This window comes from Camarhynchus parvulus, chromosome 1 (assembly GCF_901933205.1).
Source record: "Camarhynchus parvulus chromosome 1, STF_HiC, whole genome shotgun sequence".
Lineage (NCBI taxonomy): Eukaryota > Metazoa > Chordata > Aves > Passeriformes > Thraupidae > Camarhynchus > Camarhynchus parvulus.
In genome coordinates, this window is record NC_044571.1 from 73,833,986 (window position 1) to 73,894,933 (window position 60,948).

At 40.4% G+C, this 60,948-nt stretch overlaps 1 protein-coding gene across 1 annotated transcript; it reads left to right on the plus strand.

Annotated features, from left to right (window-relative positions):
• The first annotated feature begins 6,173 nt into the window (after positions 1–6,173).
• ALKBH8 (alkB homolog 8, tRNA methyltransferase) lies at positions 6,174–50,879 on the plus strand. Its single transcript, XM_030958030.1, has 13 exons — positions 6,174–6,260; positions 9,156–9,296; positions 10,146–10,286; positions 12,137–12,377; positions 13,410–13,541; positions 14,402–14,497; positions 15,830–15,934; positions 18,955–19,025; positions 36,059–36,165; positions 39,172–39,326; positions 40,123–40,388; positions 48,144–48,293; positions 50,168–50,879. Exons 3-13 carry the CDS (start codon positions 10,155–10,157, stop codon positions 50,735–50,737), a joined length of 2,025 nt encoding a protein of 674 aa, XP_030813890.1. The 5' UTR covers positions 6,174–6,260; positions 9,156–9,296; positions 10,146–10,154; the 3' UTR covers positions 50,738–50,879.
• The last annotated feature ends 10,069 nt before the right edge of the window (positions 50,880–60,948 follow it).

The following is a 60,948-nucleotide window of genomic DNA, read 5'->3' on the forward strand; positions in this document are numbered from 1 at the left end:
GAATACATTGCAATATTCTCTCCAGTCAGTGGGGGCACCAAGGATCTCACTTAGGACGGAAATGTAACATCTAATTGTCTTATGTAAACAGTACTGTATCTTTAAAAATTTACTTCAGAGATTGTGTCCAAACTGCAAGCACTGCATCCTTAAAAATGTATTGAGTGCTCAAGTAGACAGAATCAGAGCCTGTTATTCCATGATTGTCCTTATGATACATTTGTGCCCTGAAGTTATAACTGTGAGAAACTATGTTTTCCAAGGATATGCAGGAGAGCAGACTGCCTGCCTAGTGTAGATATCAGGGAGGATCCCTGGGCAAGGTCGCATTGCTTCCTGAATGCCTACCAAATCCTAATTGTTTGTGACAGACCTGAGTACTGTAAGATTTTGACTGTATAGCCAAAAGAGTATAATATAGTTCAAACAGCATTAAAAAAAAAATTCCTATTTGTTTAATGTAAAACAGGCATAAAGAACCAGAAGAGAACGTAAAGTACATGCAGACTTTGAAGGGATGACAATTTTCAGTATCCATGTCAGAGAAAACAAATATTTAGTGAGACTCTTTCTAACAACATTGTCTTCAAAGCTAAACTACACCATGTGTTGATGTGTTTAATGATTTAGAGAGAAATCAATATTTTGTATGGTTCTTTCTTTTTTATTTATTCTTTTATATTACTTTTCTGACACCCTAGAAAGTGTACTAGACTGGCAAATGATCTCACCTAAACTTTGCCTGAACTGCAGAGAAAGAGTCACAGCAGCAGTGAAAGCAACAATTCCTGTTCAGCAGAGAATGATCATCTTTTCTTTAAAGCTTGCATGGCATTGGAAAGATTTAAAGCCCTAAGTCACCAAGATTGTTTATGCCAAGAGGAAGCTAAAACTGAGGACAAAACAATTCCATGCAGTGTATGGTTTGCTTAGTATTGGTCCACGTGGGACTTTGAAGGCTGAGCACCATTCATTGAGGTTTTATTTGAGCAGGAAAATCTGGCAGGAGCTTCACTGGGAATTTGTGAATTAACTTAATGGATATTATGCTTTCCAGTAGTTATGTCTAGGGAATTTACATCTTTTGGGGTCTTCCTTAATGAAATCAAGAAATTATCTGTTTTTTTACCTCTGTGTCCACATGTTGCAGGGACCTCTCAAGAGCTGATTCTTTGCACTGGCAGTACGTATAATGAAATATCTTCAGACTTGTAGCAGGCACATCATAATTACAGTAACTTCTGTCTTATGCCTGAAAGTTCACAGGAATTTTCTGAAGACTCACCAGAAAAAGATCAAAGATTTTCTGTTTATTTGGGCTTACAGATTGTGCTCCCAGTTCAAGTGCAATATTAATGGTTAGCCAGCAGTGTAGGCATTCTTTTGCAGTGTCTGACAACAGAAGCTAAAACTGTTCCTCCCTGCCTCTAATAAACAGCCTTGAACTTCATTACTGCAATCCCATGGCATAGCAGAAGTGCTCAGTTTAGCTAATCCCTGTCCAATCCTAAACATTCACTGACCGGTTTGGTTCTGCAGATGGCAAGGTCTGTAGCTGTCCCAGTGGAGAACTGGAATCTCCTGGCTCAGAAAAAGCTGTGTCATCATGCTAAAGAAGCTTGCTCCACAAGACCTGGTAACAGTGGAAGTGAACCTGCCAATAATCAAGTATTTGTGCCAGAAATGCAGTGTTGCCAAATAATACAGTTTCACTGTGAGATTTATGCTATTTAGTGTATTTCTTGAAATTTCAGTACACTGAATCTTGAAATTCCAGAAAAAGTGCAGCTTTTTTATTAAAGGAAAGCGGAAGAAAAGTACTTTAAAATCTTACATTTGTGGGAAAAAGCTTGAAAAAGTTTGGAGATATTAACAGAATGTAGGCTAAAGCTTAGAAACCAGAAAGCATACTGATACTACTTGACATTTTAAGTCTCTTGAGAATACAAGCATTTTGATCACTAGCATTTGAAAAATCCCACTGATTTTAACAGGACCCAGACATGTCATGTCTCTTTCAGTCTTATGCATTTGCTAACAAACTTCTAAAAGCTGTTTTTTTCTGTTTTTTAGAAAGAAATAGAAAATCTAGCATTGAACAGCACAAACACAGAATAAAAATGACATGCAGCACAGAGCCAGCCTTGCCTTCGTCCTGAAAAATATAAGCCCTTGGCATTGCAGAGGTTTGTTATGGAGAGTTTTATTATCTCAAGCAGCAGCAGTTGCACATTTTGAATTTAGGTCAACACATATTTGTCCAAGTCCTGAATTATGACATGAATGCTATCCTAAAACAATTTATCTTGTGTTTCATCCTTTATTACAGTACTTCTCTACAGGAGTAGTCACGGGTGATTTTGAGCCGGATTTTGTGCTAAGAGGTTTCTTCTTATTTCTGTAACAAACTGCTATCCTGAAATATATCCTATTTGTCATGATTCTTAAAATGCAGTTTCTTATACCAAGAGATTTGATATAGCAAATCCTATCTTCTTGCAATTCCCTTTTAATTGGGTTTGAAATGAATGGAAATCCAGTGTGATCACATTAGGCTACAGCATGGTTTGGCTTGCTTTCCTATAAAAGGGAGTAAGATTATCTTTCCACCTACAGACCAGTAACCTCTTGTTTGTTGAAGGAAATAGAAGTGTTTACTTGTTATCCTATGAAGTTGATTGCCAGGGACTGACAAATGCCTTGATTCTCCCTGGGAATGTGGCCAAGATAAAATAGCTAACAGCACAGCAAATAGTGTAATTTCTTCCTGAGAAAAGTCAGTAGGATTTTATTTTTCACCTATGACTAAATGGGAGCATGATATTCTGCTTTAGAAAACATCTTTCATCATTATCAATTAAAAATAGAGCAGAGCCAAGATTTTATGATATAAACCTTCTTTTTTCTTAAGAAAACTATAAAGAATTAATATCAAACTAGAATATTTGCTGACATATAAACCAAAATATTAAAATTATAAAAAGGGAATTTTTTAAAAGAAGTAATGAGTTTTCTGCTAACACACTTTAAGTCAGAGATTATATTAACATCAAAGGTAAATGTATTTGAATCCCCACTTCTGTGAACTCTTTGGTGGGTTAGTCAGTAATAATGTTGTTAATGGAGATGTATTTTTCCTTGTCAATAATTGCTGTGGTATCTGTAGGAAGAGCCTGTATGCATCTTATCTAGCATGGGAGGAGAATGCACAGTGCTTCTGGGCTTAAATCATGAAGGGCATAACAGTTCTGGTTTGAAATATGCTTGTATTAAACCCCTAATCAGCCTTTAAGTGTTTTCCTTTTAAATGGTGGAAATTTCCTATGTGAATATGTTGTTTATAGAAGAAAAATCTTGATGCATTATCAGAGGAAATGTTATTGCTATATGCATGAAAAATTCTTGACCACTGCCAATCATACAGAGATACTTAATTAAAAAAAACAAACTCACAGTGAGTTTGTTGTCCCCCAGAGAACACACATAGACATTGCACATAGAATGGAGAGTGCACAGAATCTGGAATGTGGACACTTAAAAGAAACAACCTTCGGGCAGGTATTTTCCACTTGTCAGAACAAATTGGTAATGAATTACAAACTGGTATCATTAGCATCATCCTTTCAGCAGCTTTCAGGGTTGGGTGGTTTCCAGGGCTGAGAGCCTCGGAGAATATTTTAAGAGAGAGAGCAGCTGCTGATGCAGCTTGGTTGTTCTTTCTCCATTCATTCAGGCTCACAAGAAGAGCAGATGATGCTAAGGCTTAGTGTTCACAAAGGTTAACAAGCTCTATGCTGTACTCTTACTAGGTAGGTAGCAAATATTCATACTTTACATATAAGAAAACTTAGGCAGATCTGTGCTATCACAACAATTTGCTATCAGCTGCGTGGGGCAAGGACAGAGGGTGACTGTGGTGGAGGAAAGGAAGTGGAACCACCCTTCTGACCAAGTAATTCCTACCTCCCAAATATTACAGGCTGGCGGATATGCCCTGTCAGCCTCACATGCTTAGTGCCCTTGTACCTTCTGTACATGGAACAGCTGTGTCCTTGGCATTGGGCCTGGTATACATTCCAAGGGAAAGAGAAAGGATTTTTTTGTTGTTGCTGTTTCTTGGTTGGTTGGATTTTTTGCTGTTTACTTCTGGGTTAGCACAGCCATGGGTAGATTCCTCCAGAGTGTGCATCTGGGGAAAAACTTGAGGAGCTAGCTTCTGCAGGTTTCTACAGGCTCATCAGTCACACTTTACATACCACCTGCCTGGGAATCCCATACATCATTGATGCTGAGAAAGGTTACATACCCACAGGAGGCTGAGGGAGGAAAAATAAACACAGAGAGAGAGAGAGAAAAAGAGTTAGGCTTTAGGTAATAAGATGCAGTGAGAAGTAGAATATTTGTCAGGTAAACAAAAGGTAGGCAATCCCAAATTCCAGCATTTTGGATAAAGAAGGGAGAAAGGTTATGTCTAGGGGCATAGTATGCAGCTTGGTTAGCCTATGAAGAAGAAAAATGAAGCAAAGGCTTACACATTGTATCTCTGATTTAAGGGACCACTTTCTCCACAGGGAGTCGGTGAGGTGTGGAGATGCTTCCTTTCAGTGAGGCAGGCCTCTCACTAGTGTGGGCTCACTCCACAGCATTAGGGGGCTTGCTGGCCAGGTCAAGAGTGGTGCAGAGGAATATTTATGTACAGCCAGAGGCTCGTTCTTTCCATGGCCTTGTGTGGACTGGCATGGTTTTATCTTTCGCTGTCCCAAGTGCGGTGGCATGCCAAAGGTAATGTGATCAGTGCTGGCTGTGATGGTGGCTTGCCCAGGGGATGGTCTCTTCTGTGAGTACCTGATCCTGGGAGAAGCCAAGATGCTGTCTTTAATCCATCCTGGCCTGGTGGAAGCTGTCTTTAACTTGCAGTGTGGGTGTGGCTTCCCCCATCTGGTTTTGGATCCCCTGTGCTGGAGGAGGCTCCAAGGAGCCTCCTTGAAGGAATGGAGGCAGGTGTGGGGTTGAGGGGTGGTGTCTCACTGCATGTACGGTTAAATCATTGCACTTGTTCTATGAAGACTCAGAGGGAGACTCTGTGGATGGAGAGGAAGATGGCAAAGAGCTGGCTCTACTTGGAGAAAAGGTGGCAAGTGGAGCTGGGAAGCATGGAGTGAGCAGGAGGTGGCACAGTGACAGTAAATGTGTGTCCATGGAAGGCAGTTGTAGGGGGCCACTCATCCCCTTCCCCTTGCCACACCAACTGCCCTGGATCCACCCAGCATGGATGTCCTTCTCTCCATTACATGGCTGTGTGCCACAGGAGAGCCCTGGCCTGGTCATTGGGAAATCTTGGCACATAGAACTGACTGCTGTCAGAGAATCAGAGAGCCAGTAAGGTTGGAAAAGACCTTCGGAGATCATCAATCCAACCTTTGATCCAACACCACCATGTCAAACAGGCCATGGCATTGAAGCCATGACCAGTCTTTTCCTAAACACCTCCAGGGACAGTGACTTGACCACCCCCCTGGGCAGTCTGTTCCAAGGTCTAATCGCTCTTTCCATGAAGAAATGTCTCCTAATGCCCAACCTGAACCTCCTGCAGTTTAAGACTACGTCCTCTTGTCCTGTCACTTGTTTCCTGGTGGCTGACACCACCCAGCTGCACCCTCCTGTCAGGCAGCTGCAGAGAGTGATGAGGTCCCCCTGAGCCTCCTTTTCTCCAGGCTGAACACCCCCAGCTCCCTCAGCTGCTCCTCACAGCACTTGTGCTCCAGACCCTTCCCCAGCTCCGTTGCCTTCCCTGGACACGCTCCAGCCCCTCAATGTCTCTCTGCACTGAGGGGCCCAGAACTGAGCACAGGATTGGAGCTGTGGCCTCAGCAGTGCTGGGTACAGGGGGACGGTCACTGCCCTGCTCCTGCTGGCCACAGCCTGGCTGATCCAGGCCAGGATGCCATCGGCCTTCTGGGCCACCTGGGCACACTCTGGATCATGTTCAGCTGCTGTTGACCAGCACCCCCAGGTCCTGCCCAGTCACTCTTCCCCCAGCCTGTGGCGCTGCCTGTAACCCAAAGGCAGGACCCGGCACTTGGCCTTGCTGAACCTCAAAGCCTAGCTTCCCTGACCTGCAATAAAGCGACACACGCCCGCAGTCGCTTAATCCCCCCTCGCCGCACCGCTCCGCGGGCAGCGGGCCGGGCGGTGCCATGACGGCGCGGCGGGGGCGGTGCCGGGACCGGTGCCCGCCCCGACATGGCCGCTTCCTGCAGGTAACGCGCCCGCCGGGCCGGGGCTGCAGCTCCGGGCCTCGCTGGGCTTTGGCTGGGGACAGGGAGCCGCGGGGGCGGCGGGAGCGCAGGCGGCCTCTACCGCTGGTTCTCCTCCCCTCCCGTCCCCGCCGTGTTGCCCTGTGCGGGGAGCAGAGCCCGCGGCGGCCTGGCCGCGGCTCCGGCTCCATCTCTGTCCCTGTCAGGAAGAAGTGATGTAAGGGGGGGAAGGCCAAGTCAGTCCCTATGTCTGCCTCACAGCTTTTATAGCCTCCTCCGTGTGTACTCAGGGCAGAGAGGAAGGGACGCTGCTGTGAGGGTGTGAGGCCCTGGAACAAGTTTCCCAGGGAGGCTTTGGATGCCCCAATCCTGGCAGTGTTCAAAGCTTTGAGAAACCTGGTCTAGTAGGACGCGCCCCTGCCCATGGCACTGGGTTTGGGACTGGTTGATCTTTAATGTCTGTTCAAACCTTTAACATTCCTTGATTCTAAGACGCGTTCCTGAGGTTCCTGTTATCGTTGCTGTTTGCACCGAGTGCCCAGAGCCTGGGGCTTTGCGGGGTATCGGTGGGAGGTTTGGTGCCCGCTGTCCCTCGCAGAGGTGGGGTGGGACAGCCGCGGGGACATGCCGGTGCCTGGATATGCTGGTGCCTCAGGCATTTGGCCAATGCTGGAGCTCTTAAATCTCACCTTAGAGCCTCCTGAATGTATTTTTTCCTCCCCGTATGTTTATGGGAATACTGTGTCCTTATACTTTTGATGTGGCATGTCTGTGGCACAAAACCAAGTCAAAAATGAGTAACAGAGATCGCAGCTTATCCCTGATCGTGGCGCTCCCTCTGCCGACGGCCGCTGCTCTGCTCTGCCCGCCCGCCTGGTACTTCAGTTCTCACAAGCGGCTTCTACAGCAAACAAGCTTCGTGCATTGTATTAAAGCTTTACATTAACCTCTGGAGTAACTTCAGGCCAGTTTTGTAAAGTGTGTATAACCTTAGCTCGTATTGCAAGGGGAAACCGTTTTCAGTGTGTAATTTCAGGAGCTACTTTTTAAAAATACTTGTTGTAAAACTAGGTGGTAACAGTAATGAATTCAACAGTGGATTAATCCTTTTTCTTCTGTAGTCGAATTGGCCTTTCTAAAGGAGATGTGAGATCCTAGCAAATGAAGTTTCCTACTTCTGTACAGTTGAATGTGATTCCTTTATTCAGAAGTCAGGGCGGACTTGCCTGCCGAATTGAGCCAGTGGTAATGATGCAACAGACGAGAGTTTAGACCCAGCTCAGACACAGACCAAGGAAATATTCTGCTGTGTCAGCTATCCAGATATTACTGTTTAAGATGCCTTCAGAAGTTGGAGGCACCAGAGTGTCATGCTGGCAAGCACATGACACAGCACATCAAGGTCTTCAGCTTCTTGAGCAGCAGGTGGAAGGCTGAGTGTTGTGGGCTAGGTCATCTCTGCCAGTGTTGGGTGCTGTTTAGACAGCTGAGTCACACCTCAGCTGTCCATTGTTCAGGGTTTATGAAAGGATAAAAAGAAGTCTTTCAGCTTCCGTTTCTGTGCTAGTTGTGGCATGACTTCTTTGCTTTTGCATGGAGGATGTGGATGTTTGTAAGGGCCTGACTAAACTCAGAAATGCTTTCCCCAGAGATGAGATGAAGTCTTCCAGTATGTAGAGGTGCAGATGCTATGGGAGAGGCCTGACCCTTTCAGTTTGAAGTCCTCTGTTCTGCAGGCTGCATGACAATGGTCTGACTGGTCGGGGTGATGTGCATAGCCTCCACGCTTTTCCATCCACATCCAATTTGCTTGGTTCCAAGGTATTAGCCTGTCCTGTATTTTTGCTCTCTTTCTGTAAACTCACCAAGCCAAAGATGTATCACTTTCCTGTGGAGTAGTTTGGGAATGCCTGACACCCTCTGCATAGAAACCTGCTCATGTGTAGGCTGTAAAGTTGTGGGCCTTTGTTCACCTGTGTGTAGCAAGCAAGGCAGGACAGGACAAGCCTTTTGCACCCAATTGTGTAGATGGTGATGCTTAGGGACATAGGGTTTTGTGGTGATGTGGCAGTTCTGGATTAACAGTTGAACTCAACCTTACAGGTCTTTTGTAACCTAAATGATTTTGTGATTCTATGAAATCATATAATTGCACATGTTGGTCATAGTAGGCCTGCTGAAGGAGCCTGCAAGTCAGCTGAATCTTGGTAAGGGTGACCCATTAGATGCACTTAGGAGAATTTACTTAATAAAAACTTTTTGTGCCTCTTTTCATGAGGCTTTTATTTTTCCCTTCTCAGTTACCTTGGCTTCTAATTATCTTTTGCTTTTGGGTGGTGTTTTTTAGTAGTTTTTGGGGTGGTTTTTTTTGTGGTTTTGGGTTTTTTTTGTTAGTGGGGGTTTTTTGTGTGTGTGTCACTGTGCTTTCTTTTTTTGGTTTTAGCAAGTTTGAGATTTTTTTAATCATTATTTAACTAATGAAGGTTAAGAGGACCATTGCTCTTTGTGTATTTCACACTGTTGATTAAGTGAAGAATCTTACTTTGAACTGTTTGGAGCAATTGTCAATATTTTATAACAATTTTACTAGCATATCAGTGCTTGTTTAAAACAAAATTTTTGCTGAGTCATTCAACACAAAGTTGCAGCAAATACTAATATGAGGGGTTTTTTTACCTTTACCATTTTTTGTAGTACATTGTCATATTATCATGGTTGTGTCTGCAGTGTAGGTATTGGGAAGCAGCTCTGCAGTCATGCAAGCCAAAAGGCATGCAAGTGGATGAGTGACTGTTGGGGCAGTTGACAGAGTTAAATAATTACATATGGGGTGATTGACCTAGTTTTGTTTTGTTTTTTTCCCTTAAAAATAACTGAAACAAAACCATTTTTTGACAGGAAGAGAAGATGGAAGGATTGTTGTCAGGTTGGTGATGATAAAAGAATGGAATAGGACAGACAGCTGCAGTAGTATAGATTGTCCAGCTATACTATTAGGAGAATTTTTGGCAAAGAAGAGAGGATACCTCTAAAATACAGGTAAGGGGTTGTGTTATAGGGACAGATAAAGTCAAAGTCAAACTGCATCAATGTCTGGGAGCTTTGTCATAATCTTACATGAGATCCACACTCCTGCCATGGATTTGAAGGAAGTAGAAAAAAGAAAGCAAAAGAATGTAGGCTCAAGGAAATGTGGGAAGGTACTGTATGATCTCAATGTAGTGTTAGACCAAAAGTGGCAAAAGATGCAGCAAAACCTGAAGAGTGCCATTGACCTTTAAGTACTCACTGGTTGGTAAATTCTGTGTTGCCATGAAATTGAGTAGCTAATAAATATATATTTATATATATGTACACAGTTTTCTGTTCCTTCACACAACAGGAATGTGATTTTCATTAAGTTTGGGAGATGTGGTAAATGATGTGTGGAACATCCTAGTTGCTTGCTCTAGGACATGTAAGTCTACTCTCTTTTTTCTACTCTCGAGAAAGGCAAGTTTGGCCAAATGTCACACTTGGTTGCAATTAGGTAAAAGGAACCAAACATTTCATCTCCAACTGAAGCATTTGGTGAGGCATGAGAATAACTGAGAAGCTGAGACGATACAAATCTCATGGCAGTTCCACACGTTATTTTTTTCTCATGTTCTGCTCTGGAGAGACTGCAGAGAGAAGGAAATTAGCTGAAATTACTGTGTGAAAACAGGGGTAGACAGGTTAAAACCCACAAATGGATCTAGTGATACTGTGAATGTGAATAAAGGAGTGAAGAGGAAGAGAAAAATGGGAAAATGAAATCAAGCATCATAGCAATCTTTTAAAGCTTTATTTTTGGGAGGGATCCTTTTCAAGCAGGACACTTACTGTGTTGCTATTTCTGCTTTCCAGAACACCAGTATGGAAGCTAAAACCAGTGAAGATCATTTGAAAGTACAGAAAATGAAGAAGAAGGTATTGAGGAAGCAGGTCAGAGCTCAGCATACATTGATGAGACATGAGGGCATAAAGTGTGTCTCCCATGCGACACAGGTAGTTGTGATTTTGATGGTGGTGTTAAAATGCTGCTTATCTGTGTTCTCTTCTCACATGTGTCTTGTGTAAAATGCAGTTTTTAAAAACGGACTTCCTGAGATAGAGGGTTTTCTGTGCTTCTTTGATTTCAAAGCAGAACTGTACTTCAGCAGTTCAGGGGCTATGGAGAGACTTTGGCCTTTGGATAAGGCTTTTTTTAACCTGAAACAGTAGTTACTTGGGTTGAGGAGGAGAAGGAAGCATTGGAAATGCTATTGAAGTAGATAAACTTTTATTCTCTTTCTCTGTGTTTTCTTTTTTTTTCTTCAGGCTTTTAACTTTTGTACCTTTATATCTTCCATGGTTCTCTGTCAAGTGTAATTTGTCTCATCTAAGGTCCCATTAAAAACATGTCTATCTTGGAAATCTTTTCCGTCTTGTTTTTATTAAGGCTGTGGTTCTGTGGGAATTGAGCTGGTTGGCTCACTTGCAACTGTTTAAATGGGGACAGCTTTCTCTTTCCTTGCAGAAAAGAGACCTAGCAGAAAGCTACCTGGGTTTTTGATTTGTAGTGTTCTGCCACAGTAGAGTTACAGCAGATCGGAGAATGACCTCACAGATACTGATGTAGCAAAAAGTGACAGGAACTTGCAGACAGGGAAGTTAGAGTTTCTAATTTCGCTCTCATTTATGAGGAAATACAAATGGCTTGAAACACTGTAGAGCAGTATCATTTACCCTATGCTTGTTCATCCTCATCCTGAAAATTCTTCCCATTCAAATATGGAAACATCAGTTAGATCTTTATATATTTTTGTAATAAAATTTGGTTTAATTTTTGCTCAGATTTCAAACCACATGGTCAGACGTTAATGAATCAGCAATCTTGTTTATATTGTAAACTCTTTAGAACAAAGACTGTGTCTTTCTAGGGTTGCTTGGAAATGGGTCTGTAATTTGGACTTGTTCCCCTTGAAACTGTCCCAGGTACCAAATTATCCATCTAATCTATCCAAAGAGTAATTTTGGGTCCAGCAAGGTCCTTTTTGGTGACGGAACATTTGAATAAGTGATATGTGAAACAAAATCATAGTGCTAGTGGTAAACTTGTGTCAGGAATATGGAAAATACTTCCAGGCTTTGTGCAAGAGTCTGACTATCTCTGAATTAACATCATCAATTCCTACGTGTGCTGCAGCAGTTGTGTAGTGGGGTCTTTGCAGATAAAGTGAAAGGAGTGGTTTGAACCTCTGCATGTCCTTCACACACATGGGTCTCTCCATCAATAACAGTCCAGAAAATAGCAGTAATTAATAATGAGGTAAATCTTGAAAAATATGATCCTTGGCAGACAGCCTGATGCAGAGCTTAGAACAGATGTTAACAGAGCCTTCACAATAGGCATAATCACAGCAGTGCTCAGAGTGTAATTTTTTTTTAATGACCCTCCTCTTTGGTTCTAAACCTCATTTTCTGTTTTTTTAGAGAAGTGAAATGCTGTTGTTTGAATTAATTGAACACTTTTCCCAGCTGTTCCAGAAACCACCAAAATTATGTGTGCCAGTGCCAGTTTGCTTGCAGTACACTTGTCACACACATGCCACTTCAAAGTGTGCATTAACTGAGGAGGTGTTTCTGAGAGAGGTTGCAAGGCTTTCAGCCACAGTGTGTGCTGGTTAAGCAAAGGTTGCATTAGCCTTGTATAACAAGCTGATGGAAATTAAATATCTGGTGCAGAATGCATAAAAGAGTGCTCATGGGTTTAATTTTTTTTATAGTGTTGTTCTCTTGGTAAAATGTTAGTTTCAAATGAACTGACAATAGTCACTAATTCTTTTTGTTTTATTTTTTAATTCTTTTTCAATTAGAACCTGGTTATTGCCAATGCTGGTCTTGGTAATGGGATGAGTAGACAGCAATTGCTCAGAATACTAGAAGAATATGGAGCAATGGAAACACTCTTAATGCCACCAAATAAACCATACTCATTTGTGAAATACAGAACAACAGAAGAAGCCAAGAAAGCCTTTAATGCCCTTAATGGAAAGGAAGTAACATTGGAAGACTGTGACCAAAACATTGTTCTATATATTAATTTTGTGGAAAAAGGTACAGTTTTTCTGCTCTCCTATCTATCCAGCTTCCTGCATACTGCTTCCCTTTGCTTTTACTTCCTGGCTTGTAAATATAGGTAAAAGCACGCTAGTTTTCATAAGTAGACACAGAAAATGAAAGCTAGAATCAGAGATTCAGGACATAAAATAATCTTTGCTCCTTGTATTCCAGGTTAGGATACTCTAATTTCAACTGTATTACTTGGAAGCAAAAGGAGAAAAGATTTTAGTAATTTCCTGACCATTCAGTACTGTGCATGAAGGCTTTGTGATTAAGGAGCCTGGAGAATCTCTGGACAGTTCATTGGATTTCTTGTGTGACCCTAGTCTTGGAATCTCTATCTCAGCTCCAAGAAGAAAAATATGCACAATGAAATTTCTGTCTTTTTTTCCTCATTCCCCCTAATTTTTTTTGGCTGATTATAAAGAACTGTTGCTCTTTCTGTGAGCTTTCATAGTGTCTAGCGAAAAGGGTTCCTGGTGTTGGTCTGTACATTCTGCTAGCAAATAGCTTTTTTTGATCTCTTAGGAAAGCAAACTGAATGTCCCAACATCAGTGGTGTTTTACTTTCACCTAGGTATTGTTCTATACTCCATATTTGTACACATTTGATTACAGACTATTCTGTCTGTGGAAGCTGCTGATATGGTAAATCACTAAAATTCTACAAAATTAAAATGAAATTCAGGTAGAACCTGAAGTGATTGGGAAATTCTGTTTACCATTATTTTTACAGGAAAGCCACAAGGAGTTTTGTGTTTGAATGGTGTAGTCTTGTTCGTCTTATGCAGTAAAATTTTTAGAAAGTGCTGGAATGATGCAGAACTCAGGCCTTACCCTGTTTTGTCATGACAAAAAGGGATCATTCTTTCTCCAAATAAGACCACAATGAGAGCTCCATTGTATCACTAAACATTTCTACAGCTGTGCTATAGTATCATAAAAATAATTATATCTCCATAGGGAACAAAGGTTTTTATTTTCTCCAAAGAGTGACAAAATTCTCTTTTTTTTCATATACCTCAGTTTCCTTGCAAAATGCTGTTCCTACAAGCTTGCCTCCAGGCTTAATGGTAATTGAAAAGATTATTTCTCCAGAGGAAGAAAGGAGGATGTTGGAAAGTATTGACTGGAAAGCAAATGAAGATACTCAGAATGGTGGGTACAACTATAGGAATCCAGACATTCTATACTTTTATGCTGGTTTTTTCCTGTAGTTTCAGGTTACAGGAAGTCTAGATCTTGGGAAATGTATTGTCAGAAATGATTCTGTGGTTGCTTTTAGCATTTTAGAAATTAGGTCTTATACTGCAAGTGATCAGTTCCTTGGGACAAGAGATATGAATTGATATGTTAGAATGGATTTACTTGAATAACAAACCTTCATCCGAAAAAAAATCTTTTCTATGTGTCTTGTGCCAAGCACAAGACTGTTTGTAATTTGATGTCCAACTGAAAAGCTGTGTCTTCTTTTATGAAAAAAAGAACCTTAGTGAGGCATACATTCTGGATGGTTTCACTTGAGCTTTTGGAGTTGAATCTTTCAATAAATGAATTCTTGGAAATCACTTCAGAGTTCCTGTGTAAATTTGTTCCGTGGAGCAATGCAAAAGGTTATTCTGACCTTGGCTAATATGTAACTTGGTGATTAATGAGAATGATGGATGTTGATGTATCTGTAGGGTATTCATCAGGTGTAAATTCAGAGATCAGGGCAAGAAAAAGATGCATTAAGGCATGGCTGAAAAAAATTGGTATTCCCTGTTTCTTGCATATACAAAACCACCATCCCTTTGACTCAAAACAGCAGTGAATGTGATGCTTGATGAATTACAAAAGATAATAAGCAGAAGTGTGTGCATGAAGAATGAGGGTCACATACACTATTTTAACTGCAAATTAAAGAATGTTTAGGCTTAACAGGTATGATGGAATAGGGAAACATGGTAAATTACCTGCAATATTTCATATAGTCTTTATGTAGTCTAATCTTACTTTAAAGTTATGTGTTTTTACAGCCCAGAAGACTTTAAAGCATAGAAGAGTAAAGCATTTTGGATACGAGTTTCGCTATGATAACAATAATGTTGATAAAGACAAACCATTACCTGGAGGTGAGAACTTCCCTATTAAACTGTGCTTATTTTGCACTGATGTTTGAACCATTATATAAAGCCTTTAAGCCTTGCTGAGTTATGGCTGTGAGAGTCTGGTTAAAGGAGAGCCTTTGCTGTATCTTAAGCACCCACACAAAAGTGCTTTTTAATTTTGACATTCATTCCAAATTATTGTTAGTGCTTTAAGCTTGTTGTCCAGTCACTTGGAGCCAGAGGTTGCTGCCCTTTTTTGAGCTCTGGTCAAATAAGGCTTTTGGGATTTTAATTGTCATTCCTTTTTGGCTTTTTGTTCCATAAAACAATTATGTGTTACAAATTGCATATTAATTTATTTGGGGGATGTTGCTGTATGTATTTATCTCAACCAGCTTGAAGCTTGCTGGATGCATGCACACTGAAATACAATTTCCTTTGCTCTGAAAGCAATTTTGTAAGGGTTTCAATAACTCATATTGGGAGTTGAAAGCTGTGAGTCAGAGCAAAGCAAGTGAGTCATCTTATAGACTTAGATTTAAAAATAGCTAAATAGGAGAGTTAAATTCCTGTAAAACTTGAAGGTATTTAAGGTGGTGCATGTGTACTGGGGTGGATGTAGCATGCAGCAGAAGAATTCTTGTTATCTTAAGATTTTGACTGTGAAGCTATATCATTGTAAGAGGATTGATATGTGAATTGTTTTCTAGTCTCACAGACTATCTTGTGTGTCAGAAAAGCATAAATACTTCTTGGGAGAAAACAAGAATAAAAATCAGTAGATTCATGGAAGGGATAGTAGTAACATGTTTGTTGGTGTTACCTTCAGCAGAATTTTTCAATCAAGTCTTCAGGTAAAATAGCAAACCAAAGGTTCAGTGGAGGACTGTGCCTTCCATTCCTGTTTCAAAACCAGCTTAACTTCAGCAGATATTTTGGTTATATTTAATCTAACAGATTTCCAGGGAATAAATTTTATAGAGAACTCTCTGCACAACTGACTCTCTGCATAATAATTTTGTTTCTTGACTTGCAACTTTTTTACTGTAATTGGTAAAAACCTTTCCTCTGATTTGATGTGGTTTTATTTATGTGTAGAGATACTACAGTTTGCATTTGTAAGGAGCAATCTGTTTCTGAATGCAGAGGCTTGGAAGAGTGGCCTTTGTAATTTTCGAGAATATTGGACTTGAAGATTAGGCCCCCAGTTTTGATGTGTATGTTAGCAGCAGATGCAGAGTAATCATCATTAAAGATGGACTTGCATGTATATGAAGCTACTTCTATGTATTTTCCTAGTTATATTTATTGTAAAAAGCTGTCCTGTCTTGTTTACAGTTGTCTTTCTATAACTAGGTCTTCCGGAAATTTGCAACCCATTCTTGGAGAAGTGCTTAAAGCAGGGATATATCAAATATAAACCTGATCAACTGACTGTAAATCAGTATGAACCTGGACAAGGTAAGTTCATTTGTCCCTCAAAAATTTGGAGCTCTTTATTTTATATAGTGATTTAACCCTGGTAGGTAACTAGGCACCATGCAGCTGCTTGCTCACTCCCCTCACTGATGTAGAGGAGAGAATTGGAAGATAAAAGTGAGGAATACTCATGGCTTGAGATCAGGACAGTTTAGTAAGTTAAAAAGGCAAACAAAACAAAGGAAGACAAATGATGCAAAAAAAATCCTCAGCTACTGGCCAATCAGTGCTCAGTCCCTGAGTAATGACATCCCTGGTAAACTTCACCAGGGATGAAGTAACTTTAGTGTTACTGATCACAATGTTGTATGATCATGTGATATATTCTCTTGGTCACATGGGGTCAGTTGTCCCAGCTGTGTTCTCTCCCAGCTGTGTGCTCTGCCAGCTCTTTGTGCACCCCCAGCTGACTTGCTGGTGGGGAAACATGAGAACCATAAAAGACCTTGATGCTGTGTAAGCACTGCTTAGAAAGAGGTAACACATCCATTTATTACTTACACTGTTTTCATCACACACCCAAAGCACCATACAGGCATCTGTGGAGCAAATGAATACAGCCAAGCCAGCACAGCTTCACTAAAAAGCAGGGGAGTGTAGCATCTAACTGTGGAATGGTGTAGGAACAGGATTTAAGCACCTGCTTAGTGTATTTCCTGTGACCAGAGATGGTTTTAGTCAAAACTGGAGTCTTAATACTGGTTTCTGCACATGGGAACTTAGGTTTAGAAGTGCAGTTTTTGATACCACTATTACAGAAAATGATGGTGTTTGAGTTCAAGGCCATCATTTGAAGACTAACTGTAAAAAGATACAGGAATAAATAGTCATATTTTGTCTTCTAGTTAAGTGGATTTTTTAACTCCAAACTTGTATTGCTTCCTGTAATGTGCATACAGTCTCCAAGAAATGGAGACTCTCCTGCTGTTAGTACATATGATATAATGTTAGTGCATGTAATATATGGAGTCTTAAGTATGATGCATGCAGTGTTCCCTTATCCTAGAAATAAGGAATTACTGTATTTCTGTATTTTTTTCCAAACTGGAGGCTTCTAAAGAAAAACAAGCTTCTAATCACACTTCTAGGGAACAAATCATGTGCTGTACTTTTTGCTAAGCTTAGTCATCAAGGTTAAGCATCTGGCTTGCTTTCCAGGGTGAGTATCTCATTTGTCCTTAGGAAGAAAGAACAATGGCTTTCCTCTCAGAATTAATGTCTGGGAGCTATTACAGTGTCTGCTGAACAAGGGTGTGAAAAGCTGATCCTATTTGTTTGTGTATCTGACAGTCTGTTAAATTGATAGAGTTTTGTACTTCTGACTGGGACATCTGAGGAAATTAGTTAGAGCTGTGGATTTCTATCAAGAATGGAAGCAGGTTTTTTTAAAAATCAAACAAAAACCCAATCCCAAGGCAAAATACCCTTTCTTAAGATTAAGTGTGAATCATTAGGATATGAATGAACACAGAGTACAGTCAGATGAATACTGCCTGCATCTTGGTTTTGAGCCGTTTTTTCCACTGGAAATTATACTTGAAATTTTGGAAAGTGTGTTATGGCTATGAGTATCTAAGCTGGAGGGGCCACACATAAGATACATTAAATGAGGTATGTGAGTCAGTGTGGTCTTGGTTGAATTACCAATGACAGTGTGGAGAGCTGTCAGTGTTCTCCTGCTGCACAGTAAATGGCACAGACTTCAGTGTGCAATTCTGAGCCTCTTGAGGCAGAGCCTCAGTGCTTTGTACCGAGGCAAAGTTGGGAGCTGTAACAAACAGGTATCTATCTGCCCTTGGTTTTCAAGTCTCACTGATTTTCTGTCAGATTAAATGTTGGTGTCATAAAACACTTGTATTGTTTTTGCTGAAACTAATGGAATTCAGAATATTTACATCTGGATGTAAAATCTGTTGTATAATAAGGGTGCTTTATAGAGCTGACTAACACTTCAGAAAAAATTGTCTTCAACTCAGGAGTTCTCTACAGAGCCCAAAATGAACTTGGGTAGAATTTTTAATAAACAAATAAAACTGTTTCAGTTTGGTTGGTATAGGAATGGCTCTGTCTGCCTTGGCCTGCAGTGGATCAGAGGAAGGTGCAGTTGCAGTTCTCCCAAGCTGTCTGCTGTTCTCCCTTGCTCACTGCTGACTGCTGTTCCCCACCATGTGGTGAGATCTTGCTGTGGCATGCACACTGCTGTTCTAGCATTTGGCATTAAAATGTGTGACACAAGCTGCAGGGATTGGCAGTTTCTTTCCAATTAGCAGATATGAAAGAAAAATCTAAACAAACCCGTAAAAATGACTGTCCTTTTGGCAATTCTCAGTTATGTGTGCGTGTTCATACCCACACTAACAGATGTATTACCCAGGGGTTAGCCTAGCAGGGATGTTGCTTTGCCTAGGAAGTGCAAAGCAGAAGCAGACTTGATCCTAACAGTGCCTGCCTCTGAGGTAGCAGGTCCTAGTGCTGAAGCTGAAATTCTTAATGCAGTCATTTGCTTAGGAAATAGAGGGATTTGAAGTTACTCCTCCGTGAAGGGAGCGAGGAAGAAATATCTTACCATGGATGAACTAAAGCCCAAAATCACCATAATTGGTACCATAATTGTTGCTGCTGAGGGCTAAACTGCCTGCAAGGAGAGCCAAGTGCTTGAGTTTCTCTCTGCAGCAGGGAGTCATCCAGGAATGAGCAAGGACTTGGAGTAACCTGAACCATCTTCTAGGTATTTCTATTGATTATACAAGACACTTAGGTTAATTGTGTCCATCTAATCTGGGCGTGTAAATAAGACAAATGCCTTCAATTCATATGGAAGGCAATTCCTTTGTTTTTGGTAAGTTTTGTTTGTTCAACCATACATCCCAGTTTTCTATATGGACATCCATAGAGATAGATCTTGCCAATGGAGATAGCACTCTATTACTGTTGTTGTTATTATTATCATTATTGTATTCACTTTTTTGTTGTTTGTTTTTGTTTTGTTTTTTTTTAAACAGGAATTCCTCCTCATACTGATACACATTCTGCTTTTGAAGATGAAATCATCTCTCTCAGTTTGGGAGCTGAGGTAAACTTAATGTTTTCATGTGGTCTGATGCTTTACTGAGAAGTTCCATTTTTATATTGTTAATTTGATTTTTCATGGTGTCTGTCCACATTAATCTGAACTTGATATTAAGTATGAAAGGTGGTGTGATATGCTAATTAAATAAGTAACTGCAATATGATGTTGTCACTGGAAGATTTGCCAGTGATATAAATGATTTTTAAATCTTGATATCCAGGTCTCCATTGACCTTCCTTCATCTTTATTTCATGCTTTAATTTCACATATTCTGCCTCAGTACTGCAGCCCTGGGCCTTCTTATCCTTTCCATTGCAATGAAAAGGCTGTCTCTGGCACAGATGCTCTCTTACTTCACTGATGTAACACCATAAGCAGTGCATTTCTAGGTTATTGTATTGCAGCATACCTCAGCACACCTGAGACCTTGATGGTGTCAGAGATGGCCAAAAGCACAGTGATTTTAATCACGTGAAAAATACAAATCTTTATGGGAAGTGATCTGCATGGAGCATTTTGAAGCTGTAAAGGGTTGGAATGTGTACATTTCAACCAGGGACACAGCCAGACTTGGACTGTTTCTGGATATTTCAGGCATAGGCATTGGATTACAGCCTGTTAGGTTTCTCACAAATTTCAGTGCCTTTTCCTAATGGGCCATAAATACACTTTTCAGGTGCAGGCAGTCAAAACACAGATGTAGTTAAACAAGCCAGTGGCCCATGAAATGCTCTGTTGTTTATGGTTTTTCTTTCTAGTACTTCTACAATTTTTTATGATTTCTTTGTGGTTTTGTGCATTTAGCTCTTCATCTGATATTAAAATGAAAATACCAGTTGCAGTAATATGTGATTTACCTATTTTAGGAGTGAAGCCCCCTTCTCTATTCCCATTAAATCTTACCACAGGCAAAATTTACACACTCTATTAATAAATAATTGGACTTACACATACAGCATCAACATTTGGTGTCTTTCTCTTCTCTTTATTTTTTCTCTCTGTAGGGTGTTTTTTCCTACCTGAATACATCAGGCTGCCGTGTGGTGGAAAACATGCACAAAGCCATATGTCTTGTCCTTTCTTTGTTCTCCTCAACAGTAAATGCACACATTTAAATAAAAAGTGCCATAAAGAAATAACCTTGCAACCCAGCTGGTTTCTGTATTCTATTTTGGAAATTGGCAGACACTTCAGAGGAAAAAAAGGAAGCAGAATGCCTCATTATACTGAGTAATGGAACGAGCATTTTTTCAATTGCTTATGTGCTTATCCCTCCAGGATCTGAGTTAGGCAGATTGTGATAATTAATAACTATAATAAATGCTTTGGCTTATGAAAAAGAAGTCTGGCAGAACAGAGGACTAAACACAAAGACCCTCCTAGCCTGGTGACTTAGTTATCACCACAGATAACTTTTTGTGTCATCTTCACAGGCCCACAGAACTGGCTAGGCTGGATGGAATCTCTTAAGGTCGTGTAGCCCAAGCTCTTGCTTAAGTAGGGTCCGTTTGTCCAAGACTGTGTCTGGTTGTGTTTTGAATGTTTATGCAGATGGAGACTCCAGCAACTCTGTAGGCAATATTTTGTAGTATTTGACCTCTGTCACAGTAGAAATCCAAACTGTTTCTTTGTTCTGATGGAATGGCATGGGATTTAAATTGTGCCCATTGTTTCTTGTCCTGGTAATTTACATTGTTAGGAAGAATCTGCATCCTTCTTCTTCATTCCTTCCCGTCAGTTATTTACACACATGAATAAGGGCCATCTTCCCTGACCCTGAGCCATCCTTTGTCCAGGCTGGTCAGTCTCAACTCTCTCAGCATCCCCTTATGTAAAGATATTCCTTAATAATCCTTATGGCCCTGTCCTGGACTTGCTCCAATAAGTCCATGGTGTTCTTGTAGTGGGAAGCCCAGTCCAGTTCCAGTACTGGACAGAGGACAAGAGATACCCCCTCACCAGGGCTGGTAAGTGAGAAGGATCACCTCCCTTTACCAGCTGAGTGCTTTTCCCAATGTAACCCAGGATGCTGTTGGCCTTTTTTTCTCCAAGAGTACATTTGTGGCTCATGTTCAACTTCTTGTCACCAGGACCTCAAAGTCATTTTTGGCAAAGCTGCTTTCTAGCTCATCAGCTGCCAGTGTGTAAAGATACATGGAATAATTCCTGACCAGGTGCAGGACTTGGCACTTCTGTCTGTAGAACTTCATGAGGTTCCTGTTGGCAGCAGTTGTTCAGCCTGTGCAGATCCTTCTGAATGGTGGCACAACCATCTGATATCAGCCACTTCTAGTTTTATTTTATCTGTAAATGTGCTGAATGTGTGCTCTGCCCCATCATCCAGGTCACTAGCCCTGGTATCAATCCCAAGGGCAGCCCACTAGTGATGTTTGTTTCTGCAAACCTGCTTTATGTTGAAAAGGGAATAGTTCTTGGCATGTATGTTCATTTTAAATGTAAATAATCTTGCGAAATAAAGGCATGATTCTTCACAACACTGCATTTGTCTTTCATCAGATAATCTACAGCAATTGTGATGTGTGATTCTGTGATCCAGGTTCTTACACCTGCACGAAATGAAGTGAAAATGTAGGTGTGAGATCCTCTTTCCTATCGCAGTCTCATGAAACAGATTTTTCAGGAGGCACAGAGGGGCAAGTGGTGGTCCTGGTTGGTGCAATCCATCGTGGTTTGAGGAGTTTACAAGATGGATTAAACTTGTTTTGAAGGAGGAAAATCTCATTATTGCTTGGCACTTCTGCCTAGCTTATAAAAACTACTCAACAGTTAGAGGGCAGAGCAGTGCAAGGTGATTTGTCTTGTCCTATAATACTTCAGGAAAAGTGCGGGTCTCAGGCTAATCTTTCCTGTTTGTGACCCATTTCTTTACCATCTCCTGGGAAACTGCAGAATAAAATGAGACTTTTAGAATGTCCTGTGGACTTGTAATTGCATTTTATAAATCACCACATTCACCCTGTCTTGATAGGAGTTGATACACTGAAATTATTAATGAATATCCGTTTCAATGCTCTATTATTGAATGCAACTTTCTTTTATTCAGAAATTATCATACTAAGAAAGACAAGGCAATGTGGTAAATTTAGATGAACAGTCTTTTATTAAACTTAATGGCAAATCATATTCTGTATCCATAAATTTTAACAAAGTACTGCAAAACAGGGACCAGTCCTTTCTGTTGAGAATTTTGGTTTTATTTCAGTTAGGTGTTATTTTCAGTGCCTCCATTTGGTGTCTCTAAAGATATGCAGTTTTACAGTATTTCATCAGAAGCCTGGCCAGGTTTGCAGCTGTCTCTAAAGAATCCTCATTTTAACCTGTGTTGAATTTTTCTTCGCAGGTTTGCTGCAGGAGCTTGATCAATATTGAGATTCCTGTTTTTCCAGTTTTCCTAATTTGCCGTCTTATATGCTGCTGTGTAAGGCTTTGATTCATTAAAACTTTAGAAATACAGAGGTAGCATTTGTATTATGAGCTAAGTAGTGCTATGAACATATCCAACCCATGGAAGAATTTTCCCTTCCTGGCTGCAGATCTAAAGTTACCAACACTCTGTAGTCCCTCCTCATCAGCTCTGCCCTTCTGTGTCTGAGACTGCTATGGGATACCCACTGTGCCCTGCCAGACAGCAAAGCACAGTCATAGTTTGCTCCAAAGGGATGTTGGTTTGGCACAATATCCTGATTTATGTTGCTGTGTCCGATTTTCCTAAGATGCAGCCCCAGGCTTGTCTCTCCTTAGCTCTGCTTTTCCTTGCCTTACTCTGCTTCCTGTGTCTTGGGCTGGCAAAAGGCTGGTGCAAACACTGAGAAGTGCTGTGATGCTCTAGGCCCTGGCCTAATGTCTGAGGAAGGAAAGCTTTAGGGATATCAGCCAGATTTGTGGCTCGGGGTTAAAGAGGGAGCGCTGTGTATGGAGCATCCTTGACCTACTTGACCTCTGCCTAGCTTCTGTTCATCTGAACACATTCATCATCTCTTAGCCTGTGGATTTTAAGTACTTTGATCTATAAAGAAAACCTGTGAGTCTCTTAAGCCGTGAAAGCAGAGCAATGTTTCAAAGAAAAGCTTCGCCAGACCTTTTGAACAACCTTTGAGTATGGTCATACTAGAACTGATAGAATGAGGTATGCTGCTTCTACTCATCTTTCAGTCTAATAATTGACCCTTTTTCTGGCACTTCTGCTTCTTACCTGTTGATCTATTTCCAATCTGTCTTGGCTAACAAACAGAAACCTGTGGCTGGTATAGCAGCAGCTGTTTCTGTAATAGCTGAATGATTTTATGAGAAGCCTTTAGGAAGTCTAGACTGTACCCAGCCTTTGACAGTTAGCAGCTGTTTTGTGTCTTGCATGAGCTTTAATAAGATAGACAGGCACCAGGTACTGCTGTGTGGTCCAGCTCTTGCTCTGCTTATCTTGGTTAATTGCTAATTCAGTTTAATTTGCTGTTTACATATATATTGCTTTATTTTTCTTGTGAGGGAAGGCAGAAAGCATCTCACCTATTTAAAGAATTACTATGGTAGTGGCTATACCAAAGTTTTTTTCTCTGTGTTGGCAGGATGATGGTAGTGGGTGAAATAGTAGTGACAGTCATCAGTATTTCAAAAGAGATTGTATTGGCAGAATCAAATTGTCTCTGAACCCAAATGGAAGATACTAATTTTAATCACTACAACCTAATGCTGAGTTTAGAAGTTTGTTCAGATGAGGTAGGATTCCTGAAGCTCATTAATGTGCTTTTCCAGTCTGTAAGACAGGTGCAACTCAAGAAACATGTCTTACAGTCATGGATTTTATTGGTTCTTGAAGAATAGCAACTTGCAGTAGTTTTAGCTGGAAATCGAAATGGACATAATTTATAATTTATGCCAAATTTAGTTGGTTTGTCCCATTTAAAGTGGTATTTCATTTTTGAAAACTAATGAGGAGCTGCTCCAAGTGAAAGGTGTGCTGAGCACTGCAAATTAAATGCATCAAGCTTCATAAATCTGTCTCTTTTTGCATTTGCTCTTTATAGATATGTCCTGTATGTTTATTTCTGTCCATGCATGTCATACCATGGTTGACTGTCACTGAGCTTGGATGAGATACAAGAAGTACCAAAATCAAGGGAAAATTTCCTTTTGATGTAATTGAACATTGAAATATGCCCTCTGAGATAAGTAACGAAGCCTGCAGCCCCTTCATGGAAATACTTACAACACTCTAACTGCCTCTTTTGGGAAAGGTGAAACATTCTGTTCTGACTTTTTATTTCTGTGCTGGATGTGTCTTCCCCATTTACATACAGGATTCTGTTCACAGATACCAACATGTACTGCTGATGTTTCCACCTGATGGGTTATTTTAACTCTTGAAAGGATCCTGAAAGCCCAGCTTTCATGTAAACTGTTCAGGGGGAACCTGTCCTGCAGGTTTTTTTACTCCTTGGTTGTTGATAGGCTAACTCCTGTTTTAGCCAAGGGTAACAAGAGCGAGGCAACCACTGTGTGCAATTAATGTAGACAAGCATTTGTTTCCCAAGTGCTGTAGGAATCTGCAAACCAATTTCAATTTGCATGGAGATGGTACAAGAAGAGCATTCTGGTTTGGTCAGAATTGCCCCCAGAACAATGATTTGGTAGCATTATTTCCCCAGAAGCTGTATGGCAGTAATTTGTGAAGAAACAGGACAGCAATGTGGAGATGTTGCTTACTCTGATATCTCCTCAGCTACTTGGGAAGAACCAAATCAAAGCTAAGCTATGACAGAGCCATATTTCAAGGTTTTGTATGTAAAAATATTCTTTTTTGCTCCCCTTTCATATTGGTGAGACATTACAGTTTCCAGCTGCCTCTTTGTCTGAGGCTGGGTATTTGCTATGAGTGGGCCAATACCAGGTAGATAACTCTGAAAAGGTTGGTCTCCTGTCTCCCTTCTGTTGGATTTGTACCAGCCTGCCTTCCTCTCCACAGAAGGAGGAAACTTATCATACTCCATACCTTTCCATAAAGCTGTTCCCCACTATGCAAAGCCCAGTAGCTCCTACTTCAGTGCTGAAGAAGGAAGGAACCCTGTGGTTTGATGGCTGAATGTGCAGAATGTGCTGTGACTTGCTGAGCTATTTCTCCTGGGTCTGCTAGAGTGGGAAGTTGCTTTACTCCATTCTCTGTAGTGGTTTTGTTTCCTGTTCATGATCCATTATTTTGGCTACTCAGGGGGAAGGCAGAGCTGTGGCTTCTGCTGGTTCTTACCAGTGTGCTTTCTTCATAGTCAGTTGGTTGTTCTTTTTAGCATCCTGTGTTTTGTTTGAGCTGTTTTAGCATTGAAAAAGGGTTGTGGGAAGAATATTCTCTTTGTCTGCTGAACTCCTCTGGGCAGTGTATCCAAAGTGAATGTGAAAGAGAGATATAAGAAACTGCAATTAGGAAGAATTTGAAAATTAAATCCACTCAATATCAAATAGAAAAATATATTGAGATGCTGTAAGAAATATCATATGGTTCCAGTTATTTTTGTGTGATTGTGAGAGAATGCCTACTGTGACTGAAATACTTTTAAAAATGTTTGCAGTCTGCAGTAGAGCTTAAGATTTTCTAATTGGGGTCATAACTGCTAAATAATGAAGGAAAGCTTCTGCTTAATTCCTTTACCAACTTGATTCTGTTTTAACAGAACCTGTTGTCTCCAGGCTATTTGCTGTTTCTGTAGTGTGCTTGTTTTGTATGCTGAGGCAGCACCATTTCATTTTCAATTCTCAGACGTCTGGCTGTTAAGGCGCTACTGTGACACAAATACAGATACTGAATTTTTCAGTGGAAGCCAATGTACTCTAAAAAGTATCTTGCTATTCCATAGCTATTGCTACATATTTCTAATTGGTTTTTATGTGGTAGGAAAAATGTAGATAGGTAACAGTCTTGGAAAAACATTATATTATGGTATACAGTACCACTCATTTTAAATGAAAACCCTCTTTTTTCCCCCTCTTTTTCACTTCATGCCTCCCGTGTATCCTTCACTATGATACATGAACCATTCTTCTGTGGTAGTGAGATTAATTAACTGGTTAAATATGAAGTTTCTATTTACTCCAGTGGGGGAAAAAAAAGTTATCGTAATAAAAGAAAAGAAGCATCAGATAGGAGACCATTAGAAGCAGTGTGGTTAACAGGTTGAGGGAGGGATTTTCCCCTTCTACTGTGCTCTCATGAGACCCCTCTTGGAGTTCTGCGTCCAGCTCTGGGGTTGCCAACCTAAGCAGGACAAGGACCTTTTGGAGACAGTCTAGAGGGGGATTATGAAATTGATAAGAGAGTTGGAGCTTCTGCTGTGAAACAGGGTGAGAAAGTTGGGATTGTTCAACCTAAAGAGGAGAGGATTGGGAAGTTTTCCAGTACTTAAAAGGGGCCTACAGAAAAGTTGGACAGGGATTCCTTATCAGGGAGTGTAGTGACAAAACGTAGAGTAATGGTTTGAAGTGGTTTGAATGGTTTGAAGTGGAGTAATGGATACTGAAAGAGGGAAGATTCAGATTAGATATTAGGGAGAAATTCTTTACCATGAGGCTGGTGAGACATTGGAGGTTGTGAATGTCCCATTGGAAAGGTGGAACCCATGGAAGGGTTCAAGGCCATGCTGGATGGTGCTTTGAGTTGGTGTAGTGGAATGTGTCCCTGCCCCTGGCAGGGGATTTAGAGCTAGATGCTCTTGAAGGTCAGTTCCAAACCAAGCTATTCTATGATTCTGTGAAAACTAACAGAGCATTTGAATTTACAATTCAACTGCTATTTTTACAGCTGAAGTTGTTTTTGAGTCAGGTTTTGAGTTGTCATTCTTGAAATAGAGTTATTTTTTTTAATAGAAACCTCTGTGTTGCTTTTTAGTATTTACTAATTTCTTCATTTTGTTAAAGGATTTTTTGTTTTGTCAAGAGGTTCATCAGTGAAAGTTACTTCAATTTCCCATGTTATTTTTAGCAGGTCAGTTGCTAAGTGAATTGGAATCTTGGTATCCCTCAGGTACTTGCTGAGTGAATTGGAATCCTGGTGTCTGCTACCAGTTAACAGCAAAAAGGCTGAACTGGTGTATTACAAAGATGTTATCTTTAGCTGTTGTATTTCAACTGTACTTCAGTTTTGGAATTCAATAAGGAAACCTAATTTCATTAGCTGTTGATGTCATCTCTATTGTCATAGGAGCCTGTTTTAAGACTGTGGCAAATTTCATGTAGAAATGCCTAGTCAATCAATAATAATCATCACAAGTAGCCTATAAGCAAAGAAACAAGCTTAACTTGTTGAGCTCCTGCTGTGGTATATTGTCTCTCTTGGCTTTGGACAGGAATTTGTAATAGCAGTAAATCGTAGCACATGAGGTTTGAAGTCTGTCTGCATTTATACTATCTTACAAATCTGAGTATTTTGCATGCTCTGATGTTCTGGTTCTGTTTTTCTACCAGCTATGTTTTGAGAGGGGTTTCTCCACAGAGCTCTTGTTGCAGTAGAGTTAAACTTTTGCTGAGGAGCTGGCAATGTTGAGCAGTTAAAGCGTGCTGGAGCTGTCAGACCTGCGATGCTGGTACACTTGGCAGAACAGTTCTGTCAGCGGGAGAGTTGCACCCTTAGCAGAGAAGCAAGCAGGTAGGCAGCCTGTCTGTGCTGCCCAGGGGCAGTGCAGGGAAAACCCTGGTCTGTTTGCTGGGGGAGCAGAGGAATGGTTGGAGGAAACCAAGGCTGATGGTGTAGCAGAAAGCAGAAAAGTGGACCCTTCACAGTTCCTTGGGAGGTGTTCTTGTTACTCCTGCCCTTCCTGATACTGCCTGCATCTCTGCCATGTGCGTTCATGCAGTCGGTTGTAAATTCAGATGTTGAGGCCCTGGTTAGAGCCCTTTTGAGTAACTCTGGCTGCATTATGAGAAGACAGTCATTGTGCTAATGAAGCAGATGGAGGGAATGACAGAAGAGATGACATCCTTTATGATGAAAATCAGCAGTGTTGGAATACTTCCTATCCAAATTTCAGAATGTGTTTTTCCTTTATGGTTGTTTTCCCTGTTCTAAAATAACATGTATGTGTCAGATATGTGGGAACTCTGTGGGGTGAAATGTAGCAATTGAGTAATTGATAAAACAATTTTCTTCAAATGATTTTAAACAAGTATCTTTGTGTCAAGCAGTATTTTGAATTATACTTTATGGCCACAGGAGACATTGTTAACTAAGAAGATGGTTTTCATTGGCTTTCATTAGTTCTTTGGGTTTTGTTTGGGTTTTTTGGCTTAGGTTTTTTTTTTTTTGACATGGGGGAGGTGGTTGAGTGTTATATGCTTTTGATTGCTGAGGAACGAGGTTTCTTAATGTATTTAAGCAATTTCTTTAAATTCATGCCCAGATCTTTGTTCCTCAGTAGATTTCCCTTTTACAGTGAAGATGTAGAGGATTAAGAAACAGGCCATATGGTAGTTTCTATAGCAATAGATGAAAAACCATGTCTTGTCAGCCCTTATGAGGTATGATGCAAGAATTAGTTTGGGAAGGCACAGTTTGCATGTCTTGTGTCCTGGCAGTTTTCTTTTATTGTAATGATCTCTGGGACAGCTGTTAGATGCAGGTGTGAGAAGGACTAGCTGACCTTTGTTTCAAATTATGAGGGCATAAATTCATCATTTCATCCCTTTGAATTACAGGCATTCAGCACCACGCTGTTTCCACACTACTTTCTCAGAATGTAGGGGCCAAGATTTTAGTGATTATAATAGTGCAGGAAGAGGTTTTAATTAAAGCAGAACTCTTTTAAGCAGAGTTGAAGCATCTGTTGAATCCATACGTGGATACCTTATGAAATAACTTGTTGTCAATGGTATTTAGTCCAGGATTAAGACTGAAATTTTAGTATTTACAAGTAGGTGTACCTGTGCGCTGCATGCCTGAGCTTCTCTGTAATCAGTGGGGATTGACTCAGCCCAGCCTATGGGGTAATCCAGCTCATGCTGGGTTAGAGATCTCATTTCATTTCGTAGGTTTCAGTTCCCCAATGAGTTGTTCTAAAATCTAAGGCCAAATGTTTTTAAAATCTAAGGCCAAATGTAGATCTTAATTTTGAACTGATTTGCCTGTTTCCACCCTAGTCTTAAAGTTAGCCTGAATTCCTTTACTGCAGCACTGCAAGCAGAAAGCTGAGACCTGCAGAGGAGAGTAAGGTTTGATGAACAATCCCAGTGTTTGTAGAGAGTGAGAGAAGATGGTTTTCCACAATGTGGGATAATGAATATGCAGCATGTTTTACCCATGCCTTGAAATACACTAAACCTGCAAGGACTTGGGCTATTTTACAAGAGCTGGTGGGTCTGTGCCACACAAGTACTTGGTATGAGGCTGCACTTTGAATGTAAATATTTCAGGTCCTCTTTCCTGCAAATTACACTTATCTGTTTTATTCCATGTTTGGCAATATTACTCAGGCAAAGCCTGGTTTTTGCTGTATCAATTATTGTTTATATAGCATGGAGGCTTTATTCCCTGTTCCTCTCACTACTTCTGCTGTAGAAAACTTGCAATTTAAGCCTGCAATGGTTGATGACAGGATGATAAATGTACAGGTAGTGTGGAATGGATGTAAAATTACAGTTGATGGGAGTCCTGCTTACATGTATTTGCAACCTCAGTAACATGAGAATTGTGTGTATTTCCACAGGTATTGGTAAACAATCAATGGTTTAGAAAGGTGAGATGTGCTTTTTGAATGCTGAAGTGTTTCCCTTTCTACTTAGATATTGAAAATCTCTTGAGAACTTTTCTAAATGGGTGGAAGAATTACAGATATGCCACAGCATCACATAGACCATGTGCTACCATACACATCCATTTAGGATCCTATAAATATCATAAATATTAGGATCGTCTAAATATCACACTTGCATATAAATTTGTGCTTATTACAGAACAGCTGTGTCTGTGTTGTAAGGACTTGTTTAGTGGTTTCTTGGTGGGCATTTGGTACAGTGTTAGATATGTAAATAAGGATTATTTGTTTTCAGAGCATAGAGTAACACATGAAGTGCAAGTCTGAGGAGATGTAATTGAGGACACAAAATTGCTTTCTTATGATATCTGGGCTTTACATCTTAACAGACTGAGCCATTTGTAGGTCATCAGGGTCAGGATGTGTAGGAGTCCTCTTGTGCTCTTCCATTGAACTGTACTCCATTAGAAAGCAAGAGATGCAAAACCTTAGAAATTTCCTTTCCTTTGGAAAGGAAGATGAATTATTTGGTGCATTTCAGGCACGTTCTGCGCTGGTATAGTTGGATGCAATTCCCTGTATGTCAGTGTAGTAGCACCCATGGATGTCAGGGAAGATACATGACTGAAAAAATGGGAAAATACTGCAGAGGAGGCTAAGTCAGTAAAAGAAATTATATGAAGACTAACAGCATTAGCCTCTTGCTTTCTGTGTACCCAAAGAGTTTAGGCTAAGAGCTAGGGAGGCAATTTATTAAAGGATGAAGATGAAATGTTTGTGAGAATGACTAAATTGGTTCTTGTTGGGAACTTGACTGACTCTTTGACTCTGGATTCACAAAAGGACATCAAGGTTTTTTGCTTGGGTTAGATAGCACTTCCCAGAAAGGAGACATCTGTACCGGTTGGGGAGAGAGAGAGGGGAGCAGTAGTAATGCAACTCTTGCCTTTTACTGTAGGCATTGAAAGCCTTTTATATATGAGTCTAGTATACAACATTGAGTTTTAACACAGGTAATGATCTGGGAAGGTGCAAAGACCACAGGTAATGTCTTGACATACAAAATAAACTTTATACTTTTAGAGCAAGTAGGAACTGACATATTTAAAGGCTGTTGAAACAAGGAGTCAGCTTGAGCAGAAGTTGGTGGGATGGTGCCATAAGTACCACCAGCATCCCAACCTCTGCCAGGGTTGGGCAGAGATGCCACCTTGCTGGACATCACAAGGAGCTGGCATCCAGCTTAGTGAGGTGACTGATGATTTCTAATGACTTGGTGTTGGTGAACCTCCAGAGATGGATCCCTGGGTACAAAAGGACAGTGCCATATATTCCTACTAGCTGTGACAGTGCCTGCAGAGGATTGGAAGCTCCTCCGTCCAACTATGGTTAGCTTGAAAATTACAATATTTTTTCTCTTCTTGTGCACTGCATGAATCTTTTAGAGAGAGGCCAGAAAATAAAGGAATTTTTACCATGGAGTCAGTGGCATACAGAATAACTGGCAGAGATACTGGAGTGCTGTTCAGTGCATGCACTCAACTCCATGGGCATACCAAGAAAATCATAACAAGGTGAGACCTCAGGTATAAAAGAATGAAGGTGCTGTCCATATATTGAAATATTTTAAACACTTATATTCTAGAGTTTGATTAAGAGAAAGAAACGCATAGACACTTAAAATGACAGAGAATTCAGGAAGATAGTAACATGTTGCATGGATGGCAAATTGAATACAACTTTTGAAGAAAGAAAGGCTAGTAAGTATATTAAGCATCTGAGTAACATCACCATAGTACCTAAGTGGATAAACAGGCTTAGCAAGAGATGGTATGCTTTGCTATAGATCTGATATGGGGGAGGCCTGCACGTGTTGTGAGATTTTTGAGAAAGGCAGTACTGAAACAGTTCATCGTCACGATTGTCAGTGCTGCATTTGTTTTCTGAAGTATGACCAGAGTATGTACATGATACATGATGTAAATATCTACATATATTACATAAGGTAAATTTCCTATGATGTGGATTATTCAGGAAAGATAATCCTAATTGCTTTCCTTTGAAAATTCAGCATTTTCTGAATTCCGAATTTTGGAATTTAGCATGGTTTTTGCAGTGAAAGGTGCTGTATGTTACCAATTAATTGCCTTGGTCCTGTGTGAGCCAGCAGGCTCTTGTCTCTGCATAGAGCCCCACTGTGTTGTTCAAGCTCTGTGTGTGGGCTCTAAACCTCTCAGCTGTCTTTGAAGTAGACATTCTTTTTCATCTGTTTTACATGTGAGAAACTGTTATGTAGGCTGATAATCTGTCTTTGCTCTCTGAAAATTCAGTAAATAATGTCAGAGACTTGAGAAGCATTCCACATTGTACTTTTTTTAGCTTTAGAGTATGTTTCGTCTAAGGTAGTCTATTATCATCAAATACAAATTGCATCAGAGACAAAGCTTAGAAAAATAATTGCCAGTCCCCACTGTAGCTGTGAATTTCTTATTGACATTGTCTTTATAGCTCTGGTGCATTATTTCTGTTTTCCCTTTGAATCTTAACTTGTTTGATAGGCTAGTCATTCACCTTCATCCTCCTACTCTTTCATGAAGTACAGTACCACTGCACTGAAAGGTGGTGCAGACTTCTGCACCCTGAGGTGTTAAGAAAAAGATACTTTATTCCCTTCTTATGTTGGATTATTTTCTGATTTTTGTATTTTGCCATATTTTATGCTACAAGGAACAATGTTCACAATGTGGGTGTCTATTTGCTTTGAGGTTTAGCCATCCTTGAAAGCTATTTACTGGTTCATGTGCTCCCTTGTCATGAACATTTTCTCTTAAATAACTTGGCATCATGACAAATTATTTAAAACCACAAGTAGGTATTAGCTGTTTCTTTTTAAGTTTTGGGTTTTTTGCTATATTCAGAGACTCACATTTTTCCATAGTAGAAGGAAAAAGGTAAAACTTATATAACACCCACTGTTTTTATGTTTTTATTGTAATCCTTGGATGATACACCATGAGCTAGCTAGAAATTTGATCTTTATTGACTCTGCCATCTAAGAGAAAAAAGAAGATAGGTAGAAACAAAAATAGTAATTGGAAATAGCTCCTGTGGAGCAAAGCTGTCATGAAGCAGATTGATTCAGCAGTGGCAAAGTTGCTTTATTGATTGTAAGTCCTTAGTAAATTAAAAAGAGGAGCAAATGTGTTAATCTTCTGTGTGCGTGTGTGTTTGACAGTGACAATTGAGAATGCTCTGCCAGGATAAAGACACATAGAGGAGTGTGGGAATGTTATCTACTTCAGTCAGTAGCAGGCTTGCCAGAGATAAGAATAGGGTTTTTCAGAAATCCTTCTGGGTTGAATGTTCTTTACTGTGCTGTAAACAAAGGACAGAGGAAGTACTCCTGCTTGGTTTTTTAAGCATTCAGATGCAATTAGTCTAGGTAAAGGAATGAAGCATAGGAATTATAATAATTTTCTTCAGGTGCTTCTTAAATTTTATTCTCCGTCTCAGCTGCAATGTAAAATTTGTTGTTAATAGATCAGTGCAAAACCTTAATATATTCTAGCTTAGGACCTCAATCTGCTTCATAAGCAAAAGTCAATTTTGGATTTGGATTTTTTTTACTCTTTAATTACTGCTGATTACTTTATGTCATTGCCCATTTGCAAGTAAATTAATAGTTTATTTATATTTTCCAACCCAAATCATCACAACTTCTTATAAGGATGAAATTCAGTTAGATGGGGGAGCAGCTACACAAAGTGACATTATAGTACAGAAGCTTTCCCTTCCCAGAAAAGCAGGAACAGAGCTGGGATTCTGTTCTGGTGAGGACTAGATGTCACCAAGAGAAATTCTTGCTTTTCAGCCTCAAATTCTGCACCATCAGAAATTTTGTTTCATTTATTTGTTGTTGGGTTAATGTAGTTGAAATTTAGCCAGGAGAACATGCTCTTCTTTATTTTCTGGCCATTGCTGCCTGAAAATCCAGCTGCCAGGGATAGTTTTGTGGCTCTTATTCCCAAGGTGTCACCTGCCTATAGAGCACTCTGAACATCTGTTGTTTTGGATGCACAGTTGTTTACAGGACTGGGTTTGAGGAACATCTCCTGTGAAGAGGCTCTGGGGCCACACAGATGGTAGGGGAAAAGGAATTGGAGATGAATGAGGTAAAACAGCAGAGAAGGCATGGAGCTGGAGATGCTGTTGTTTCCCACTACTTTGTATGGAGTCACCAGCCTGGCATGTTGAAGTGAAAGGGAACAGGGTCCACTTGCGCCCTGGAGGGAGATGGGAACTGGAAATGCAGTGGACCCATTAAAGGTCTCCTCATTGATTCATGGATAAAGTACAGTTTTTTAATATCATCTTCAAGAATAGAGCTTTGTAGTTACTACTGACTCAGAAGGAGGACCAGTGGGGTAACAGGATTCCTTCCAGGAAAGAATCTAGACATTCTTGTGCTCAGCTTGGACTCTGTCTTGTCCCCTCTACTCATGTCCCCAGCAGCAGTGAGCCAGAGAGGCATAAGACAGACTGAGGCATCATCTCACCCATTTCATCTGACCACTTCACCCCTCTTTTTCTTTCTTTACTTGCTGGTCCTGTTTAGTTATCTTCTGATTTATTGCCTGGCCATATAGCTGCATCTTTTTGCAGAGACTTGCTGATACTGTTCTTTACAGGACAGCATCCCCATCAGATTTGTAAAGTCCACTGTACTTTCTCCTTTCTCACCCCATGCTTCTTTGAGGTTTCTTAGAAGAAATTGCAAAGTCCAAAGTACCGTAGCAAGTGGCTGCCATTCATCTATTTGTGCAGCAATTGAAGCATTTCATGATCATTAATCAGAACTTACAGTTATGCTTTATTACTCTTCCCTGATATCTCTCTACCCCTTTCAACCCCACTTTTTGTCACCCTTATCACTTTTTGCCTTAGATAGCCCAACAGGAGAAGCTGTGTCACTCTGAGTGGTAGTACAGCATAAATAATTCTTTTCCTAAAAATGTAAATGCCACTGTGCTTTGCTTCAGTGTGCACAACATTAAATAGTAATTGTTGTTAGTGGCAATTTGTAGTGTTTAAGAGTCTTGCTTATTCAGACTCTGTCATGCTGGGTTTTTATGCTGAATGACTGATTGTTGCACCACTGTTTTTCTTTGTGAAACGCATCTGTACGCAGAAGGAGAACTGCCTAATTTGTTTCAATCTGGCATACTGGAGTAAGTCTGCTTTTAAATTGCATACTTAGTAGGTTACAAATCAGATGGCAGCATTTTCATGGTGCTAATTCTCCAGCGTACCAGGAACTGCTGACTTGAATAGGTTTTGACCACTTTTCAGTAAGTCTTCTGTAACTCATTTGGCTTGCTTAAATGACCTGCTCCTTATTTTCCACAGCAAGTGTTTCTCTCATTTGGGAAATGTAAAAGGATAACATTCCTAGCCCAAGCAGAATCAAAATGTACCACTGCCATCTGGGCTGTGAAATTGGAATAAAGCTGAAAGCGTTACCTCAGTATATTGCCATGGCTGGAAGCCAGATGACAGATAATAAAAGGATGGTCTGTTAGTTGGCACATTAGTCAGGATCTTGGGATGTGCTTGTTGTGCTTCAAATCCCCAAGAATGTGGGCTGGTTGGAAATTATTTGTCTCACCTAATACTGCTTATCTGCATGTTATGTATCTACTGAGCTAATTGTCTCATCTCATCCACTATGAGCGGATAGGCAATTCCAGAGGGCATGGGGTCGTTCCACATCACTTAGCTCTACATTTACACTAGGATGAATAACCCTGTGGAGAAACTTGTCTCTCTGTGTAGACATCACAAAAAGACAGTAGCTGATGGCCTTAGTCCAGGTACATAACTTTCAGATACTTGAGATGCAGCAAATGAGCCCTCTCTTCCTCTCATGCAGCTGCCTTTAGTTGTGGGGTAGCAGTCCTTTCCTGCCTCACAGGTACACAGAGATTAAACAGTGCTACTGTTCTTACAAAGTGTTTACAATGAAAAGAAATTAATATGTAATTATAGTTATCTCTATATACATATATTTGTGACTGCCTGAGATTTGAACATCATGCTGAAAGGGAGGGAGTTTTAGGACAGGGGACCTGGAGGCTTTTGCATCCCTAGGAAATATGTAGCTGTTTCATAGCAATATTCAGTTGAACGCATTAGAGAAACAAACAAAGCTACGACTTGAGAATACCTGGCTTATATATGAAGCTCTGTAAGTCGTGCTCCTTCATGGTGACTGGTTTTGTTTCTTTTTAGATTGTGATGGATTTCAAACATCCTGATGGCCATACAGTGGCAATTATGTTGCCCCGATGCAGTTTACTGGTGATGACTGGAGAATCCAGATACCTGTGGACACATGGGTATGTGTAAGAGTTCCTGCATTGCTGATAACAGAGGAACAATAAATGTCGTTTGTTTGCTTTTTTTAAAAGACATTCTGTGTTTAAAATTGCCTGAAGAAATCAAGTCAAGTTTTATAATTAATATCCAAATTCACTCCTCTGCTCAGATGCTGCTTAGGTTAAATTGAAAAACTTGGGGATTTAGGGCGCTAATTGCCAGTCCCTGAGGTGTAGTTTCCTGGTGCTGTCGTAAGTGAAGTTTCAGTCGGAAATCGCTCTCACATGTGCAGTGTGAAAGTTCTCAATGACTCTGAGCTGGCAAAGAATTGATTGTAGTGCAATTAGTGTCACCATTCCCTTTCTCTCTTTTCAGCCCACAACTTTTCCCATTGGATTACATATGCCAAAGGCTTGAGAGTTTAAAAGATTGACTTCCCCTGCACTGAGAGCTTGAGGGTGGCAGAGGGGAGTCTTCCTGAGCTGTTCCCAGCTGCTTTAGGGACACTTTAGCTACTGGTAAGACTGCATTGAGCAGTTTTGGGATGCTGCTAAGAGTATTTCTTGAAATACATCTTGAGGCTGTGCTTATTGTAGAATTTAAATACATGTTTTTTAAATCATGCACCACTGGGAGATACTTAAAATTGGAGTGCTGAAATTGGCAAAAAGGCTAAAATCTTGCTGAGCTCTGAGTGTGACAGTAATGCATTTCAGGAGCGTATGGCAGCCCTGTATTGGACAGAAATGCCCATAGTAAGCATTTCTTCCTTTGTTTGACCCAAGCCATCACTGATTCAGCAGTCAATTGGAGACACTAATTACATTCTGTGTCAATTAAACACCAAATCCTTTTATTAGCAGAAAATTTTCTGCCTTTTAATTTTGCTGGTTAATATGTATTATGAAAACAGGTGAATATGAAATTCCTGATACATTACATTGTTAATTTTAGAGAGCTCTTATACCACCTGTATATTTCCTCGTTAAATTAAATAAAGTTGTAAAAAGCACTTGCTACTTCTGATGTGCCTCAGTATAGAAGCCTCGGGCAGTGAACTCTCTTGCTGTTTGATATACAGGACTGAATACAGATACTGGCATTGTAATCTTCTTATGCTGTCCTGTCTAATACCATCAGCTGCATTTTGGAAAGGTCATGTACAGCTCTGAGAACACAGTGCAGTTTCCCTGTCAGTGACGTTGCTGGCCAGGGAAGCTGGTGGGCAGTCCCCAACCCCAGGCATCCGGCAGCTCCATGGACCGTGCTGAGGCCAGTTTGGAACACCAGCCCCGGGTCAGGGTAGTGGCTGTGCACAGACAGAGCTGGGCGTGCATCTGAGGCTGTAACTGGAACAAGGGTCAGGAGGACAGCCTCCATTTAAACACAGCTTCCAGGGGAAGGAGGGCTTGCCCTTTCTGAGGCCTCAGCTTTCTCCAGGGCTACCAGCTCTGCTCCTTCCAAGCCAGCCCTGGGCAGCCACACTCCCAGGAGGCAGAACGATACATGCTGGGCACTTACAGTACTGGTCAGCAGTCAGTGAAGTTGGAATAGTATATCTGTCTGTTAAGATGTGTAATGGGATTATTACTTAACTCCCTTGTACCTTCAAGTGATGGTTGTCTTTTGAGAACCAATTAATAAACTGTATTGAAAATTAAGATCCCAGACCTTTCTACTCATGTACAAATGGTTCCTGTGCTGGTTCTTGTCCATCTTTCCTAAATATATTTCTTCTGTATGTTTTTAAAAGCAGTAGTGGGTGAAGATACTCAACTGGAGTAAGCTTTGCATGATGCCGCTGGAACATCGTATTGAAATCAAAATTAAAATCATCCAGCAAGAAGTTATAACTAATTCACTTGCATACATAATGTCAAAACATATTTAATAACATTTGTGAGGCCTTTTATCTACACCTCAGGAGTCAAATTGTAAGAGCACAAGAGTCAGTTTTGCAATTAATCTGGACATGTTTTTAGTGTGTATGCTTGGATGCCAAGGAATTTGAGACTTTCTTTTGACCCCATTAACAAAGTACACAGGAAAAGCATTTTTGTTCAGTTCTCTGTAAAAGGGAAACACATTGTTTAGAAATAAGCTTATGCAGTGTCATCAAGGGGGACAAAAGATGTATTCTGTTTTTGACTCATAGGTGAAAGTAGAATTCTGACTTTTCTGATAAAGTTCATTAGTCATGTTTTTCATATTTGGTTGGATAACTTGGCAAAACTATATTCTTGGCACTGCAATAGTAAAACCACTCTGTGCCAAGCAAGAGGGGGTGCAGCATTTTATTTTTGACATTGGGAAGTCCTCATAATAGTAATGAAAGGAAGTGAGAGAGAGGAACAAAACCGAGGAGAGACAAGAGATGTACAATGCAGTTGTTCGCTACCCAGTGACTGATGCCCAGCCCGTCCCCCAGTTCATACACTGAGCAGGATGCTCTCTTTTATGAAATATCCCTCTGGCCAGTTTGGGTCAGCTGGCCTGGCCGTGCTCTCTCCCAGCTTCTTGTGCCCTCCTCACTGGCAGAGCATGGGAAACTGAAAAGTCCTTACTTAGACTAAGCATTACTGAGAAACAACTGCAACATTAATGTGTCACCAACACTATCCTCGTCCTAAATCCAAAACACAGCACTGCTGCTGTTAGCACAGATGCTTAGAAGAAAATTAACTCTATCCAGCCAAAACCAGGACAAAAATAAATGTATTTAAAAAATATTTATAAAAAAGTATGAGACAAATAAACAATCAAACTTCATGGAAGAAAATGGAGGGAGGGAAGGGAAATGTAATTACATGCAATTAAACAGCACTTCAATTCATGTCATTAGTTTATGTGTCATCTCTTGTCTCTAGGAAATTGAATAAGTTGAAAACTGAGAGGCAGAAATATGTTAAATAGGATGTTGTAATTGTATTTCTCAGTGTAGGGATGGCCTTCTTAGAAAGATGGATTGTGGGTTTTTTTCTGATGCAAATTGAATTATTCCTTTATTTTGTATTGCTTTATTTTAGGATCACACCCAGAAAATATGATGTTGTTCAAGCATCAGAACTTGGGCAAAAAGTTAGAACAATCACTGCTGATGTTGGGGATTTAACATTAAATCGAAGGGAAACAAGGACATCATTTACATTCAGGAAAGTGAGGAGAAGCCCTTGCAATTGCAGTAAGTGTCTAGAGGCAATCAAGTCAAAATTTATCACCAATAGGTAGCTTTTTTTACTTTGAGAAAATAATTTGATTCCTTTGGGTAGTTTTGGCAGTCGTCATAGCTATTCCTGGATCGTTCATAGTATACTATATAGCTTGAATTGCTTGCATTCATGTGGTTGCTGGAGTTTCTCTATACAGGAAGGCATTTGGCTTGCTCCAGAGCCAGGAAAGTAATCTGGAGTCTTGTGTTTCATTGGTATTTCAAGTGTTTAATAATGTAACAAAACAGAAATAATTACTATTCTTCAAGTTTTTTCCTCAATTTTTTTTTTTTTTGGAGGGGGCCTCTAATTTTGGGAAAATAGGTACATAGAGAAGAAGAAGTAGTCATATCTGCTGTGACAGAGCCACATAAAGTGCCTTAGGGCAGTAGAAATAATAATAGACAGGTGGCTCAGTAATTACATGGCACTGAAGTCCATTTATGTCCTTAAAACAGAATTTCAGAGGCTGAATTGTAATGATGTCATGGTCTTTGGCATTGGGGGCAGTTTTGAGAACATAAACATCATTAACACAGCAGATTAATGATCACTGCAAACAGCCTCTGGTACATGTGGGCTGGTTACTTATTTTCAGGTCATCAAACACTTCCGTATTTGACCTGTGTTTCAGTTTTTAAAAGATACAGGAGGATTGAAGCATTTTTTGCATTTTAATATTTCACTTTTAATTTAATTTTACTAAATATGCTTAATCAATGAGGAATTGCTTAAAAATGAATATTTTGTATCTGTTGCCGTATCTAGTTTACCCATCTGTCTGTGACAGCCAGAAAGGACAGCAGAGACTGGTGCAGCCTTCATTTCCCCAGAATGAGATGGAGGCCTCAAAGCTGGAGCAAGAATATGTACACAAGGTGTATGAAGAGATTGCCACACACTTCAGCAGTACCAGGCACAGCCCATGGCCCCGAATTGTAGAGTTTCTCAGGTCCCTGCCAACAGGGTCAATAGTGGCTGATATTGGTTGTGGCAATGGGAAGTACCTTGGCATGAATGAGGATTTGTACATGGTAAGTAGTAGCTCCTGTCATTTGTTTTCGCTGGTTCTGGTGTTTATTCTGTCATGCACTTGCTGAGGTTCAGGTTGGCATTGGAAGAATGCCAAGAACAGAAAGCTATTTCCTGATCCAAGATAAAGTACCAATTATCTTAACTTTCCACCTGTATTCATTATGTCCTTTACTTTTTTCCTTTTTTTCAAAGCCACTTCTACTTTGTAATTCAAAATACATCATGAAAAATAGTAATGGATGCAGTGGATTGAAAAACTGTAATGGATGGTTTAGGCTTTCTTGTCATTGGTGTTGAATAAATTTATTAAAGGGTTGGGCAATTTGAATGCTTCCAATGAAATTTTCATTTGTTTGGTGAGTGGGTGAAATCTCCATGGGCAATGCTATTTTTCATAACCTCTTCAGTTCACAGTGGCCTGGTGATACGTCTCATTTGTGAATGATGTCATGTTTGGCTGTTCTACCTCTGGCTCTATGCACAGGCCCAGTAAATATGCCAACATAAAATTCACAGGGAGATCTCAACTTTGGTACAGATTTCTGGCCTTTCACTCCCTTTTCTTCACTTTCAGACAGTTCTGACATAATTCTTGCTCATTTTCTTTCTTTCACTGCCTCACAGTCTGTACTTAGTCCAGTTTTATGTCTCTCCCTTCCTATCAGGGAGAGATGAAGTATGTACAAATATGAACCAAAAGATAGCTTTCATTGCAGATATTTAAAAGACCTTTTCGGGGGAAATAAAAAAAAGTCAAACTTGCTATTGTTTTAACCCAAGAGAAATCTCAGAGAAGTGTATGTTATGGTATCTGCTCTCTCCTGTTCCAGGATTGTCTGATTCTTTCACATGTTTGTGCTGTGTAACACTCTGAAGTCCATCACACTTGAAAACTTCTATGTAGGGCAAGGCATTCATTATTGATAATAAAACTTGGAGTTGTTTGTCTTTTTCAGGAGCCTGTCCTGTTATTTGTATTCAGCTAAAAAAGATAAGTTGTTATTTACAATGCTGTTTGTGTTAGTAAATTACCTCCCTTACTGTTCTTATGGGCTAGAACAACATCAACCAATTAATAAGTAGGCATCTTCATGCCTGATTGGTGTAGCCCAGTTATTAATTTCAGTATATTTCAGTCTTTTTGTCTTTCAGTCTTGACTGCTATAAGAAAAATCAGCAAGCCTAACTATAGAGGAGAAACATTTATCAGAGTATCATGAGGGTAGACTGGTCCTAGAATGGATCTGGTAAATTGCAGTTGTGGAGGTTTGTGGTAGACTTGTAAAGTGAAATTAATGCAAGATGCTGTATTCAGAAATTGCCAGCATCAGTCTGTTTTCTAGACACAATTAACCAGCTAAGGAAAGGAAAGATCACACATACTGGCTGGCAGTAAAAGGAAAGCCAGCTCCTCTCTGTTACTTTAGGAGTTGCCTAATTTCATATGTGTCTGCAGGAGAAATAAAAAACATGAAAAATAACAGTTAAAGGGAGGAAACTATTAAAGAAGCCATTGAAGCAGTTGAAAAATAGAATCTGGGAATTGCTTCATTCAGTTGGCCTCCCTTGACATTTTATTTTCCAGTGGTGACAACTAGTGGTTCTTAGATGGAGATAGACTCTAGACTTTGTATTTGGTTGTTTTCATCTACAAGTCAGCACAGAGCCTCAGGAGGATGGACTTGACTCCTTCTTTCTACCAGATTTTTTTTTCTGTAGCAGCCAAAATGTGGTTAAAGAAAACCCTGTGTATATTGTGTTTGCAGGTGTTTTTAAACTTTTGACAAAGTATCTCAAGTGCTGTTCCACCTACCATGGTTTAATCATGGAGCTGAGGGTGAGGGATTACACAATGTTTTATGTATCAGGTGCATTGTTGGGATAAAAGGAATGGTCTCTAGATGCAGGGCATCAGTTTTATTCCTTATTTACTCATATTTAGTTGGAAGCATAAAATCCAGGCATAACTTAGTAAATTCTACGTCTCTTTTTTATGCAAAGTGTAATGGAACTCTTAGCCCAGGTTCTGTTGGGAAAGAAGCAATAAAGCAGTGCTGTGAAATTAGGAGTTGTGTAGGGATTGGGTAAGGCACTGTTGGCACAGCTCTGTAGCTTGGGGTGTTTTGACTCAGAAATACTGAAAACCTGAGGCAAGCATTCCCCGAAGGCAAGCAATATGCTTTTATGCTTTAAGTAGCAGTGCTAATGGTAGATCACAGCTAAGGTAGCTCTCTTGATGTTTTACTCTTCAGGTACTGTCTGAAAACATCTCCACTGTGGCCTGTGCTGTTGTAGTTGCTTCAGTTTCCCTGGATTATTAAATGTGGCCTCATCTACTTGAGTATCCCGTGTGACAGTGACATGCACGAGTGCATCTGTGCTCAGCAAAAGTGAAACTGCTGTAATGGCTGCATTATTCTGACACAGTGAGAGAGCAGCAATTCCATGACAAACAAATTCAGATTAAGGATGTATCAGCTAGAGATGGAATCCATGTCTGATGGAGCTAGCACAAAGGCTGGAGAAATGTTGAATTTAACAGTTTCAGATTACTTTTTCTGTCTCACCCACCTTGTTATTGTTTAAATGACAGCAAAAAAGAGGCATGGTTTTAGTGTTGTTTTTTGACAGTTCTCTCCTCACCCAATCTCACTTGGGGAATTATTTTAACAGATTTTATTTAAGGTGCTTTCAAACTTAATAGTCATCTCTGTAAGCAGAGCTTTTCTTTTTATGGAACAGTGTGTTCCAGCCTTAGCCATTCCCCTGATTACCACGAGGGTTTCATTGATGTTATTGCAGTGATCTCATTAATTTCTATGCACTTCAGCTTTGTCTCCTTATTTCCAATGTTCAGGTAGGTGTGGCAATGTATAAGTCTCTGCAGGAACATTCAAAATCCTCACAGGGCTACAGTGTGAATGAAAAGCCATTGAAGTCTTTCAAATTTGTGGTTTACATTTTTAATTGAACTGATAAATTGGTGGGAAATTCAGTGGCAAATAACTGAAAATGCCATAGGGTAGATATGTTTTGGTTTTGTATAAAGAAATTACTCTGATTGACAGAGTAATGATGATAGGAAAAAAAATATGCCAATAGAGGAGCCAGAATGATTTGCTTTAATCCAGACATTCCTGTTTCTGGTGTGGGTGTGTGGGTGTGTGTGTGTCTGTGTCATTCAGAGGTAATTGGTAACACGGTTTATATTTCACTTTTGCTCTGAGACTTTTGCTCTGGACTTTTGCTCTGAGATGTGCACCTCTCTATTCTGCATTACTGTCCCAAATTACAATCTACTAGAATTATATAAAAATTTGATTTTTTCAGGGTATGAGGAGGAGAGAGGGTGAATATTTTCTGTGGTATAGTTGCATAAAGTTGGGTGGCTTTTAGTTCACTGGGTTTGTACAGATTGGGAATAGATTCCTCTCCCAATGACTTTTTAGTAGTGGGTAAAAGCAGGAGGAACAAAACCAATTAGTAAATGTATACCTGGAGTAAGTTCACCATTTCTTAGTAATTGAAGGGTGACGCAGATGAACCTTTCCTGCTCTTTTCTCTCAGTGAATAAGAGTCATTAGATGGGTGAGAGATCTGGGAAGAGAGCTCAAGAAACTGGGCAAGAGCAGCACAAAACTAGAATGAAAGCTGAATTGCTCAACTTGGTTCTGTTGCTCTGTCACTGAGAAAGGAACTCCAGGTCTTAGGCACAGCACTTTGCTTTCAGAGATACCCTGACTACATGCAATGGAAAAGCAAAACACTACATGAAAGGAATGCTGAAAGCCTGACTCGGATGAATTGTTTGCTGGAATATAATTTGGTTTCTTGAGCTTTTCATGCTGTTAGTTATAGCTGAGGCTTGTCTCTGGAGAGCGACATAATTCCATTCAGTGGCTGGATTTCAGAATTAGATGTCGTTTTGTTCATTGCTCTGTAATGTGCTGAATAAATCAGGTTCCCAGATACTTACATGAACTAAATCTACCAGGCTGAATTAGTTATAATGAGATAATGTAGAAAGAAAACACGTAGTGGTGGGTAACCTCAACCTGTCTTTACTTATCTTTTTTTCAGCATGCAAGAGGGTTTATCTTTTGCAGATTTGCAGCATAACTACAAAGCAAGCTATTTATTAGTGTCTTTTCCCCCCAGTGATCTATACCAAACCACTGCATTGAATAGATTTTATAAAATCTACTTTAGCTATTCCTTGCTGTAAAGGTGGAGGTGAAGGCGCATGGGAACATGATGGAGCAGGATGGCATAAATGCCTATATTATCCATTTCCAGAAAGTCAGTACAGAGCTGCTGAACACTCAGACAAGTCACAGGCATTATATTTGTTTCTCCCTCCTTTCTCCTCCTTTATCTTTTTCTTTTTTTTTTGCATTATCCAGTGTGCCCAGACAGGGTGTGGTATGCCAGAATGATAACACACCTTTGCCCCTTTCCTAAGTTTTGTGTTTGTCGTAGTTCTAGTTACAGAGTTACAGGCTTCTATACTAATACAGATTTCCTGTCTTAAAGTAAGAGTTGGATGCAGTTAATATTTATCCTTATACACTGAAAATCAGTGCCTGAAATCCAAGTGGATTTCAGTCACAGTAACTGTCAGTGGCCACTCTTGAGCACCTGTGAGCCATTGTTTACATCACAAAAAGTGGTGAAGAGATGGCTGGAGGTACTTCCCAAAAGGCAGGGATGTGGGAATCGATGTCTGGAGCAAAATCTGAGAAACCTGAGAAGCCAGCCTCCTTTATGGGAATATTGAAAGGTGTGGAATGACTTGCTGAGGTAGACTCAGTTGAATAATCAGCCATGCTATTTGAGATGTATATGAGAAATTGTGGAGTTTGAGCGAGGAATTTGATTTGGAAAGCTGAGGTATAAGAAATGATTGAGAAGAATCATAGATAATAAGAAATAGAAAGCCTAAAAGCATACACATAGCTTGACTCACCAAGAGATGTACTAGATTCTTCTGGGTTTGGGCAACAGACTAATAATGATTCATCTGCCTTTCTCCACTCTTCTGGAAGAGACGCCAGCAAAGACAACAAATATCCTGTCCTGAGCATCAAAAATAAGAGATATGAACTGGCAAAATTAAAGCTTTCCAGCTATATTTTGAGATTAGTTTTAAATATTTTGATTATATATTTAATTAGAGAGAAAAAAACCTGTTCTCAATTAAAACAGTCCTTTGAACTCTTCTGTAGATAAAATTTCATCAAATCAAAGCTTCTTCATGCTTTAAAGTTTAAAAATCGGTTAGTAATGGAATTGGGAAAAGTTGAGTTTGGGATCTCTGCTCCTTGCTGTAAATGTTTTCTGTACTAATAAAACCACAGATAGACCAATTTAAGGTAGCTTTTTGCTACCTTATTGTTTTTTTAAGTGACCGAAACAAATGCATTTTGGTTTTTAATAAATGCATGTTTCTTGCAAGTCAGAAAATGCAGGAATGTGGTGATTATAATTATTTTGAAATACCACCTAGAGATAATTCTAGCAAAGATGCTAAAGTTGCCTAGTTTCAATGCCGGGCATCTGTGGTGATTCCTGGTGTGTTCACCATTTATGCATATATGCATAGCACCTGGTGTCCTGTTTACATTTAAAACCATGTGAAGTTTTAGCCTAGTGTGCCTATTTTAGAGCAGCTGTGTGTTCAAAGTGTTCTGTTTCAAGGTCTCCATTTTCACTGTGGAACAACATCTCTTTCCTTTGGATGTACATTTGCTTTAGAAAGTATGTCAATGCAAGTAAACCTGACCTCCTAATATTTGCTATAATTTAGATGCAAATGAGAACTTTACAATCTGGCAGTCATGCCTTTGTTCTCATTCTCAGTTCATTGGATTTCATCAACATACATTGTAGTCCTTTTCAAGGTCATTTTGGGAATGGGGGATTGTGTTCCATTATCCAGCCCATTTTCCCTATAGATGTGGAGGTCCAAAGCAGTTCCTTGTGGGAAAGCTTGCCATCAGTGGAAGCTCCAAGTTTTCTTCTTCGTCCTTTTGCCAGCACTGAATTCGGTCCTTTGAGTTTTATTATTAAGTACTGCAAGCCAATGTCTTAATTGCAGAAGTAGTTAAAGGTACTGGTAATGAGGTGTGCAATCACTAACGTGCAGATTGTCAGAGTAATTAAAGACACTTCAGTTGGCTACCAGTGTAAAATGATGGGGATTTGTTTGCATTCAAGGAAGCAAGGATTTCTTTTTTTTAATTCATAAACAACACAATACACTCAGTGCTTCAGTAAATGCGAGAGACCAAGGAATGAGTGTGAAGAAAGCAATGTTAGGATTGATCTTTTCAGGTCTGTTTATTGCTAATTGGTTAATATATACATATTCATAGATTTTGTGGAGGATTATTGTCAGGTTGGCATTTTCACAACTGTTTCATTTACTTTGGATCAAAAGTCAGGGACCTGAGTAGAAGGCAGCTCACTGGTAAGCTTTCAGGAAATAAGGCTGGAGCAGAATTCTGGTTTTCTTCAAAACTGTGGTGGTAGGCTGAAAGATAAAAGGTCTTGAACAGATAAAATGAAAAATTATGATGAAAAATAAATATATTTTCATTAATCATTGCAAAAGAGGTTTTTAATTTTAGTGGTACTGTTATCTCTTCTGGGTTGATTAAGCAGGGTCAGTTTGCTATTCTTCCTGCGTCAAAGACGATTTAGTATTCTTTCGGTGTCAAATGCAATAAACACTATCAACAGTAATTATTTAGGATTCTGAACCTATTCTCTACTATCTACTTGTTGCTAGTCATTGAAAACAAATACATTTATTATTCTCATACATGCAGAGTTTGGTATACAACCTGGTAGCAGGGCTTTGGTTTGTGTATTCAGTATGCATGGCAGACATGAAAACAAGGCTGGCACATGCCTCACTATTTCTTTCAGAAAGTGTCTTGATCAATTGTTTTTATGCAAGCATGTAAAAAACATTTCTAGATGCTGATTTTTCAAAGGTGGTAAGTTTTGTCTTACTGCATGTGATGTGGATACTGTGCAGGTGTGGCGGGCTGACCGCTGGGTTTAAAAGGGGAAAAAATTAATGTTTTATTAGGCATTCAGAGATGGTTCTAGGGGTCACTTCACTGGACTGTACAGAACCTTGTAAAATTATGTTGAGCTTAAATTTTTTGTGGATTGTGATAATGAGGGGTAAGAGAAAGATATCTGAGCACTTTCTCACACTCAAATGACAAAACTTGAGTGGTGAGTGAGGCTGTATGCTGTACTTTAGTGATACCACCAAAGTCACTGGATACTTGTTTACATTTGTAGATCAGCTTTTGTGAGTTCACTATTTTGGTGCTTCAAATGTTGTCAAGTTAAAAATGGCAGTTGAAATGAAAAGAGCATACTGAGATTAGGTCACATCTCATTTTGCTCATTTCAAGACACCTTGAATGAATTTTGAAGTAAAGTTAGGTTGAAACCTGATCTGTCTTGAGCTGGTTCAAAATGAGAGTGCTATAATAAGCTGTCTAATAGCCCGTCTTTTATCTTTGTTTTAAGTCAGTGTCAGGGTTGTTTTCTTTTTGTCTTATATACTCCTCTTAAGGCTATTTTCTCACACTTGCTTTTGTTTTGATTTTAAACTGTGTTCCCTTAGTAGGAGACTCTGATGACTCTGTTACTGTAAGCATCAAATGAAAATCATATTCCAGTCGTATAATTATCCTCTCATGAAAAGCTTAATGAAACATTTTCTGTTCTAGGTTGGCTGTGATCGCAGCAAAAACCTGGTGGATATTTGTGGAGAAAAACATTTCCAGGCGTTTGTCTGTGATGCCCTGTCAGTGCCAATCCGCAGTGGTTCCTGTGATGCCTGCATCTCTATTGCTGTAATCCACCACTTCTCCACAGCAGTAAGTCACCCCTCTCTGCTCCACTGTACTGTTGGGTTGCTGTGCAGAGCTGCTAATACTGCAATACAAGCAAAGGCAAGAACAAAATGGGAAGAAATCCAAGGTTTGCATTTGGTGTAAGCAGTTGTCAGAGCAGAGTTAACCTGTTGTGCTACTGCTGCTTCTTAGACTTTCTGTTCACATTCTCCTCCTGCTTCTCAGATGACCTTGTTCCCCCTGAAGCTTTGGTCCTCTGTTTGGGTTTCATTTTCGTGTGCTTGTAATTAATGACACTGGAGAAGGGGGCTCTGCTTTGGGAGTCAAGACATCTATTATTTCCTGGGTCAGATATTGGGCTCTTGGACAGATCTTGTGATTTTGGGTTTTTTAATCTCTGCATTGGTTGTCCATCTCCAAACAAAAGGGAGACTGCTCACCAGTCTGCTATATCTCTGGGCTGGATAAGGTTCTCCTGGCAGAAACTGTGCCATGGTAACAAGTTTCTAGATCATCTTAGAGGCCCCACGGATCTTTCCATATCATAAATACAGTGAATGTTTCCAAATCCAGTAAACAAAGTAGAAGGAACTCTGTTTTGGAGAAGGCTGACATTTCTGTTTGTCTGGTCAGAGGACCTGTGTTTAAGCTATAAGTCTGACTCCTTCAGCTGCAAACTTAGCCTGTGCATCATCGGGTGTGGTAGATTTGAATCTGGGATTTTAAATACTGAATCACTGTCTTGGTTTAGAGCAAAATTTTGGGAGAGAGAGAGAGTCTTCAGAGGGGCTCTAGTAGGAGGATAAATTTAATCGGCTCTTTTTTCTTACAACTAGTTCGGGAGAAAATACTTTTTTGAAGAAAAGTGGAAAAAAGCTGTTTATTAAACAATAGAACCTAACAATATTAAAACAATAAAACCCCTTGCCGCTCTAAAAGAGATGACTAATTGAGAAAACCCCCCCCGGTTGCAGCTCAGCTCACTCAGTCTCTTATCAGTCTTTCTGGTGCTGGAATTCTCACAGGCCAGGCCTGGCCTGGCCCGGTGGCCACAGGTGTGAGCTGCCGGTGCTTCCCTGGGTGTTCAGTCCAGAGCAGGTTCCAAGAGGTCCAAAGAAAAGGAAAAGAAAAACTACAGTCCAGGGACTCTTCTTTGCTTCAGCCAGCTAAAACTAACCAAAAGCAAAAGGAGAGCTCTCTGTCTTGCCGTCTGTCTGTCCGCAGACAACACAGTCCTGGAGGAGGAATGCGGGGGAGTACGTGCAAATGTCTGAGCGAAGGAAAAAAAAAAGAACTGTGCGATTCTTTTCTCCTCCCTTTCACTCTCTGCAACAAGTCTTAAAGGTGCAAAACTTATTATTATTCAGCATAAACTAATGAGACGATTTGGGGATAAAAGCATCATATAGTCAACCCAGGACAATCACCTTCTTGAAAAGGTGTCTGTCTTTTTCAGGTGGGCTGATATGTCCAAGAAATCATGCTCAGCACAGAACTATTTTCAAATGGCAAAGAATAGTAGAATCATTGAGGAGACCTTTAAGATCATCAAGTCCCACTGTTAACTCAGCACTACCTTCACCACTAAACCATGTCCCTGAGTGCCATATCTACAGGGCAATGTGGTTAAATACCTCCAGGGATGGTGAATCCACCACTGCCCTGGACAGCCTATTCCAGTGCTTGACATGAATGATGTCTTGATGAAGAAATTGTGTTTAGGAAAATGTCTTGGCTTGCACACAGTTATGGGCTATATTATGAATGAAAGTAAATTGTGGGGAAAAAAACGTTCTTTTCAACTTTTATTGTATCTTGGGTAAGGAGAAACTGCTGCCATTCCATTCTCTTGACTTCTTGTTTATGTAGCAGCTTCACACTTTGGCTTTCCTTTCCAGGAACGGAGACTGGCTACTATTCGGGAACTAGCTCGGCTTCTAAGACCTGGTGGAACAGCACTCATTTATGTCTGGGCAATGGAACAAGAATACAAAAACCAGAAGTCTAAATACCTTAAGGAAAAGAATGGTAGTAAAAACAAAGACAAGGAAATGAATACTGGCACAGCCCAGAGATCACTTAATGACCAAGGGCCTGATAACAGCAGCCAAGACTCAGCATGGTCTGACCAACTCCTTAATGACTTGAAGGATGAAAGCTGTGGTGCCAAGCCAGTAGCAGACTTCAGACTGCCTGTTCACACTAACAGAACCTCCTTTCACTCTCAAGATTTGCTGGTTCCCTGGCACCTGAAAGGTGGTACAAAAAAGAAAAAGGAAAGTATTGATACAGTGGTGGTTCCAGGCAGCTCCAAAGAATTGCAAGAACTCAGCCCTGTTTTCCACCGCTATTACCATGTGTTCTCTGAAGGGGAACTGGAAGCAGTGTGCAGATCCCTGGATTGTGTGAGAGTTCAAAAGAGTTACTATGATCAGGGAAACTGGTGTGTGATTCTAGAAAAGTTGTAGCCTGTGATGCTTCCTCTACTATCTGTAGAGTTTTCTTTGTTTTTTATAGTGAAAGGTATTTTGTGACAGGTATTTTTAATGCAGGCTGCAGCTATTGCCTCTTTTAAAATAGCAGAATAAAGATTGTGCATTGAGTTAATAACAGTGGATAGCACTGTGTGCATATGTTAACCAAACAATGGCCAAACTCAGCTACCACCTCTGCAGTGTTTGCTTTACTTCTCTGAACTACAGTGAAGAGGATTACAGTGGGAAAATACTGCCCATGCAAATCACTAAGACCAGTGTTGAGCTTTTAAAGACAGAGGGTCTGGTTCTCCCTTCTGTTACATTTTATATTGATGTAGCTGCAGTGCTTTCCCTGCAGTCCGCAGCTAACTGGAATGGAGCTCTGGGCAGGAAAGGCAGAGCTGTTTGCTGTGTAAAATTGTGGAGGAGGGAGTGAATGGCATATGAAGCAGTTAAGCTGAAGAGTCAAACTGTTGCCACAAGTTTGGTCTTGCGTGTTTTGGTGTCCATGAGTGATGACAGATCTCTTTCAGTTTGGAATTTACTCTCTTGGTTGTGGTAATAATGATTTCCTCCAAGGGAACTGAAAAGATATTGGGGATAGCACAGAATTTTTTCTCTTTCTTGACTCTCAAATACCCACAATTCATGCTGTCCATCCCCAGATTTCTGTAGCTCTTCATTGTAGTGTTGTGTGAAAGCTCCTGTGAGGTGTGAGTTCCAGCCCAGCTGGAACAGCCAGACCAGCATTCCTACACACCTGCATTCCTACGAGTGCGCGTCTCTATGCCTTTAGCACCAGGAGCTGTGGGGGTGGGGTGACCCTGAGATCCCCCAGGGGAAAAAGGGAAAAATATTAAAGTGAAGGCAATATTGGTGCAGGTTTTCTGGTGGGTATTTTCAGCCTCTAAAAACAGTGGAGCAAGTTTTGTTTAATACACTTCCTTAATCCTTAAGAAAGGATTTGAGTAGAGGGGAACTGATGCTGGGCTGGCTGACTCAGAGCAGCTCTTTTGGCTGTGGCCTGCAAGGACTGGTGCAATTTTTTTGATACAGCTCTTGTGCTACCAAAGGAGTGTGACACCTAGAATGCATTTCTGAAGCTAGAATAATGGGCTGACTTCTGTGGGATGAATGGCTGTTGGTGCCTCTGGAAACCAGTGCTGCTAAGCTACGCCGTTATATTGATTGATTGCCTGTAGTTGTAGCAAGCTTGATGGTATTGGCAGGTTGTGCTGCTGTAAATAATGGTATACAAACCAAGGTGCCCATCCTAAATCATGAGGGGACTTCAAGGACAGCTTGGCTTACTCCTGCTTGCCTCCCATGTGCAGGTTAAAGGCTGCTGTGCTGGCAGCCTTCTCACAGTCACCGTTTCTCCTAGGCTCCTATCTTGTAATGGAGAAAATCCAAGGGGGACGAAAGCAGTACAGGAGGAGCTTGCTCCAACCACAGTTCACCTGGCCAGCTTTGTGTGCTGTCTGCTTCCAAAGAGCCTTGGGAAAGGAGGTCTCATTCCTCAGCTGCACATACTGTCCATGTAGCAGCAGCCTTGTCCTAACTGATTCCTTTCCTTTGGCCAACAAAGGAAGCATGTCTGCAGCAATGAGCCCTCTTGGGCATGTTCAGGTGCTGATTTGCACACATTCAATGAATATCACATAGCTGGAAACATGACTTGCATTAAGGCCTGAGCTGGCTTTAGTACTGGGACACAGTGTTTGGGTGCAGGAACTCACCCCTTTCCCAGCTGGACTATGGCACCAGAGCTAGCCAGGGCTACACGGTGTCAGTGTGTCACTGGTGAGAAAGGGCAGGGGGAGCCTCTGCTGGGTGTCTGTGCAGTGACTAACTCACTAACCTGGGTTCCCTGTTATTTCTGATTATGTGCGTTGCATTCATGTAGAATAGAGGAGGAGGACCCATCTCTGAAGCTCTGTGCCTGCATAGCCCCGTGTTTGCTGGTGCCTGGACTCCTGCTGAGCACACAACAGCTGCTGTTGGGTTTGTACATTGCCTGTAGCTTCATTTTTTAAAGAATATACAGTGTTCTGGCAAGGAACAATTATTCCTTGAAAGTTCTTCTGAAGTGCTGCCATATCATGACCTTGTGTGACAAATTAGGAATCAGGTCTGCAGTTGTTCTCGATTAGTCAATGTACCCTTGTTCTGACTGAGGATAGCTCAGAGGTGCTGCCTCCAAATTCACTGCTGGCTCTCACTGGACACAGGGTTAAGCACTGTTCTAACCTGGGGCTCAAATGCATCAAGTAGACAAAGCCAGAATAATTAAATGTGGACTTTGTGTAACACTGATCTATTTTTTGCAGGCCCTGTGGCTCCTGTAGAGCTTTCCTGTTTTCCCTCTGTTTCCCTGGCAGAGGCAGCATTAGGCAATGTCTGGGGTCACACTTAGCATTTCTTGCCTTCTGGGCTGATTAACATCATTTATTGACTGCCATATGAATGAATAGGTCCCATTCCCTCTCACCAGGTCTGCAGTGAAGCACCTGGGATGTCTGAGAGGAGAGTCAGATTTTATTGTCAGTCTTTTGGAGGCCATCAATCTTCCTGCAAGCTATTCCTTTTAGCTGAGTCACAGCAGCTTTTCATGCTGTGACTTGCTTTCCATCCATTTCATGCTGGCTCAGAGCAGAAAGTGTTGTTTTTCCTATCCTAGGCAGCCTGATGGTGAGTTCCAGTGGGTCCTGGTTCTGGAAGGAGGTTCTGGCATGGGGAGCAGCACCAGCTTGGGCAACACTGCTTGAACAGGTACACTGGGTTGAACATAATTCCTTACCAAAGAGGCTTTTCCTGGCATTTCTGAGGGCTGTGAGCCAGAGGATGGTCCCAGTGGCACGCTGTCTCTTCAAAGACAGTAGAAAAGTTAAAAGTACTCTGAAATCCTCTGAGGCCTGGAAATGTTATGAAATATTTCTTTGGTTAAAGAAATTTCTTCAGCTGCTCCAAGAGAAATGAAGTGGTGAAGGAGAAAATGACAAGGGAGGAGGGCAGGTAGATGTTAACAAAATGCATTGCAGAGATTTACAACACACAGAATTGCGTGCAACCACAGCTGCCCTCTGCAGTACTCACTTGCCCCTTTTTACCTCCAGGAAGTGGTAATGAGATGAAACTCTTTAAGGTCAACAGTTGCATTTAAATGTTACAGATTTTGTGTTGCACTGTCCTGCCCTGACAAAACAAAGGCTTCAGAGCATCCCTGGGCTTAAAGCAAAGGACAGGATGAAGTGATTTCTTGTTCCAGGGCAGGCAAAAAATGAAATCTGCAAAACATGGAGGACTTCTTTTAACTTCATAGAGCCTCTTCAGACTGATGTCCTGGTGCAGCCAGGCCCATGACAAAAACTCCTCCAGACCTCGGGGAGGCTGGATTTCCCATGAAGTGTTCAACTTAAGCTTAGCAGGGAGAGGTGTAGGACAGCAGATGGCAAGGGACAGCATGCTGATTGCATTGCTTTGCTGAATGAGAGCCACAAAAAGCTGAATGGGGACCACAGCTTCTCTGAAGAGAGCTTGAAAGAGTGGCCTTGGCACCGTGAGCAAAAGATGAACTCTTGCACTCTCAAGTGCCCACCAAAGTCACTCAATCACGCCCTTCCTCAGCTGGACAGGGGAGAGAAAATTTAATGAAAGGCTTGTGGGTGGGATATCATCAGGGAGAGATCACTTGCCCATCACCATCATGAGCCAGAGCAGAAAAAGGAGAAGTAAAACTAAATCTTAAAAACATCTTCCCCCACCCTTCCCTTCTTCCCAGTGTTAATTTTATTTCTGATCCTCTAACAACTCCTGCAGTGACAGAGAGGGATGAGGAATAGGGATTATGGTCACTACATCACATGTTTCTGCAGCTGCTTCCTGTTCTTATACCAGGATTAGGAATCTTCCTCCTCTCACAGAAGCATTATGAATATGAAACTTCTAATCATGTAAGTACAAATACAGATGTCAGACATTCTCTGTATAAAGTGAACGTCAGTGAGCACGTTTGGGGAACCGTGTGCCAGAAATAAATGTCATGCAGCTGTCACTGCAAACAGCAAATGTTCTGAGTTTTGCAAACTATTCCCCTAGCAGCACTAGGTGGATGGGGAGCCTTCCCAAACACTTAAATTATGACAGATTTAAAGTGATAACATTTTCCATACATTAAAAAAAATGTTAATGTTTACCAGAATCTAAAAAAACCTTTTAGTTTCAAAATTCCAGTTCTGTAACACCTGTAAATATCACAGAAATACTTCCCACTTGCAAATTGAAAATTATAAAGAAATGATAAATGAAAATACTAAAGAAGATCAATAGCTACTGTCTCCAGTGTGCTTTGTTTTGTGTATTCTTCTTGCTGCTACAATTAAGGATTTCTTGTCATTATCACTTTGTGTGTCACTATGGTTTTCTATAATTTATTGTGAAGAAAAGAGGGAAAGACATTTCATTCATTATTACAAATCTCTTTTAGGTGTGTTAATGTGCTTTATATGAAGTGATTATACTGACAACATCAGCATTTGGACCCTAATTTTTTATGCAGATTACTTGCTCTGCCTTAACTAGTATATGCCCTCTTGGAGCAGAATCAGAATTGCATTGCTTTGTCTAAGCTTTGTGAAAGACCATGCCTGACATCTCAAGTGGCTGCAAATGAAGCATTTTCCTTCTCTCACCTGCCTCCTTAACAGGTATTTGCTATGGAGCTGCTTGCTGAATGCAGACATTGTGTTCCTGTGCCTGATGGTGGTCTCATCCACAAATTTCTCGGCCAAGCCACCTCACTGAACTGTAAAAGACACCTGTGTTGAAGTCTACAACTCAGGTCAACAGCAAGACCCTGGATTGTTTTTATCTGGCTGACATAATTTTGTACAGTATTGCTGTCACATTTCTGCATTTGCAGCAAGCCACCACTGGTGTGCAAATACTGTAAAATTCTCAGAAACTTTGGCAGTATTGTAAGCTATTTTAAAGGTATCCTTGTTTAAATTGGATCAGGGACACAGAGAGAGTGCTCTGACATGAAACTCTTCTCTACCCCTTAAGCAGGCTATGCCTATGCTTTACCATTGCAAAACAGCAACCCCAATGACAGCAGTACTTTTTCCTTTGATTTTATGAAAGTAGTAGCAGAAAATTTCCAATTCACAAGTAAATAAGGTAGAGAGATATTTCAGTGCAATATGAGTAATTAGTTTTCTCCCTGCCATGCAGAAATGCTCTGTATTATTACTTTAACATGATGACAAGCTTGCTTTTGTTAAAAACTAATGGCCTTTATCCAAAAAAAAGAAAAAAAAAGGAAACCAATCTTCAGTCACAACAATCAACAATATAGATGTATTTATTTTTAGCTATTTTTTGTTTTTATTTTTTGTATTTATTTTTTGTTTTGTCTTATATCCCTACTGAAATTTAATTAAAAGGAAAACTATTGAACCAAAGCACAAGTCAGTAGAATAAATCAGTATGATAAATTAATTTTTATAAATGATTTTGTGCCTCTTCATGTGATGTCTTATTCAGACTCTAGATCAAAATTGAAACTGCGATTCCAAGACCTAGAGAGAGTTTAGAAATTACTGACAATGAAAGTAGCTCATAGTGTATTGCTGAGCCATCCTGTCTCCTCAGATAATTCAGCTTTGATGCCTTGTGCGGAGCAGAAGATGAAGCAGCATGTTTCTCATCACATACAACTGCTCAAACACACATCAGTCCATAATGTTACGTTCCTTATACACTTGGATGAATTCAAAGCATAAAATTGCAACCAGGGAACTGCTAAAGCACTCATCTCAGGGACGCAGAGTATTGTACAGTATGCTGCAGCTCTCTCTGGCAAAAATTCAAGTTACAATCTGGCAATATCTGAAGCTCTGCTAGAACAATTACAGTGAATCCCACGTTCCTGCTATTAGAAAGCAAATCCTGCCTTCAGTTCCAATTTCAAAGCTCCTCAGCTTTTCACACTGCCTTATTCTTCTAGTTAAAGATGGCAAGGATAAGAAACAGAGAAGAGGGAAGAGGTTGTTCATTCTTTTTTTTCCTGCTTGCCTCTTATTTAGTTTCCAAAAGGGATTTGCACAGTACATAGTCTTTACACATTCTGCTGTCCTCTCTAAATCTATTAACACAAATCTGCTGGGTTCCCCCCCCCCACTTTCTTCCTTTGCAAATCAATTTTTTGTGCACAACATCCCTTTCTGAGAACTTGTTTGTGTGTGCCATCCATCTTTTCACCTTTCTTTATATATGTATTTCCTGTCTGGTCTCATGGCCTCTGAATTCTCACCCACATTAGATTTCCTAATTTACCAATACAGAAATAACTCCTTGACTCATAAGTAATGACATGCTTGAGTCCTTGAAAATCCTAACATTTTATATTTCTCATTCAAATCCTCTCCTCAGTTATTTATCTCTGGACTTCTTATAGGCATCTCAGGCTGGGGAATTTTGACATAAAGCCCTTTAGTAAGGAGCCTGTCTGGTAACTAGCCTGATGCTGGTTTTCATTTATCTAAGAACCAGTCCCTAGCAGTTCCTACGTGACCCTTTTGTTAAGGGGTTATGCCCTTCAAGAGCTTGGATTCTTTGAGAAATGCTTCCTTTTTTTTTTTTTTTAATTGCCATTGTAATGATTTCTGCTGCATGTACTCACTTCGCATCTTACTTTCCTCACTCTTCATCCCATATTCTGAGGAAGGTTCAGAGGGGGTTTCATTTAGAATTCATCAATGCCTCTCACCAAGCTACCACAATGAGAGGATATATTTCCTCTGACCCAACTGTTGAGTATTAAGAATACACTAAAAACCAAAAAAAAAAAGTATTTGTCATGCATTCTTCTTGGGTCTCAGGCTGTTTCTGACAAGGATGTAAATTAGAAGGTGTTCTGGAGTGAAAAACATTTGCACCAATTTCTTTTAATGAAGAAATGCTGGTTATGAAGATGTAGCTTATCTGTATGCTTTAAATTAGAGGAATCACTGAGATTAATCTCTTTATTTCTGTTGATATTTCACAGATTAAATAAACACAATTGTGTAGTCTCTGGTGCTGCTCCCATTCTCTCTCATTTCTGTAACGAAACCTGAAAGACATGGAGCCAGCTTGCAGGCCACAGCTAGATTTATCACTCCAAGATCCCTGGTAGGAGGTGTGTTAGGATGGCCAGAGTTCTTTGTTCTTTCCAAATAATCCTCTCAGTTTCATCCTCTGTGAGTCAATCCACAATGCCAAATGATCTCCTGGGAGAACAGGCAGGAGGAAACACAGGGTCAAAAATCACTTCCTGCCCATCTTCCCTGTATAAAAAGCACTTGGCTTTTCAAGGCACAAAGACTTCATAATAAGACATTATTCCTGTGTGACCAATCCTTTTCTGAATCCACCCTCTTGGCAGGACACCCTGCAGGGATGTGTTTATATCTTGCTTGTGTCAGCAGCTCACTGAGATGCTTCTGAAAGGTGGGGTGAGGGCTTGAAACCACATCATGGGGAAATACTAAATGGAATTTGACTATGGGACATACTATGGTCTCTTCCATTCTGAAACTTCTAGGATAGAAGTTCCAGGACAAAAAAAGCACACTAAAAGAAATCCAATGTCCTTCCACTTATGGTCCCTTTTGCAGCTTGGTGGTATCCAGCATTGTGGCATATGCTTTGACATATGCTTGCTTAGTGTAGCCTGTGTGTTAGCATCAGCAGGGGCCTGGAGGGGCCTTTGTGCTTCAATATGAGGTGAGTGGAAGACAAGCTGGTAGTGTTGCACTTGTCAGAGGGTTTCCTGTCAAGAACAGTGACAGTGACTTGGGATGTCAGGCATATTACTCAGTATTTACAGCTATTTCTGGGTCAAGGGCTAAGACAAGAATTGGATATAAAATTGCCCTTCTCTCTAAACAGAGTGGTATAACGCAAAGAGAAATGAAAAGCAATTTCAGGAATTGTGGGGTGAAAATTGGAGAGGAGTAAATTGTTCAAGTTGCTGCTGAAAGAGACAATTATGAACACACTGTGTGGCAGTCAAATTCTCTGTGCAATTATTGTCACCATGCTGTAGTGCCTTGGAGCCATTTCCATGGAGCAAGACCTCGCTGGTCTCAACAATTTCTTCCCATGAGTGTTCACCTTTTCATAAGAAAAAGACATGCTCCCAACTTTCTTTATTCTGTATATTGCAGTGAAAGAAGGAGACTCTCTTGCAATACTCCATGTATACAGTCCGGCTGGGACGGTTTCTGCAGCTCCCTTCAGTTTGGTGTGTGCTGCCCATGTGAGCATGTGTTGGACTGAGCCACAGCACTGCAGGAGAAAAGGACAAAAAGAGCCCCAAGGTCTCAGGACCACCCAAAGGCTGCAGTTACTCAGTACAGTGTCTCCATTATTAGTTTAAGGTATTGCTGCTCTTGCAGCAAATGGGCTGATACAACTCTGTGGGACTAGGCTACAACGTGGCCTCTGGAGCTGGCCTACCTTTAAGAGCCAAAAATGTGCTTTAATATCACTTAAAACCAAAACCAACCAATTGCACTGCATTGAAAGTCTGTCTAAGAGTACTTTAGTTACTGTTGCACTGGTCTGATGGAGAGGGACTGATAAATGAAATCCCAGGACTTCGATCCCCTGCCCCAGCCAGATGATCTTGAGTTAGTATTTGTGTCTCACTTTCAAAGCAGCTGATCTGAAGCTCCCTGACATGTGCAGCTCTGGACCTCTCCAAGATGAGCAGGCACAAGAAGATGTAGTCATTTCTCCCCAAAGGTGTGTTACCAGTCTCAACAAATCACAGACAGGATGAGTGTTATCCGTGCTGTGAGCTTCCTGTCTGATAAAACTCTTTTCAACTTCTCAAAGGAAAAAAAGCCAAACAAACAAAGCATGTAAACACTTCCCAAGAAATGAACTGAACGAGTTATTTCACACGTGTAGCAGCTACCTCACAAAACATTTATTAGTAGAATAACAGAATCCTAAATTTAGGTTGGACAAGACCTCTAATCCAAGATCACAGAGTCCAACCTCTAACCCAGAACTGCTAAATTGCCCCCGGAGAATTTCCCAGCTGAAGGATTCACTTTATTACAGTAACGAAACTTGGGTGGGGAGCATGAAAATGCATGTTTCTAAACCCCACTCCCCTGGTCTGCTGAACTACGGCCGAAATTATAATCTCTTTTCAAAGAAGCTGAGGAAATTAACAAAATAACTATTGCTCAGGGGCAGACAACTCGTAATTTGCTATTGAATATGGAACAATGGATGAATCATTGTTCGATCCACCACAGCCTCTTCATTTGTTCTCATTGCAAGCTGAGCTCTGCTTTCCAAGCGAGGCTGTCAGGAGCCTCAATGTCACTGGGGCTCTTTTGTTGCTGCCAGGAGCACTCTTCTTGATGGACAGTAGAAAATCGTCTGGTTTTTCACTTCAGGTGCTCACTACACAATTGAGGCACTCACAGCACAATTCAGGCAACAGCAACTAATAACCTGGGCATTGCTGCTGCATTGATTTTTGGGTGAGGTGTTCTATCATTTTATGGCACTGAATTTAGACACAGCTGCTTTAATTTTCTCCTGAGTAAACATAATGAAATTTCTATGAAAGAAATATGCTTTTCCCTGTAATTGCATCATTCTATGTTTGTTAGGTTTTTTTCTGCTGCAATTTCTCCAAGGACTGACATTTGTATTTGAGACAAGACAATGAAAATTTCCATCTAAGTAATTCCTCAGAACTGAATGTAAAGGACTGCTCAACAGTACCAATGGCAACTGAAAACTAGGTGGTTTTAAAATTAACAGAATGAGAATTAACTGAAACTAAGTACATTTTGACTGGGGTGTGTCCCCTTTCTGTCCTCTTACCAGCATCTTACTGGATATTGTTTTTCTTTAGTATGAGAACTTCATAATGTGTTGTTATAACTGAGGTAAGAAATTCTCTCCAGCATCACAGTGGAAAGAGATTTTGTATTCTCAGGAAAAAAGCAACCTCTTTTCCATTAGTGAAACCTTGCCTCTTGTTTAAAGAACAACAGGATCACACTGAGTGGAGAGGATTTTTTTAACCTTTTTGAAATAAAAATAAAACATCAAGCTGAGAGTTGAAGGCACATAGTGAAAGTTAGAAACATAGAGGTTTATAACACAGGTCAGTTGGAGAGTCACCCACC

What these genes read in the sequence shown, in the direction of transcription:
- ALKBH8 (XM_030958030.1), top strand. Translation starts at nt 10,155, where the DNA reads ATGGAAGCTAAAACCAGTGAAGATCATTTGAAAGTACAGAAAATGAAG. An exon ending in TATTAATTTTGTGGAAAAAG is followed by an intron (nt 12,378 to 13,409) that starts GTACAGTTTTTC and finishes CATATACCTCAG; the next exon opens with TTTCCTTGCAAAATGCTGTT. An exon ending in GAGAAGCCCTTGCAATTGCA is followed by an intron (nt 39,327 to 40,122) that starts GTAAGTGTCTAG and finishes TGCCGTATCTAG; the next exon opens with TTTACCCATCTGTCTGTGAC.